The 64,645-nt window shown below is 37.9% G+C and overlaps 4 protein-coding genes across 5 annotated transcripts; 3 read left to right on the top strand and 1 right to left on the bottom strand.

The window, feature by feature from the left end:
• The first annotated feature begins 6,121 nt into the window (after positions 1 to 6,121).
• On the top strand, positions 6,122 to 13,811 carry LOC109035430 (colorectal mutant cancer protein). The gene is made up of 5 exons (XM_019049061.2): positions 6,122 to 6,416; positions 8,198 to 8,388; positions 8,940 to 9,070; positions 9,645 to 10,067; positions 11,399 to 13,811. Exons 1-5 carry the CDS (start codon positions 6,307 to 6,309, stop codon positions 12,374 to 12,376), a joined length of 1,833 nt encoding a protein of 610 aa, XP_018904606.2. The 5' UTR covers positions 6,122 to 6,306; the 3' UTR covers positions 12,377 to 13,811.
• A 2,507-nt stretch (positions 13,812 to 16,318) lies between these two features.
• CycJ (Cyclin J) lies at positions 16,319 to 26,126 on the top strand. Its single transcript, XM_019049072.2, has 6 exons — positions 16,319 to 16,698; positions 17,879 to 17,995; positions 18,165 to 18,339; positions 19,754 to 20,032; positions 21,626 to 21,785; positions 23,043 to 26,126. The coding sequence occupies exons 1-6, from the start codon at positions 16,600 to 16,602 to the stop codon at positions 23,161 to 23,163; spliced, it is 951 nt and encodes a 316-aa protein (XP_018904617.1). The 5' UTR covers positions 16,319 to 16,599; the 3' UTR covers positions 23,164 to 26,126.
• Positions 26,127 to 27,978: 1,852 nt separating this feature from the next.
• On the top strand, positions 27,979 to 38,090 carry spn-A (RAD51 recombinase homolog spn-A). Its single transcript, XM_019049057.2, has 8 exons — positions 27,979 to 28,234; positions 28,419 to 28,536; positions 31,375 to 31,512; positions 32,207 to 32,416; positions 33,733 to 33,941; positions 34,130 to 34,259; positions 34,948 to 35,069; positions 35,916 to 38,090. The coding sequence occupies exons 2-8, from the start codon at positions 28,447 to 28,449 to the stop codon at positions 36,037 to 36,039; spliced, it is 1,023 nt and encodes a 340-aa protein (XP_018904602.1). The 5' UTR covers positions 27,979 to 28,234; positions 28,419 to 28,446; the 3' UTR covers positions 36,040 to 38,090.
• A 391-nt stretch (positions 38,091 to 38,481) lies between these two features.
• Positions 38,482 to 56,868, bottom strand: LOC109035425 (UDP-glycosyltransferase UGT5). Of its 2 annotated transcripts, none has more exons than XM_019049054.2 (7): positions 56,680 to 56,868; positions 50,750 to 51,076; positions 49,011 to 49,261; positions 47,737 to 48,118; positions 46,158 to 46,383; positions 42,228 to 42,447; positions 38,482 to 39,046 (listed from the first exon to the last, which is right to left on the bottom strand). In XM_019049054.2, exons 2-7 carry the CDS (start codon positions 50,942 to 50,944, stop codon positions 38,767 to 38,769), a joined length of 1,554 nt encoding a protein of 517 aa, XP_018904599.2. In that variant the 5' UTR covers positions 50,945 to 51,076; positions 56,680 to 56,868; the 3' UTR covers positions 38,482 to 38,766. The 2 variants fall into 2 exon arrangements, with proteins under 2 accessions (XP_018904599.2, XP_018904600.2); XM_019049055.2 differs by lacking the exon at positions 56,680 to 56,868 and adding an exon at positions 56,269 to 56,400.
• Between the last annotated feature and the right edge of the window lie 7,777 nt (positions 56,869 to 64,645).

The following is a 64,645-nucleotide window of genomic DNA, read 5'->3' as shown; positions in this document are numbered from 1 at the left end:
ATTACTGATTTTTCCCCTATAATTGGAATAGATGATATTCCTCCATGAATGCATTGTACCAAGCGGCACACTCGTTTGTGCGTGTAGTGAAATCCATGCTATATGGGTTTGGGTCAGGCAGGCAACTAAACTAACTTAGCGACAATGCGTGCAGTATCACGAAAAAAGAAGGCGCTTCAAAACGAGATCGTGTTTTTAAAGGCCATCATCGCGGTTGTGCTTGTGCTATCCGTGATTGCTAATCTAAATTCCTGAATTTTTCAGTCGCTTTTTTCGAGGTGTTTGGCTCGACAGCATTTTAACGGCCTAAATAGATACTCCTCAAAATCTCAGTTGGATATACTGGAAGGCTAGAGCGAAAAGTTAGTGTGGTATGGACATGTGCAAAGCATGTCGGAGGAGAGGTTGCCCAAACGATTTCTGGATTGAGTACCACGTGGGAAAAGGCGACGGGGACGTCCTACGAAGGGATAGTGGCAGGGCGTTGACGAGGAATTGTTGCGTTGTCAGTTGCTCGATAACCTCTGAGAGGATAGTCACATGTGGCGCTTGAGCGTCGCAGAACGCCCGGCCCGACTGACCGAGTGCATTGTGGGAGCGACTTTTATGGATGTCCATATGCAGAGCAAAAAATGGGTAACTTACCTCTCTTGAAAAATCAAGTTATTTGCATTCTCAGCCTTTATGCTTACAGTAGGAGCTCTTAAATGTGTAAAGAAATTCGATGGTGGTATGGAACGCCGGACGCAAGGTGTAAAATTTCAAATATTACGAATTAAATGGGCTGCAGTGGAGCCATTTGCCAGCTTCCTTTTGAAATATTGAAACAAAAGAAATATACTTACGACCTTTCTACTCTATAAGCTACTAATATACATCATCCCATAATTTGCATTTCCAACGTAGGTATTTGTTTTTGCGGAAGTGTTAAAAAAAGTCCAGTCAGATGCAAGCTCGAAAAAATTTTCCTGAAGTGTCCATGAAACGATTCTGCCGCATTTTTCGACATTTTAGGCTAGTAAATGTAGGGATCGCAGGATGCAGTCCAAATTTCAGGGGAAAGAGCAGAACATTATATAGTTTTCACGAAAATATTACTTTACTTTACTATACTGCAGTTTCGCCAGTGAAATTCATGGGCCTGGACTGCTTGCGGGACACCCTGTACACTTTAGGCTTGTGATCTTACAGGTGTCACATCAAATTCTATTTTGTCAAAAGGAGAATGATCATAGTTTTGGTTCAAATTTTCATTCAAAGTACCTATAGGATTCTTTTTTGAAAATTTCGGTTTTAAATGTCAAGACCCTTTTTCGTGATGAAAAAAACAACCAAAAATAAAATCCAAACAAACGACAGTTTTTTAAACCACGTTAAAGGCAAAATTATACAAATAATACTCATACCTAATATATTTTGTCATTTCCAGAACCGATCACGTTGTGATAAATTTAAATTAAATGCACCTCTGATTAAATTGATCGAGTCGCGATAAAAGTCAGTAATAATTAACTTCATTGGTACAAAAGGCAACGCTTTAATTATAAGGTAAGAATTAAGAGAAATAAGGAAATTGTGCTCGATGAGTGGCATATCGACGGTGAAACTACCAGATCTCGTATCTCGTTTGCGGTGTTTGAAAATCTCCGATCCCATTTAATTTTTTTGAAAGAACATGAATCAATATAATTTTTTGAAGTTTTTACAGAGTTTCCTTCGCATATAGAGGAAAAATCACGGAAGTTTTCAAGAATTGAAGTCGAGTAGTCTTGCTAATTTAAAAATTAAAATATGACAGGAAGTCTACAACTTCGCAAACCAAGATACGTGGTCTGGTAGTTTCACCCTCGATATGCAATGAACACCAAAGGAATTTCATTTTAACGCCTGGATGCAACTATTCGAGCTTCACGGATGTCTGTGTTGCATACGCACGGTAATGAAGGCGTTTTGACTTCCCGAGCATTAAGCGCTTCACTCGTGGGACTCGTGGGTCGTGGAGCGGTGCCGGCGGACAATACTGCGAAGACTACAAAAAATTTAGAGCGCCTTGAATTCTTCGTTTAGACTACAAAGACATCTCCTAGGTAAGAATATACAGTTGCTCCACAAACCATGCTCAACATCAGCACAACGCGATATCTAAACTGAAAAACGAAAAATAATCAAACTCTACACGTTCGAGTGGAACTATTCGTGCGAAAGAGAGCGTGTTGTGGAAAAACGAAAATTTGAAGGTGCTCAGTCTTTGATCTTAGCAGTACAGCCTTATAGAGTTGGCCGCCGCGCCACCATATCTAGGAAAGGATAGGGGGTCAGTGCACCCCCTCAATTTTATAACCCTCTCCAATTATAAAAAAACACGAAGTCCAAAATGTATAATTTTATATTTCTTCGACGTTATCTGTCTCATCCATTAGGAATATACTTCAAATTTTATCCAGCTGTATGTATATTTATCAGTTCCCCAAAATTTTTGGGATCTTAAAAGGGGAGGGGTCCGGCAAGCGTTACGTAATATTTCATTCATAAAATGCTTACATTTTTCGTTATAAAGAGTTGCAAGGGGGGGGGGGGGGGGGGGGTCCAAAATGCCGAGAAGTACGTCAGGTACGTAATTTTTGACCGCTCCTTTAAGATAGGACCTCAAAACTATGAGCGTTACTGTATGAAAGGTCTGGCCTTCCCGTTTAAATCAGGTTCGATCTTTGACACATTATTTTCTCCACTGTCTTTCAATTTCTTTATGCAGACACTCAATGTTGAGCAAGTAATTCATAGATAAATGAATGCAAATTGAATAAATTTTGAACATTCTCTTTTTTTTAACAGTTTCAACAGATTTACAAATTTTCATACTGGCAGGGCAACTATTTCAACCGTGGAAGGATTTTGTCCTTACAGCTTGTTGTAAGTATTAACTAATTCTTTTAATTCTAACAAATAATGCTCGATGGATCACCAGACAGAGAGCGAAATCTAGGACTACTACTACTACTACAGTACACGTTTCCTTATTGAATTTACGTGTGGTAGAATACAGGAAACACATTCAAAATCTCCAAATGCAACTCAAAAATTCAACTCAGAATGGAGCAGGGGCGGATTCAGGGGGTGGCCACATGGGCCGCGGCCCATGGCGGCAAATCAAGGGGGCGGCAAATTTTGCAATTTTTTTTTTAAAAAAAAAATCGAATTTTGAAAACAAATTACAAACGAGAAAAGGCGACAAAATCTCTCATTTCCTGAGAGTATAGTAATTTCTAATTGTGTTGTCTTTCAGTGATAAAAGAGACAGCAGAGAGAGAGAAACCAAACACGCAATTTGGCCTGGAACGGCGCGACTTAGAGAGAAATGATGACGAGGACTTGAGATGAAAAGGAGAAGCCCTCAGCGCGGCGGTCGGCATGTAACACATATTAGCGCCTACAAGACTGCACGAATACTTCACGCCTTGCATCAAACACAGTGCGGTCACTGCGGTCAGCGTGAAACGGATAGCGCCTACAAGAATGCATGAATACTTCACGCATTGCGTCAAACAAAGTGCGGTCAGCGTGAAACGCTTAGCGCCTACAAGACTGCGTGAATACTTCACGCATTGCGTCAAACACAGTGCAGTCTGCGCGGCGCGGCGCAGCGCGGCGGTGGAAGTTAAAATCATTAAACTACATCTATGTTTGTTCTTTCATAATTTGTCCGTTCATTTCTTATGAATGGAAGGCCTTGTCCACACAGAGATAGGTTTACGGAACTTAACTTTCGCTCAAAGTTCCGTGAACTTTTGTAAGTAGTGTTAACAGGGCTTTCCCAAAAAATATGTCCAACAAGAGTAAACGATTCTTATGCACCCCTCCCCCGCTGGCACGCTTACTTGATAGTTTTTATTGGTATTCCAAAACGAATGAGAAGGGGGCGGCAAAATACAGGCGGCCCATGAGCGGCAAGTAGGTAAATCCGGCCCTGGAATGGAGCATTAGTTGCCTTTGAGCTTGAGCTTCCGTTTGGATTTACTTTCAAGTGCCTGTAAATTTCCTTTGATTTCAACGAGTTAAGCCCTGGTGATTACCGCACAGGCTGGCCAAGCTGAAGCTTGGGGCGCGAGCTTCTTGGAGGCGCCAAATTTTGAATTTTATCGAGATTATGAAGGAAGAAAAAAAGAAAATCCACGTCATCAGAAGCGAAAAAAATGTGTGGAATAGGTAAGTGTATGCGCTCCGCGCCCCTTATCTGGGCCCGGAGGCAAGAAGAAAAGGAGCAGGAGGGGGGGGAGGGGCAAAGAAATCATTAGCCTAGGGCGCCAGATTCCTTAATCGGGCCCTGGATGCATCTGCATTGATTATTTATTTATTTATCAGAGCACATGTAGGTGCATGTGTCCTTAAGTGTCGTAAATCGGTACGTTTCACTATTTAGTTACAATATAGGGTGTAAACTAGTGCAAGTCTTAAGAAGCCAAATGATCGCTCCCCCTTCCTCCATCGCCGGTTTTAATGGGATCGAGCAATACTTTCGCAAAAAATTGATTGAAATTCGGAAAGGATAGACGCTCCATACGACGGCGCAATATCTCCGGAGGGGGGGGGGGGGTCACGGTTAGCGTTGCGTGGCTTAATTTAGGGGGGGGGGGGGGCTCGTCTGAGGGATTCTGCTCAGCGTTGCGGAGGCAATGGGGGGGGGGGGGGGTTAAAATCCCGTGCGTTCGAATTTCCGTAATTTAAGGATGAACCCAATATTCATCCGCAATTTCAAGGGAACTTCAGTGATTTTATTTCATTTCATCATATTAATATTTTCGATGAGCAAGAAGTTTAAATTAATGGAAACAGGAAACGAGATTGTTCAGCTCAGTAGAAGCTTTGCTGAAGTTGGTGGTAACCGCAAAGAAAATGTGAAAAAAAAGAAAAAGAAAAAAAAACCACCAACACGTGATTCAGTTTTGAGAACACCCCCGCAAGTCTACAAACCTAAGTAGGTCAGCAAAAGTGGGTCAGCAGGGGAGTTGGAAGAATATTTATCTTTGGGAGGAAACCTAATTCTATGAGGTGCGGCAGATCAAAGGGTTGAAGATTAAGTCACTAGACTGAGTGGCGCCAGCCCGTCGCGCCTCGTGTGAGGGGAGGGGAGGGGAAGAGAGAAATCGGTGACTGATTATATCAAGTTTTGACCACGAGGGCTAAAAGTGTTCAATCTAGGCTTATTACGCAATTCGATCAATTTTTAGAAGGATTAAAAATAAACAAGCGCAGGAAGAAATATAACTAAATAATATGAACTCAATTCAACAATCAACTTAAAGGGCATCGAAAAAGTACTGCATTCTTTCTGCTTTTGAGGAACTGAATGTTTAGTTCATGTACTGAGGAAGGGCTGCAAAAGTGCTTAATACTTGCTGGCCAGTTTTGGTTGACGCCAATCAATGCGACGCAAGGTTGCTGATTTGGAAAGTTGGCAGTTTCGAAAACGCCTTCAAATGTGGCGTGATACCTGACGCGTTCCGGAGAGTACGTATAGTTGTATCATTGCGCCTTAGCAATGCGATGGAAGATTGATATTAAATCAGCCTCAACGCTGCGGCCCTGTCAGTGTTCCTTTATCGCTGTTGCAGTTTTGACCGCGAGGACTAAAAGTGTTCAAGCTAGGCTTATATTACGCAATTCGATCAATTTTTAGAAGGATTAAAAATAATCAAGCGCAGGAAGAAATATAACTAAATAATATGAACTCAATTCAACAATCAACTTAAAGGGCATCGAAAAAGTACTGCATTCTTTCTGCTTTTGAGGAACTGAATCTATAGTTTATGTACTGAAGAAGGGCTGCAAAAGTGCTTAATTCTTGCTGGCCAGTTTTGGTTGACGCCTATCAATGCGACGCAAGGTTGCTGATTTGGAAAGTTGGCAGTTTCGAAAACGCCTTCAAATGTGGCGTGATACCTCACGCGTTCCGGAGAGTACGTATAGTTGTATCATTGCGCCTTAGCAATGCGATGGAAGATTGATATTAAATCAGCCTCAACACTGCGGCTCTGTCAGTGTTCCTTTATCGCTGTTGCAGTTTTGACTGATTATTCGCTTCAATCTGACAACAGACAACAATGCAACACTGCATTGGAACACTACTGCCATCTACTGATAAGACTACACTCTACATCATTCTACATGTAAACAATAATAATTATCAGTTGATTAGTTAGTTGTCTGAACACTTTTAAGTCATAATTAGTCTCGTATCAAATGAAAATTAATTCTTTTGGTTCTTACAAAGTAAGTAATCGATTACTTGAGTGAAAATCTGTGTCTTCAATGGCTGATGGGCTGCAGGCAAGGAGTACTTCCACAGTAACAAGTGACGCTAGACAAGAGCACCCAGATGATGCTTCATATCGAAACACAACACATGACATTGGTCTTAGGTATGTCCAGCTTTAAAGAAATTCCAATGGTTATTATTGTGGTCCTATCTTGCACTGTTTGTTAGTCTAATTTTGGTACAACCTAGAATATTTTTAAGGTTATGTTGGAGAGCTCTTTCAAATCGGCAGGCTGATCACAAGAGTTTTGTCTTTATCGATGGAAAATGAATACCCGGAATTGCAGGCTCACACTTGAATAATTGTTTCTCTCAATGGCATTTTTCCAATGGTCCAGATAGTCATTGATCTCTCCGGATCTCCCCTCTGTTGTTCAGAAACTGATGGAGCGTCAGATATGATCAACATATGTAGGTGCGTTTGTGATAAACAACAGGCCTCAACGTAAATTACCAGGTGAAAGCGTTGCGAGTTTGATGATTGTTCTTGAACCTCCGTTGAAGCAATGCTTTTTACCCAGTGAATGTCATGGCAGTATATTGCTGCAGTAGCTCAGTACACGACAGTAGTTAGGCCTCAGTTGTACACCAGGTAACTCCGCCGTTAGTTCATTGAAATAATCTTTGTTTTCTATCACGGACACACCTTATGACCGAGGAATTACTTGACTGGATCATCCCAGAATGTACCTTTATATCTGCCTAGTTCCCTTTTCCTCAGATGGAGGCATGATCTGATTTAACAGCCAGCTTAGCCTCTTGAAATTTTGGCAAGCTGTCAAATTGGATTTTTAGGACTGATTTAAAATGAATTTATCATTGACCAAATAACCTGTAGTGGAACGAAATCTCCACACCACAAAGTCTCACAAATCTTGTCAATTCATTGTAATTTTTAGTTGCATTTCAAGGTTTCATCAGAATTTCAAGGAAAAATATGGATCTGGATCGGCAATTGTCCTGAATTTTTGTCAAATTTTATTATCTGAGAAACATGATGACTTTTCTTCATCCTATATCGAACTGAAGGAAAATTTCAAGTGACAATGTTCATCTGTCTCTCTTTAAATGAAAGTATCAACACGGAAATCTTTAACCATAATCAGCCTTATGACATTTCAAATTCCCTAATTTCCTCTCAAGTTTTTTTTTTTTAACAGAGAACTCAAGAACTAGACGACACCACCCAGTTAGAAATAAGGCAACATTTAATGTAGTCAGGCTAATCTCAGTTAAATATGCTTAATCGAGTTCTGTTTTTTTTTTTTTTTAATAATCTGCCAAAAGTTTCAATCCTCCATGAAAATTAATAGAGAACTAGGGGGCTGTGCCCCCTGGCCGCTCCGCGGTCCAACCCCCCAGAGGCGCTTCGCGCCTCTAATAAGCAGATATCGTGAGATCGTTAAAAGATCATTAAGAGTTAGGGAAAACCCGGTTTGGAGACGGCGGGAAGCATGTGAGCGTGCGCGGCGGGAGGGGAGCAGGGAGTGGAGGAGAAACCGGTTTGTGACATGATTAGCGTTACACCCTCAGCGTGACACGGCACCCTTATGATTTTATACTATAGAGTAAGATTCTGTCCTCTTACATTGCTGAATTTTCAACCGGTCAGTAGCAAATAAGGTCACAGAAGATCTGCCATCCTGGTTCTTGTACTTACTTTACACAAAGAAGTGACGTCAGAAAATCTTCTGTGGCAGTCTTATTTAGCGTGGACTCTATTTACTCCTTACAGGTCCTTTGCCTCATCTCAGCATTGACTCGGCTTTGCACAAAATAGCTCCAGAATATTTTTGGAAAATACTTCCTGGTTAATTTTTGCCGACCTTAATCAAATTTTTTAAAGTTCGTTGTCTCACTCATCATTTATGCATCAATTTCCAGGCAAAATTCAACCCAAACTTCATCTATATTGCAAGAAACATTGAGTGAAACTCTCCTACAACTCATTAACGACGATGATGATCATGAAATGACTTATGCTGATTTTATTCAAAATCATCTGAATGCATCAGGAAGTGGAGACGGGGGCCCAGGAGTTTTGAAGCAGCCACAGAACATTCCAAACACCAATGGTATGAACTTTTGTTATTTTACAGTATATTGTGGTAGATTTTTCATTTTTGCAATCCTTTTTTTGCTCATATCTTTGCATTAGATGATGTCAGGAGGCATGCGTAGCATTCAGAAATTCGGAGGTTTGAAATGAGTCACAGAGAGCATATTCATACTTTAATCACATCTCAAAGGACCCGATGTGTCTAAAGATAGTTAAAGTAACAGTGAGACTACAACTATTCTGAATGCTTGGTCTCAATTTATCCAAAAAGGCCACTATAACGTCACTTTCAAGCAAGTGTTGCAACTAACCTGCTATTGCTTCACAGTAATCTTCGTGTGCTCTGAAATTATCTATAAGGTTGTGTTCAATCAGTGGTTTTGTTTCCAACCAGTAGCTTTGTTCCTTTACAAGTTGCCATGCTCTGCTTGGCTCATAGATATTAATCAGTCTCAATTTATTTTAACAGGCAAGTGTCTACTTTGTGTCTTATTTTCTCCTTCAGTCTAATGAATTTCAAGATTAAGAAGCATTTCCTTCACTCTTTCTATTTTTCTTTAATTTCAGGGAGGCCAGAAAATTTGGAATTCCACAAAGAGGCGCAAGATTTACAGTCAGAAGCAAAATGTTTACAATTGTCATTAGAGAAAGTAGCTCAGTCCTTAGCTGCTCTCCAATTGAAAACCTCTGAGAACAAAGTAAGTACTGCCATAGAGAGATTGTATTGATTATATGAAAAGTAAGCAATATTACGTTAGCATGACACTGATTTAGTGTTCTCAGTTATATCAATGACTTTGAACTAAGCTCGGTTTGCCGATTGGTGTGAATTCATCTTCAAACTTCATGTTTATGTGTATAAAGTTCAAGCATGCAATAAAATTTAGAATATCCAGATGGTCAGATTTTCAAGAGACTTGAAAATCACCTGCTTAGCTTCTTTTGATTTTGGTATCTTTTAGTGAGAAATAGTTTATCTGTGAGATATCTTGTCTTTAACATTCATAACATATCTTTAATGAGAGTAAGAATCTATTAAAAACAGAGTTTTTGCCATAATGGTTATAGCTCCTTGAAATGGTTTAAATTCAACGAGTAAAAATTTCTGAGTGACTGGTTTCAATAATATTGAAGAGAGCTCATTAAAGCGCCTATAAAAGTCTTAATATGAAAATGTTAAATGTACATTCTTTCAAATACCTTTTCATCAGAGTTTCCTCAATAATTGCTATTATATTTGCAACCTAAACGGTGATTCTTTTTCTTTACTAGGAATTGCAGGAGTCCAACTTGAATTTTGAAAAAGAAGGGAAAATTGCAGAACTGCATGACGTCATTGCTGAATTATCTGGAAGGCTAAGATGTCAGAGTAATCTAAGTAACCAGGGAGGAAATCGGATCCCAGAAGTACTCTCTGATTGTAGAAGCAATGTAGATACTGACAGTGTACAAAATGGACTGCTGGAGTCTCAGATCATTGAGCTGAAACAATTAATGAGGCGAAAAGACACAGAAATTGAAGAGCTGCATGCAGCATTATCGATGCTGAGCAGCGAACTTGAGTATAATAAACATCAGAGATGTGATACAAAAGTAGCTCCTGGTAACCAGGTGCCAATTTTGAAAGTAGCTGAAAGAATCAAACTGAAAACTATGGACAGGCCAGTCACTGGATATCTGATTTCTAATCTAGGGGTAAGTGCTTTTTAATTCGAAATTTGTCTGCTTGAATATTGTATGAAGACACGGCAAGCAAGATGGGCAATTCTGCCGCTCAAATCAGCCACCACAAAACAATCTGTGGTGCGACAATCCAGGAAATCTGATTGAGTTCCTTTGTGTCACTTTTGGTTGCCAACTTGCGCTGCGGAATTGCTTGTCTTAGGTGTCCTACCCTTACTCTGCAAGTTATAATTTTAAAGACAGAAATAGGACAGCCTGCTATAAGCGTCTAAAAAAGCATCTTTTTATTTATTTTCATCGCCTAACTTGGCGGCTAAAATTCGAAATTAGGATCTCAATTGCTGTGTTTCAAAATATCCGTGCATATTTAATTTTCTCAAAGAAAACCAAGTTACGAAATAAGATAGCTTGTAATTTTGCAGGATGATCATGTTTGATGAAGGAGAAAAATAGTGAAGTTTAAGCTGTAACTTTTAATTGCTTTCTGTCAGAAAAATAAAATGAGTGCAGACTTTTTTATGAAAAGTTTGCAGTATTAAAAATAGGCTAAAAGTCATGCTTGACTAGTATTTTTTCTTTATCATAATTTATTCACTCACTATCACATGTTTTTGTATTTAATATTAATTCTCAAAATCTTTCGATACTGCATGAACTGTGGAGCTTCCTATTTATTTCATGTTAGGACACTTCTCACAATAAATTTTTGATTGTGGACACCCCTCTCCCCTCCCCTATAGAACTTATGGTTACATCCCTGACCCAGAGTGGTTTGTGACTGTTGTCCATTTGATTTTGTGTGTTGTTTTTGTAAACTATCCTCTAATTATACTAAACTGTAGGAAGAGTATGCAGGTATTGAATCAAATAGACGTATTTATGAAAATTGGAACTATGCGCAAATAGAAAGATGGGGTGTGCTCATTCGTTAAGGGCCGTAAGAATGAATGGGAGTTTTATAGCATCAGAGAGGTCAGGGGTGAAGAAGCCGCTGCTGCGGAGCATTAACTCATGAGCCCTGTCCACAACGCTTTTGTCACATGTCCACGGCTCACAAGTTAGCACTCAGTTCCTTTTGATTTAATGTAAAATCCCGTTTTTCCATTTTCTCAAAAGAAACTATATCCACTTTTACATTGTTTCTTATCCAGCTCACCAGGAGCACATACCATCTTTTCACTTGCACATGGTTCCTTTTAGCATAAATCTGTCCAAATGAGAATAAGTAATGCACCATCAGTAAATATTAAAAAAATACACATTTCTATGACCAAGCACTTGTTAGTTTACTCTGTGGTTCGAATATATGTATTAATTCATCCATGGAAAATTGAATGTTGCAGGTCTCTCGAACTGAGGTTGCTGAGCACCTTGTTTCAGACCTGAAGGAAAACTGCGACATTCAAGAACTCAAAGAAAAGCACGAGCTTGAAGTGGAAATGGAGCGCTTGAATGCCAAGCTTGAGCACATCAGATCTCAAAATGCTCTTCTCCAACTAAACTTTGACGAATCAAAATCTCATTGCACTCGACTCAGCATCCTCATTGGTAAGTACGAATCAAACATCATTGCCCTGAAACAGGCTCTCGACAAAAGCAATCAAATTATAGATATCTACCGCACCCTCCGTGATGCTAAGAAAAGTCCTAGGCATAATGAAGAAAAACTAATGAGCAAATTGTCAAAACTTCAAAACGAACAGAACTCAATAACCTCTACTGTTGTCAAGCTAGAATCACACGTAGGAGAGCCTCCTGCAAACTTAGTGAGCGTCACTGAGGCCAGGAAGCTGGATATTGAGACAGCAGTGTTGATGCAAGAGCTTATGGCCATGCGTGAGGAAAAAGCCGAGCTGAAAGCACAGTTATTTCGAGCAGAGAAAGAACGTGAGCAATTAGAATTGAAGCTTTTTTCACAGCAGCTGCAGTATCAAGCCCTAGCTCAGAGTGGTGCTGAAACCTGTGATCGAGGAGATGCAGCTGAAATTCGGCTGAAAGAGAGATTAAAAGAGGTGGCACTCACATTAGACCGGGTAACACGTAATGCTGAGATGAAGCAGCGACAGCTGAGTGAGCGAGTGAATCAGCTAAAAACGGTGAATGCGGTTTTGGCGCATAGTTTAGACAAGTGTAACCAGAAGCTTCAGACACGTGTTCGCAAAGTTGAGACACAGATGTTATCAATGGCTGAGCGTCATGCAGCGCAGGTAGGAGGTCTAAAGCAAAATATTATGGTGCTAGAGGATAAGGTGGCAGGTTATGAGGGAACAGTCAGAGCACTAGAGACTGAGCTAGAAGCATGGCGGAAGCCACGCAGTTAGGATTTGTTCATTGGTCAGCAAAATTTCATCCAGAGGATCAGATATTATAATAATTTTCAGTCTCAACAGCTAGACCAAACCATTGAAATTTCAGGGGCTCATTATCATCCGAAAATTTTCTTGTTTTGTTTTTTCTCTATTTACTTTTTACAGTTTTTGTTGTTTAGTTTGTCATTGGTTTGCCACTTAAGCAAAACTGATCATAGAGAAATTGGGATCCTGAAGATTTTAAAATATTTAGTTTCCTCTTTTGATAAACTGATTTTTTTTCTTCTTTAATGTTGATCTCTGCCATTCCTGTTGTCTAATTTTTAAGGGATTATTGATTGTTAAAATGACTGTTGCAAAAATTATAGTTGCACTGCAAGATAAAAAAATTGTGCACATCGGTATTTTAAATTTTTGCAAGGTTTTTCCCACTTCTGAAAGAGTGCTATTGATCTCAGTTATGTAGTTATTGGATTGTCTTTCACTGACCAAGTTTTAATTTAACATTTGTTCCCTGATTAATCTTACCAAAGCGTCTCATAGAGTATTTATAAGAAAAGATCAGTCAAATGATATCTTTGATAGAATTTTTATTTTCTTCCTTTTCTTGTCTAGAAGCATTGAAAACTTTAACTCAGACTATTATGTGTAGTTGATGGCAATGAAAAAATAGAAAAAAGTAAAAGAAAATAATTTGCAACAAACATACCTTCAATATGTCTGTTTTTTACATGTATTCATTCATACCAAAATTTGTTATTTTTTTTTTTCAAATTTTTACTAATACTAATTTTTTTTCCATTGTTATCATTGTCTTACCTGTGTTCTGTTACTTCTCTGTTTTAACTAATTTTTTTTTGTTATTCATATTTTTTTATATGTATTTATTATGAATGGTGAAACTGCAGAAATGCGTATCTCTGTTTTCAGCGTTGCAAACTTCCTATCGTACTTCATTTTCTACTCGGAAAACTATTAAACATCATTTCTTGGAAACTTTGGTAATTTTTTTTCTCCCTGTGGAGAAAATGTGGTGAAAATTTTGAGCCATAATGTTGCTTCGGTCTCCCTTCAAAAACAAAAGTAGGAGAGGAGATTTTGAAACACCGCAGACGAGATGCACCATTTCTCCAGTTTCGCCGTGGTTGTTTGTTATCAGTTTCACTTCTATTTTATCAAGTATTTTGTTGTACCAATTTATTAAAAAATGCACATGTCTCTTAAGGCCATTTGAAATTTTTTTTTTTTTATTAGCTTTACCATAATTTGTTGGCTTTATCATATTTAAACGATTTTTCAAGTGTTATTCGCTGAAAGTAATTGATCTCATTATATTCTCTCTTTTTCAATATTTTCAGTACAAATTTCTCCTCAAATTTATTGTTTAGTCAGTAATTGTCTGATTGTCTGAAAGACTCCAGTAAACCCAGTTGTTTTCTCCCGTTAATTTGTGGCTTTTTCTTATTGCAATTTTTTTAGTATTTGGAAAGGTTTTACCAAATGTTTAATGTTTAAACATACTTTTTTTTTAGATTGTAGGTAGGTATGGATTTATGGAACAGATCCAGCGTAGAAAATTTACGTTCTTATTCACAATCAGTATTTAACTTTGTCAAGAAATTAGAAAGGAATTTTTAGGTACTCTAAACGAGAGATTTACAATATCTGACTATTAAACCTATACCTGGGAAACTCTTTCAATAAAGAATGAAAAAAAAAATCCAAATTAATTTTGATTTTACAATGTTTACTTGATTATGATGCCCAAGATTATTTTCTCAAGTTTACCTAACAATTAGAAAGTAGAACTTCTAATGATCTGTGATTGACAACGTATTCCATGTAGCGTTTGAAACTATTAATCAGCATCATGTACTGCAGTGCTGAGGAATAATGCTGTCTAAATAATGAGATGTTCTGGCTTCTCTATTGTTGAAAAGTGCCGTATTGTTAGGCAATATTGAAGAATCACTGATGAAATATTTTGAAGACCTTGAGTCTGTTAAAACAATGTAAATAGGTGGAACAAAAAAATTTTCTAGGCATTCATCTTTGCCAGTATTGACTGATGTATGAGCTTAACTTATGTAGTTTGTTATGATCGGTCTTGTTCAATTAGAAGATCCTTTCAAACGTTGCTCAGACATTACTAAGCAAAAATAGTAGTGATTCCTGCTAATAAATTTTACTCTGTGTAAGGTCAATTTCCAATAGCTTTCTAAAATACCATTGAATCTTTACCATTATAATGATATCACTTGCACATTTCTATAATTTTTTCTTCATGTTTGGAATAAGAAGACTTGAATAAATACATGGGACCTTCTCTAGGTTAAAAGTTGCTCCAAAGAGTTAGACGATTGTCTTAGTAAGCATTAAGCAACATCGAAGGGAAGGGGGTGGACTATGTGGTACCTATTCAGAAAAGTTTTCCATCTTTTGTTTTTAGCAATCACATTAAAAGTAGTACTTAAAAGACGGAGCAGGGGAAAAACCTGTCAAATGTAGCAGAGTTTTCAAGAATACAAATTTGATAGCGATAAATTTTAATTTAATAGCTTTTCCCCGCAAAATTGTGTGGACCCAGCACCATTTCTTCACCTTTTTCAATACCTAATTAATATACAAACTGATTGCGGTGGATGCACGGGTCGTAAGACAGTAAATTGGAGTTTTTTTCGCCAATGTATGTTAAAAATCGCGCCCTAGATTGCGCAAGTTTACTTGTGCCAGCGACAGCTTGCCCAAGTCTCGGGCAGGTTTTCACGACCTCCCCGAGCTTGGTAGTAGGAAATCCAGGAGGCTGCGCTGCTTGGAGGATCGGCCCAACAAGGCCGAAATTCATCTGCAGTTGCCTTCCTGGATGGTTGTAACTAGTGTTGCAAAAAACAGCATATCTCTTTGAGGGAAAATTGTGCTATATGAGCTTTTCCCTTCTGTATTGAGATTTTCAGCTTTATGCTGAATTTGTAACGCACGTTGGCTAAAAAAACTCCAACATACCAATTAATATCCAAAATTTTAGTCAGCCCGTTTTTTAACATTAAACAGCTACTTACTTAATCTCAATTTATTACTATTGAATTTATATTATTGAAAACTAGGGTAGGTGTATGAAGCTCAGACAGCCATGCAACCACAGTGGTTCCATTTCGTTAGGTGTTACAGTGAATTACCCTGTATAAATAAGTGCGCTAAGAAAATTTTCCTAGGTCGTGTGGAGGGGGAGGGGGGAGGGGAGGACGGTCTCTGAGACTATTTACTCATTGTGAGAACCCAGTGGCACAGAGCTTCAAATAGTTAATATTTCCTTGGGGAGACCATGAGGCATGAGGATTTGGTGGAGGTAGAGTCCCTTTATACCCAGAGTTACGACATATAGTATAGTTACATCGCATTCTGGGAAAAATGGGTTAGGCAGGAGTCGTCGTTTAAACTCAACTGAATGTAAATTTTCTCCTAACAAAAATTATAAGACGAGAGAAGATATTTTTATCATGAAACTTTTCTTCAATCATCGTCCTTAGCATTGAGTTTTACGGAAAAGTAAAATCTCAGACTTTTTTTCTCGCTTCAAACGTAGTGAGTTTCTGTTCAACTCTACCCCTCCCCTCTCCTCGTGCCGCGGAATCCTCTTGCAGGAGCCAAAATTTGAATACTCCCGCCAATTCATCAAGAAATACCACCTTCATCATCAACAATGCACTGTCAGGGTTTCTAACCGCAAAGTAAGATTTTACCTTCTCTGTCTCTAGACGTATTTCTTGGATTCCTTTCCTTTAAAATTTTAGAATACGTTACTTGGGTAAATATAATTCATTTTTCTATTGAATTTGTGGTTGCTTTTCAAAGATAGAGTTAATAGAAATTGTGGTACAAGATTCATTATGGTGGCAATGAGCTGCGCACAAGCCAGCCGCGCATAACGATAATTCAAAAAGTCAGCCCAACAGGTTACGGAAAAAGTGCTACCTCTGCAGCGTTCTTCTGCGCTTATCAGTTTTTTCAATCGCAATTCGCTAACTCGTGAGCGCGCGACCGCGTGCATTTACTTTCTGTTATCTGTTATCATAACACATTCTTTCATCATCTACACGACACAGTATAGTTAGAGTTGATTATTCAAAAGCTAGCATCTTGAGTGGAAGCAAATTTCTTTCGTTCAGAAATGTGATGTCTCTTCGTTTTTTCGTGTGTGACTTCTCCTGTTGGTTTCTTTCAATTCAATCCGAAGGATGCTGGTAAATTCGACTCCTCTGCTAGTTGCACCCGTTGCACCTGACCTGACAAATAGGAAGACCCAATGTACGGAGATCTACTCCGTATCAATGGATGTAAGTGTTGGTATTTCACTTCTCTAAATGATACTTTTTAAGGCTCGCCTGATGTATCGCCCTGTCATGAAACTATATTTCGCCCTCCTTTAGTAATTATTAAGTACTGCTCTCTATTATCACACCTCACTGCCAGTAAATGAAGAGTGCTTGTGCCTCTCGGAGAATATGATTCTCATTCCAGTATGTAATGAGGAACTTGAAACTTGATTGTGATATCAGAATGACTTTCAATTGTGGTAAAGTAATCAAAGCAATGATGAAGAGTGCACGTCTCTGGAAGCATTGCAATCATGAGATCGCGTGGTACCGAAGATTTTTGATCATTGTTTACCCTAACAATTGATCTCCTCTGGTACATTCTTCAAGCGTTAGATCATCCAACTTATCAACTCATAAGGTGAAAGTGAAAGGATTGATTTCCTTAGGTAATTCATGAGATGACAATAACAGAGAGGTCAAATGTATGACTTGTGGCAAATTTTAGGCATTAATCACTTCCTTCTTAGTCTCAGTGAGGTGAAATGGGAGGAGATTGAGAGAGGAATTAAGTCTGCCTCTGACGCAAATTTGAAAAAGAACCCAGGCCATATTTATGTTTAAGGACCAAAGAAAAAAGTTTAATATGTTTGAAGACTTACAAGCCTTAAGCATACATGAAACAAAGGATTATTAAATGAACGGTAAGCTGTAACCATTAGTGAGCTCTCTACTTACTATCTTCAATTCAGCAATGACAACAACATGTATATCAGGTGGAGTGCAAGCCGAAGATGAGGCAAAAATGGCTTCAAAAGTATTTTTACTGACATACCTAGGTAGTTCTTAAGTATATTGATCGATATAGAGTCTAATCATTAGCAAGAATTTTTCAAGTTAAATTGAGCCTTCTCTAAGTTTATTAAGTAAGTCAGTTTGTCACATCAGAATGATCATATTAACTTTGTAAACTTAAAGCACTTAATGATGGTTCAATGCTCATGAAGCCAGCTAACTTTGCACTGGTCATAGTCAAGTTGTATTGAATCCATTTTCATTTCAATATTACTATTCATCAGACGGGAATGTCGCTAAAAAATAGTATGAACTGATGTTGGATTGAGAGGTGAATTTGAAAATATCAAACAGTATAACATGAAAATTTAATTTTGTACAATTCTGATGGCATCTTTGATTCTAGATTTCTGAAGAGCACGAGAAGTTTGACTCTTGGGTCAGGGACTACATTTTTGAATACTATGCTGTTTTGAAACAGAAGGAGGAGAGAAGACCAATCATTCGCTGCCGTTCTTCTCAGGTAAGCTTTTTTCTAAAGAAGAAAAAAATTGTAATGCCTCTTTTCAATTGCAAAAGTTTTTATCTCGTAAAAGATATCGGAAATAAGACATCTAAGACATCAAGACAAATAAGATGGAAATATCAAGAAAAGATTTAAATCCTCAATTGTTTAATTTTATTTGTTTCAGTTGAACATTCGTGGTGGCCTTGTTGACTTCATAAAAGCTGTTTCTGATGAGTTGCATTTCACACACATCACACGCCATCGAGCAGTTTATATGATTGATCAGTTCATGGACGCAGGGAATTTCATTCGTAAGCCATACCTAAGATTGGTTGCTGTTGTTTGTCTCATACTTGCAGGTATTCATTTAATCATAGATTTTTACTCTTTTATTGTTTTTTTTTTTTTTTTTTTCAATTTAAATTTGTTTATTTCACTTCACTGGGCATAATACAGAATAAGTATTATTGATATAAAAAATCAAAAAATTCCAAAAACTGAAACAGCTTACCACCCTTAAAAACTTGTGTTGGGCGGTGCAGACCAAGGTAAACAGATAGAAAAAGTACAAAAATCCCAGTCAAGTTTTTAAAATGGGCGTTAAACAGAAATAAATGACAACACTGTATGGATACCATCTTATTAAAAATAAAATAAGAAAGTAAAAAAGAGATATTAGAAAAAAGAAAAAGTAATAATTTAATGCAAAAAAGTTCAGACCAGATTATAGGAGTGGCTTCACGATAACTGGAATAGTTTTGTTGTGTAACAGACAACACATTTTTTGGTCATATTTTTAGTAGAAATTATAATCACCCAAATTTTTCACATTAATCTTCAAAGGGTTACGTATTATACCGCTTTCTAATGATTTATTGCTCTTCTTCTCAATTAATATCATGTAAATTTGGAAAATGTGCTGTCTGTTACGCGGTAAGAAGTAAGAAGTCAGCGTAATAGACGGCACATTTTCGGCCATTTATATATTAAAAATTGAAAAGAAGAGCAATAAATCTTTGAAAAGCGTTATTATACGTAACCCTGTGTAGATTAATGCAAAAAAATTTGAGTGATAATCATTATTACTAAAAATATGACCGAAAAATGTGTTGTCTGTTACTGCGACAAAACTATTCCAGTTATCGTGAAACCACCCATAGGATAAGAGAAACATAATCTAACAATCTCAAAACTCTGACTCAAACTCTACAAGATTTCAATTCCTGAGTTTTTTTCAAATAGGCACTGCATCCCACTGTGGTGAACAATAATACAAATCTAAAAAAACTTAATTAAAAAACAACAATTTTTACCTTTCCTCGGATCACACTCTAGGAAAGAAGATTTCTAGATCTAGGAAAATTTACTTTTTGCCAAGTTGGAACCTTCAAAATGCAATTCCTTGTGAAGAAATTGAGAAGCTGTGGTGTGCTCTTAATTTTGTCCAACAAATGCTCGGTTTCTGGGTGTTTCTTAGTTTTAATTGTGGCTTATTGCGATTTTTCTGATGATTTAATTTTTAAAATTTTTTAAACTTGCAGAAAATGATGTATTTTTGCCTTAGACTAAAAAATGTATGAATAATTCCTTGTTGAAGTCTGTATCTGTCTATTCATCATTGTTTACTTGTACAATCTTGTATGTCTAAGATTGTGTAAGGATCTGTTGCAACCTTGATGCTATCAAGCTTCAAATTCAGCATGTGAGAAATTTCAATTCACCAAGTGTTCATGCAGCAATTACTTCAATCTTCTTTTTCTGTTATTTTCTCAGCGAAATACGAAGAAAGCGAAATGTCCATCCCAAAACTCTCCACTCTTCAAAAATATATTGATGTAGAATTTACTCGAAAAGACTTCATCACTTTGGAGAAGACACTGTTCAGTCATTTTAAGTGGCAACTGTCAATACCAACAGGCGTGGATTTTGCTGAACATCAATGTTTGTTCGCCATTTCTCTGCATGAATCTCAAACTCTAGGGTACAGTTTGAAAAATCTGAGGGCTATTGTCCGAGGGTTAACTTACGACTATTTGGATGTCACGCTGTCAGGTTGGTTGCTCTGTAATACGTAGAAAGCTTGCCATTGTCTTACACAATTCCTGTACCAGTGCTACTTTCCATACTTACTGCTTACTTTTTCGGGTAATTTTCCATTTTTCTGTGAATTTTAATGTCACTTTCTAATAATGCATCATTAGATTTTTTGGAATGTTTAGTGCCTTGGTTTTAAGCGTCAGTTTGAAATATTTTTTGTATCAGTAAAAAATTTGCAATAATTTCCCAACAAGGAAGGAATGAGGTAAATAAAAATTTTGTTTGGTCTGCAAATAAATTGATCAATAATGTCATTTCTAATAGGGACTATCTGTCTAATCAGTCTGATGCTGCAGGAAAGAACTTCTGTTGTGAATTTGTGATTAAATTTTTTGAAAATACTCCAGAAACCTGAAAACTTGGTTGCAAAATATTTTTGATTACCTCTTACTACCCAATTTAACTGCATTTATGGTAAAAGAAACCCGTTCTCATAGAAAGGGATTTGTGCCAAAGCGGTCCAAATATGTTCACATGGGACTTAGTGCATTCAGTCATAAGATAATACCCAGTCTTTTCCTCAAGTTTCAAGCCCTCAAATAATTTTAGGAGGACATGGCAGGGAGCCACAGCTTTTATGGTTCTACTGCATTTTTGCAAATTTTTTACTCGAGAACTAAGAAGTAAGATTTCGGGAATTGGTCAAGGTGTAAAAAATGATGGTTCTTTTTTAGCATATTCCAGGGCTTAAGGGCTATAACTTGAGTTTAACGCGACAATAAGTAGAACATTGGAAGGAGTTATTGAAAATTATTCTGTTTGAATTCAGAAAAACTTGGAAGTAGTCTATTTTTTCTCTCATCACTTTTAATTGTTTCTTCCTGTTAAAGTTAAGAGTGGTTAATACACCATGTTAAAGTTAAAAAAACTAGTTGAGGCACCATGTTATAGTTCAAAATGGTGAGATAAAAATAAAGTTCAAAATAATATCGGATTTCTGCACCAGCTGGTTTTTATTAATGTAGAACCAACAAAGTACGAATGACGGATTGAAAACGAAAGAGATAAAGTTTTTCACCGTATAAATCCGAGATAACAGGTAGATGTTGCACAAAATATAGAAAAGAAAAGCAGTTGAAAAGTCAGTCGAAATTCCACATAATGTCGAGGTTTTGCACAATTATGCACCTAAAGTTAAAACACATATTGATGAGAGGGATTTGAATGTGGCACTTGAATCTTAGAGATGTAAGAAAACTTTTGGTCAAGAGATATTGAGAGAGGACCAACGTGTCTCTGGTCCAGGAGATGGAAAAAAGACCTCGATTTGGGCACAGCGCACGCTTATATAGACTTGCTGACATCACGGGAGATGAGACAACAAGTCTACGTGTGATTGGCTGGCCATAATCTATGTAGCTATCAGTTGCAAACCTAGTAATTAAAATTAATGTAGATGGACTAAATGATTGGAAGTAAAGAAGATTTGAAATTGAAAAATAGACTTTTATGAAATGAAAAATGTATATTGGATAAATAAATTGAAAAGTGTTGACACTTCCCAATCAATAATCTAATTTTTGCTCAATTTTTCTGTCTTGTCTTCAGAAATAGGTTTCCTTCATTATTCACCATCAAAAGTGGGTGCAATTTGCTTACGTGCCGCCCGAGTAACACTCAAATTATTGCCTTCTTGGCCAGACTTGTTGCGAATAAGTACAGGATACTGTGAAGAAGAACTATTTGTCGGCTACAGGTTACTCATGAAGTAAGTAGCTTGAATTCAGAATACCTTAAGACATTCCAGCAATTCTTACATTTTCCCGCAGCGAGTGGACTGAGCTTAACAGAGACGCACCAAATCTCATTTGAAAACAAAAAGTCTGAAATAGTTTCAGGGGCGGACCGGTCTGAAAATTTTGCCAAAAGAACCTTACAGGGGCGCTTTTTGACAAACTTTGAGAACCATATCGGCAACTTTTCAAATATTTCGCAGAATCTCTCTGAGCCCTTTTGAAACTTTCCTTCTGTTCATCATCAAAGGCCTTTAATCCTCTTTTTAATGAGGCAGGCTAGCTGACAAATTTAGAGTCAGTCAGTGCTGGAGTAGTCTGGTATCTAATCAGTCGTAAATTTTCTCCTCCCAAAAATTAAAAGGCCAGAAAGAATATTTTGAGTGTGATTGAAAATGGTCGTTAAAATTTTTCCGGAACACTGAGTCCTATGAAGGTTTTTAACCGTAAACCTCTTTTTCTCAATGCAAATTTAATGTGAAATAGTGTGTCTCTATTTAACTTGATCCAAATCATCCTAAGTTTGTGTCAATTTCTCAATTATGGTAAAATACTATTGACTCTACTTTATTGATTTTCAATATCATTGCTCAACAGCATATGAACTGATTGACCATAGCTGGACCTATGAATGTACCTTTTCACTTAATTATACAATACACTACAGATCAGTTCAAACTAAAATGTTTATTACAAAGTTTAAAAAAATAATTTTCAAAATCAAAATCCAACTAATCAAAAGCTGACCGTCAAGTTGATGTAGGAATGTATGAACACATTAAGATGCCGAACTTTGCTGGCTATGCTATTTGATGCAAAGATTGAGCTAAAAGCCAATAAATGTATTAATATGCCTGAAGATAAGTTCAGCTAATCATCAAACACTGCTTCTCCCGTCTAGCTACATCATCAGTGCCCGCCTAAAATAGCGTTTTAAACAGATCTCATTACTGGCATTTTCAAAACGAGTTTCTTTACCCTTCAAGTTTTGGGGTTTAAAAAGATATCTAAAAAATTCCTAGAAGCTTAGTTCACTCTACACTTTTAGCAGATAAACTAAAAATAATTCATGCCACTGTCTCATTGAGTGACTCACCATCAAAGCTTTTGAGCTTTGCCACTAAAAAATAACTTCTGGTAGGTATTCCATAAATAGCACAAAATACCTATGCTTGAATGGTGCATCATCTCGTTTCTAGTACTTTCTAATCGAGCTTATTGTTTCCTTCCAGAAGTATACCTCTACCGGACCGTAAGCGGAAAAGTGATTTCGGCTCTCCAGAATCAGGCTACGGGTCAGGCGGAGATGGTGATAACGATATGGTAACCAGTCCAAATAAGCGCTTTCGATAAGTGTAAGTGTCACAAAGAATTGCTTCGATGTATGTAATATATATTCATCACTAATTCTTAGATGCACAAAACCTGTTTTCTGTTCAGGATTTTGTCCAGTTATTTTTTGTTTGTAATTAATATTTGTTGATTTTTCCTCACTTCATTTTGTTATCTTTGTTAAATTCAACAAACCTAACGTTGAAATAGGGCGGTCTCAGTTTTTTTTTTTTTTTTTTTTTTTTCAGTATGATGTATTTTGAATTCTCATGTGAACAAGTAACATCATTCGCAAACTATTATTAGTCAGTCGAAACACTGCATCAAAGAATATTTTGAAGATAAGGTTTTTTGGACTCAGAGATTCACCTAGATTTGCCGATACTCTCTGGGCATAAGTCAATTTTTATTTTTCAACAACATTTCAGTTCTTAAAGACAAATACACCTAAAAAGCTGAATGATTCAGTTTTACGATGTTGATTTTTATTATTTTGCTGACAATTTTTTTGATCAATTAACTATTTGTTTTGGTAATAGTACACTCAGATATTTCTTTAAAAGCCCTACTTGATGTTTTCTTTGACTTTAATGATTTGATATCCAAGGCAAACCTATTTTCGAAGTTCTGATGGTTTCTAATTTTCAATGAGTGATATGCCTAGATCTTGTGTAGGTGTACATTCTTCCACTTAAAAATTTGTCTCTGTTTTTTATGAGTGAAGAGCTCATTCTTAAAAAAATTGTTGATAAAATTGTCCTTTTCATATGTAGAAAATTTAGTTTGCTGTGAAAATGAAAATAGCATCAAGAGCACATTAAAACGTATTATTCTAGTAACTTTATACTACCTCAGCGAATTTGTCCAGCTTCGGGACTATAAAAAGTTCGCTTTGTTGTGTGATATACTCAGATAAGCAGTCTTTGCTAGCTAAGATACTTCCCAATAATACTCTGTGTATACATCTATCATACTGTTCACTGAAATGTATGAGAAATAACACTTTTTTCTTTTTTTTTTTACTATGGTGGAGAAAACTACATGACTTAGCGTTTTATGTAAAAGAAACCTTGCCAACATAATAGTTTCTCCGCATGGAACATCGTTATCAAGAGTCTCTTTTTACTTTCAGTCAAACTACCTTTGCAGTATTAAATGAAAACAGTATTACATGTAGTTTTTATAAACAGGTTCAGAACAAAAGAACCAGTCAAACATTTTTCTTTCCGGTATGTCCTGGTCTTTTTTTCTCATACTTTAATTTTTCTGTAATATTTCTTGTTTTTCATTTTAGTCATGTTTACTTATTTGTTTATTTTAGTTGCTTGTTATTTTTCTCGTCTTTTTTTTCCTCTTCTTTTTTTCCTTTTTTTTCTAATAAGATTTGTTCTGTCAGAGCTTTCTTGTTTTGTTTTAATTCTTTTTCTTTATCTGTCTGTTGTTTGTAGTAAAGCCTACTACATAGTACCATACTAAAGTATGTAGGTAGTCAATTCCATTAGGAAGTAAATTTTAATTTAAATTTCTACACTGAGGTGTTCAACTTTGTTTTTCTTCTCTTTCTTTTTCTTTTTTATTCTTTTTTCTGAACAAATACAGATTAACCAATTTTTTTATTTTTTTCTGAAAAGAAGCATTTAATTTGCCTTCCAAGTTTCTTCTGTTAGACCTAATTCATTTTTTTCTTTTTTTCTTTTTCTTTATTGTTATAGGAGAAAATATAAATGGAGAAAATACAAATAAATAAATTTAAAAAGCAAGTGAAAAAGTATGATAACAATCCTGATTTTTAGTAGCCTTCCAAAAAAATGTATTCTGGTTGTGTTCTTTCTAAATGTACGCAGATATGGATAGTAATCATGCAAGTCTGTTTCCAAGCCTGAGTATTTTTTCTTGTTCTTTTTCTTAGGAAATCAAATTTTGATTACATATCACATCAGTTGAAAAATCAGGCCCTTTACCAATACAATTTCTTTCTCTGTTTACAAGTATTTTTTTCTTTTCCCCTTGTCATTAATGAATCAAATAAGGGTTCAAGAGTCATCAGTCACTTTTATATCCAACAGAATTTCATCTTAGACTGAACAAACACAAATACCTGTATCCACGAATTTCTGCTCCAAAGAATGTATCTTGATTCTGCTGTTATTTCTCACTTACATTTAACTTGTGTATGGGAAAAGTGTCACATGAATTCCTTCAAAATTCCTAGTGATTTTTCTTCACTCGTGAGAATAGACTGAAATTTTCAGATTTTTTCTCGCAATGATCCTCCTAAGAAAAAATAAAATTTTGTAGAAATACTAAATCAGCAAGATGCATTATTCCTTTTAGTGAGAGAAAACCCCTTCTGGGCAGCAAACTGTGCCCTTATTCACAATCCATTTAAAATCAAATTGATAAAGGGCATTTTTTTCTCTTCCTAAGTTAATGTTACTTGTAGCTCTCTAACTACTTTCAATGCTTTCTTGTTAAAAAATGCATAAAATACTAGAAAACAGCTCCAATTTGTCGATTAATCTATATGAATATATCTTTCCTTTCCTATTAAGTTTACTTCTTACTTCAGGCTGATACACCTCAGGGCACATACCGAAAAAGTGATGTATAAGTGAGCAGTAAAGAAATTATTTAACGGTAGAAAGTTGTCTCAGTGCTACTTCATTTAATATCGTTAAGCGTTCACAATACAATGTGAAAATTGTCATCAGCAAAACTTTCGTTTTTTTGTTCTTGCTCATGATCTACTCTTTGTCAAATCTAATTCAATAGCCTTTTGTCGATAAACATATTCATTCATTCATCAATGTACTTATCTGTTTCATTATTTGGCAATTCAAATATGCTTCGTCATTTAATGTTTGCATGCATAATACGTACTCTGCAATGGTGCCTTAGATTTGTTTTCTATAGTTTCAGCCATTTTAGATATTATTGATCAGGTATTGTTTCAATTGCTCAATAAAATTAAGCTGGATCTGTTATTCAATCAAATTTTTCATTTTTGTTCCTCATGATTTCGTCATTCAATACATCCAATAAGTATAAAACGAGGAGTTATTTTTCATCGACCAAGGGACCTCAGCCCACAGTGGCAAAGTTATCAGTGAGGAATTGGATTCTGAGATTTTGATGGAAATCTCTCTCCAGTGTTGCACACATTGAGTTGCAAGAGGATTAGTTAATTTTTCTGCAAATAGGGGCTGTGAGATTTCATTTTATTCCAAGAATTCTGTTTCCTAAACACAGCACAACAAGTATACTTAGAATTTTATTAAAACTACGTTTTTTGAACCGGGAATCCTCAGATCACCATAATTCTGGTTTGGTTCGACATTTTAGGGGAGGGGGAGTTGTACTACAATGTTCTGAAGACACTCCTGCATGCTCTGATATTCATAAAATCCCAATTCATGTTTTTTGTGGGCTCAGGTTCCTTTTTTCAAGTATGGTCACATGTTAAAAAATTTGAAGTTGGGATAGTTGCTGGTTCAAAAAATTTGAGAGCATCCTATTCAATCAGTAGTATTTTAAAAATTAGTTTTCGTTCCCTTTTTTCAAGACACATCATCATTGCATATTGTAGACAATGTTGATTGGACGTTCAAAGCAGGAGCTTTGTTGAGAAAAAGTGAAACATATTGCTCAATAAGTAGTACTAGTAGGAACTTCATTGGGAAAGTAACGCCTCTGTGATCACAAAAATTGTTATAAAAGCAGAAAATTCAGTGAATTTAAAACGAAAATGTAGATTGAAGTGTATCACATCGGAATTTATTTTGTCCTCTATTTGTTATAAGCTTACTAAATTTGCACTAATGTCACAATCATTTTTAAAATCTTTTCTCCAAAAATTTGGGAGAATGAATTTTAGAAGCTTCACAACTGCTTTTTTCATTTTGTCATTCGACTCTGAATGAATTCTTATAAGGCAACAAATGACGTGACATTATTGTCCATGGCTCGCTAGAAAGTTGACTATTTGTTACCTACAGTCATTTGAAATGGGACGAATGGAAGAGTTACTTTATTTAAACAACCCTCTGAGTAGTTTGATTGATCAAATGATAAAGGTTGCCATTAATCGTGCCTTAATATCTGAATTTTCCCCTATATTTATGAGAAGTGACTAGACAAGACGAATGCTAGTGACTAATTTTTAGGCTCAATTCATATAATTTCTCAGCTCCGATTCAAAATAATTTATCATTATCAGTAGCTATTCCCATGGTAAGAAGAGAACACTAATAATTGCTGCTTTGCGCAACATATGTAGGTATGTTTAGTCATCAGTCAGTATTAAAATAAATCACACTGAAGAATCAAACTTGACAGGATAAAAAATATACTTTTATTTATGAAGCAGAGCCGTGAATTTTGTCAAGAAAATTAATATTTTGTCAGTTTAAAAAAAATATTCTCTCATAAGTTTTTTACTGTACTGTGGGGATTCATTTTTCAGTTTTTACAGCTCTAAATTTTTACCGCAAGTCATCAAACCCACTAACATTACTTAACAAACTTCTGTGAGATATTAAGTGAAAAAATAAATGTATTATTTCTAATCTAAATACTTAAACCACGAAGCTTGATATCGGAACTGACTCCCAATTTCAGGGGGTGGAAAAAATAGATAAGTAAATGTTTATATTATCTCTCATCGGCCGGCAATGCGGCAAATATACTCTATGGATTGAGCTCTTGAGCTCGGATGCCCGGAGCCGAAGCGTGAATTCAAATTTCGCGGTAGTGCGATGGACGGTGAGTCTATGCCAACGGTGACAGTTTTTTCGCGGGAAATGATCGGTTTTGTTTACAAATTTTCATTCACGTTCGAACTTGTTGGCCGTTTGTTCCGCAAACCTTTTGACGGAGAGAAATATCTGATAAGCCTCCAAATCTTCGGATCTAATTTGCTGTTGCTTCGATTCTCTATCCTATCTTTTCCGTAATCTTAATAATTTTATCGCATTTGCGGGTCTTATCAAAGTTCTAAGATAGACCAAGTGCATACCTCACTGAGTGCTCGAGGTGTCAGGGTCGAGCCGCCCATACTATCGTGCTGAACCGCTGATAATTATCTACAAATTAGGTAAGTTTTCATCACTTTTACTGTCCCTTCCAATGAAAAAACATTCCAAAAGCTTAAATATTTGCATCTGTCACCCAATTTTCTCTCTACCATTGGTAGGGCTTGCCTTCTCAAAGTTCTTTGACCTCTCCTCATCATATTTCCGGATCATTTCTCAACAGTTTCTTTGCTTTTTATGCTTCAGATTCTATTCCTTTTTGCGTCTCACCACCATGGCCGCGACTTCTGCTGAATATGTGCCTACTCAGCTCGTAGAAGAAGATGCTGATGATTATGGACCACAGTCGATTACCAAACTTGAGGTAAGCGAGCTTTAATTTTTTACTGCCGAGCGCCATAACGCCCGTAGCGGACATTGCCATGTTAGTTTTATCTTTAAAACATGTGAAATCATAGTCTAATTTCAAGGATCAGGATATGGGACTTCTCACATGTAGGAAGGTGGGGTCCTTATGATGTTCTAGCTGTAGGGTATGTAGCCCATACCAAGCTATCATACTTAGTTATAGGTACAAATTTCTCATTCCTTGCCAGTGTCCTTGTTATTAGGGCCTCCTGCCATACTCAAAGGAATTGATATGTTTATTCGACGATTCCCTAACTTTATCCTCGAGGATTGATCACTTGGAGGTGGTTCCCATGAAAGCACACACCTCTGTTTTCTTTCGTTTCAGCTGTCACCTAAGTATTAAGAAGTTCAATGGACGAAATGTATACTCATGTCAAATACATTATGTCAGCTCCATAATGTATTCAATCAATGGTGAAAGTAGCAAGTAACAGTGAAGATTTCAAAACACCGGATTTGAGATGTAGATGTTTTCTAAAATCTATGCTATTGACTTAGGTACCTATGAAAGCTTGTAGAAAATCAACGCTCTTCTGATGGACAATGTTTTTTGGCATTCTATTCCATCTCATGCTTCTTACTCTCAAAAATAATAAAAATGCTTTGTATAATTATTATCGTATTTAACAACAAGAATCTCTAGGCAATGGAACAACGGCTAAGTTTTTCTACCATGGATTAGATCACGTCACTGTTACATGAAGCAAGGGAGCAAGTAATTTTATAACTCCAAATTCAGCAATTTTTATCATCTTAGTAAGAAGAGAGTTTTTAAAGAATTTAATCAGTAGTAGTGCACTTGGTACTTAATGCTGCTTTATTTTTGCTAAAATTTTGCTATAAACTTGGAAAACCTGGAATATCGCGAAAATTCAAGGTTTTTCCAGAGGTATCAATTTTTGGGAGATGCTGTTACCGCTGTTTTAAGCATGAGTTTTAGCTTTAGCATGTTTTCATCCGTTCAGCAAGTTTTTCCTCTGATTGAATCCACCTCTTTCACTCTGATAGGCTTATCCAATAGTTGATAGGCTGATGTCTGATAGGCTGGATCCAATAGTTCAAGGAGTAAACGAAACAATTTCCACAGAGAATTTCCCGGAATCATTAAAATTAACCAAAATTCTCCCGCTACATAAAAAAGGCTCCAAAAAAGATCTGGAAAATTATCGTCCCATTGCGATACTTCCTTTTTTGTCAAAGATTCTCGAAAAAGTTCTATACAATCAAATCTATGATTATTTTGAAAAAAACAATCTGTTTACTTCATCGCAGTTTGGATTCCGAAAAGGAAAAAATACAGGCTTAGCGGTCATGACCTTCCTAAACCAAATAAGGCAACTAAAAAATGCTTGTTCTAAAGAGTCAATCGTAAGCATACAGTTTGATCTGTCGAAAGCCTTTGACTTAGTTGATCACGATATCTTAATTGAAAAGTTAAGAAAATATGGCTTTTCCACTAAAGCCTGTAAGTTGGTTCGGAGTTTCCTCTCCGGTAGATTTCAAACAACCGAAGTATCGAAAAATGGCCGAAAATATCATTCCAATTTCACACCTAGTACCGCTGGCGTAGCCCAAGGCTCATTGCTAGGTCCACTTTTATTTCTTATATACATAAATGACCTGCCAGATTTTCTAGAGGACAATGGAATTGACCTTCAAACAGTAATCTACGCTGATGACATCAATGTGGTAGTTAAAGGGGTGGATATAGAAAATAAAATTAAATGGGTCATCGATAGAGTCAACAAATGGGTAGAGGATAATAATCTAAAATTAAATTTTGCTAAAACCTTTATATTAAACTTCACTAAAAATATATTAGATTTTCAATCGGTCAAAATCGGTGATAAGGAAATTCAGACAAATCAAACAGTGAAATATTTGGGCTTCTTCATTGACCAACAACTAAATTGGCATTCTCACGCAAAACATATTGAGGAAAAAATTGCAAGTAGGGCATTTGCTATTAGGAAACTTAATAGGAAAATAGATAGGGAGTCCCTCATGTTTTACTACCATTCTAACGTGGATTCCATAATTAGCTATGGCATACAATTATGGGGCTATACAACAGGTGCCAGAGATATTCTTTTAACTCAAAAAAAAATCTTAAGAATTATTGCAAACAAAAAAAAATTTGACTCTTGTAGAAAACTATTCCCAGAGTTCAATGTGATGACTGTCTTCTCTAGGTATATATATTCAACAATAAAGGAATCAATTAAATTAGGCTACATCATCAAAGAAAAATTAATTACTAATAATCAAATACAAACCAGAAATATCCTAGCAAAAATTGAAAAAAAACGGGGGGAAAAAGTAGACTGGGATAGCTTAGAAAGCAGAGGTATCAGATATTTTAACAAGCTTCCCAAGCCATTAAAAGAACTTTTCATTAAATCAGAAAATTCAAATCTATTCCTAAATAACATAAAAAATTACTTCATAGAAAACCCTTTTTACGAGTTAAAAGAATATCTCGACGCAAATCTCCCCAATCCCTAAATTGCCTGAATGTAGTCCCCTAAGTCTTAAGTCTTAGTTCTTCATTTACTGTTCTTTTTTTTACTTGTTTGTTAAAATTTTGTTACATTTATTTGATGTTAAATTTTGTTCCATTAAATTATTTGACGAGTGTTAAGCTCATAAATTTGTATGAATTTCATGAGGCTGTTGCATTAATAAATATATTATTATTATTATTATCATAAATCTTGCTGGAAACAGATTGCTTTCAGAAAATCTGTCAAGGTAATGAAGAAATCTCTAATATCACTTCTCTTTTGTGTAGGGTCAAGGAATTAGTGCCTCAGACATCAAGAAATTGCAGGAAGCTGGTTATCACACTGTAGAGTTGGTGGCTTTTGCCCCAAAGAAGAGTCTAATAAGTATCAAAGGCATAAGTGAAGCGAAAGCTGATAAAATTCTGGTAAGTTTCATAATTAATTTAATCCTTTCTGGCCAGGCTTCTGATCAATGGTATTTGTCTGCCAATTTAGGTCTTAATTAATTGTTTAATATTGCTGTGTTCTGACATTTTTGCCTCCTAAGCAAATGTCTAATTTATTGATGAAAGATACAATTTGCCTAACTTTTTTCACAAGGAAAAAAATTCTTCAATTTTTGATGAAATAATCTTACTACTAAAGATTTGCCTATTGTTTGCTGTAATCCTAGAATCAAGAGACTAGGCATTTTCCCAGCCTTGTCAATGACTGGAGCCCAATTCCTGTATTGCTGAGCTAAGGAAAAACGCTGCATGAACATTTATGAGTTGCCAATTTTTTTCCAATGAATTGTGTATTCTTAAGGAATCAGATTATTTCCTCTTGAAATTTTCAGATAAATTAGATTTGATCATGAATAGAATTCTTTGAAAAATTTGAGGAATAAATTCCTAGATTTCCCTGAAAATTCGTAATTTATCTAAGGGAATTTGGCAACATATGAAGGCTCATACAGCATTCTTCCTTAGCATAGCAGTGTAACTCTCCTGTGAACATCATAAGAATAATCCAGAGTTGTAAAGTCAAGCATGTTGAATAAGTTCTGTCCCCCAAATTATTTATCTTTCAATGTCTTTCTGTGAAGTTTTTTTCAACAAATTTGTTCTGTTGAAATAGGCTGAAGCATCAAAACTTGTTCCTATGGGATTCACAACTGCTACGGAATTTCATCAAAAACGTTCGGAGATCATTCAGCTGACAACTGGCTCCAAGGAACTAGACAGGCTTCTCGGAGGTGGAATTGAAACTGGATCCATCACAGAAATTTTTGGGGAGTTCCGAACTGGGAAAACTCAGATTTGTCACACTTTAGCTGTCACATGCCAGGTACATTTCATCTTAGTTCTGTGTTTCCACTTTCATTATTTCACCTTGGCCAGTGTTTCAATGATTATTTAAATCCACTGGCAATGGGAGGAGTATGCTTGTAGATGAGAGTTGCAGGGTCATAGAAAATTATTTCCCTTTGAATTCAAAACCTCCTCTGGAACTTCGGAAAGAATTCAAATCAGTGGTGAAAGGTACAAAACAAAGGTGTACACAAGGTACAATTTACAGATTTATGCTCTTGTAATGTTCCAAAATCGTTGATGTTATTTCATTTCCTCTAAGGAATAAACCAATGAACGGTATCGTTTGAAATTTTTGCTGAATAGTTTTCACTGGATGAAAAAATTTGGCCAAAGTTCCAGAAAATGGCAATTTTCTATTTTCTTGTGAAAGAATTAAATGTGACTGTCTGCAACATTGCAAATCAAGATATATGTCTCAACTTTCACAATTTTTCCTGAATTATGATCAAAATAAATAGGAGGCAGAAGACTGAAAAATTTCCATTTTTCCGTTGCTCACCTAACACGACCTGCATTATATTTACTTTATCCTCTTGTAACATTCCTTGTTGTGAGATATTTAGTTTGCACTTCAAAGACTTAAGCTCTGCTGAGGAGTGCCAATTTTTTCATTCACTCCATTTAGCATGAAAAGGCTTGCAATCAGGAGGTGATAACAGTATGATCCGCAACACCAGAAAATTGAGCATTGATTGTAGTTTACTGTTACGATTGCTCAAATCTGACCTTTTTATTTGTTCTGGATGTAAGTTTTAACTGGAAGAGCAACAAAAATGTCTCTGTTGCTAAAGTGTGCCTCAATTTTGGCATGGGATTTCTAGCCGTACAATGGAAGTGCTAAACCAGGGTCCAGAGGTGCTGAAAAATTAGAATTCTGGTCCCACCTAGGATTTAGGATTTGTTTTCCCAACTCTTCTGCCTTTATAAGAATGTAGCAAAGTGTTAAGAAGTATGTATTGACTAAAAATCAATGAATAATTCAGCATGCTCGAATTTTGCAAAAAGACAGAAAGTACCTGCTAACTGAACTTCAACCAATATTTTCGTGCACAAAGGTAACAAGCCCACGACATATAAAATCCAAAACATTTTTAATATGCACTGCAGGCGCAAAGAGGTAGAAAGTTGTTTCCACCGGGAAAAAGACTTTCAAGAGAATTTTGGAAAGTTTCAAAATTTTTTGGGAGGTCGTCGGTATTTTTATCGATAGCCTTGAAATCAGCACCAGGTGATGAGCGTCAGAAGTGAGAGCTTTCCAAGTAATCCCATTCTTTTGTTTTTATTTTTCAGTTGCCTATCGACCAGAATGGAGGTGAAGGAAAATGCTTGTATATTGACACTGAAGGCACTTTCAGACCTGAGCGTCTAGTAGCTGTTGCAGAGAGGTACAATCTGGTCCCAGCAGATGTCCTTGATAATGTTGCCTATGCTCGAGCGTACAACTCAGATCATCAGACTGATTTATTGAACTATGCGTCTGCTATGATGAATGAATCAAGGTAAGATTTTTTTTTATTTATTTAAAGATTTCTTCGCTGCAGTTTGAAAGTTGGTAAGTATTTGCTTTTAGAGATTTAATTTACAGGAAGTGTGAAAAATCACCACCAGGGAAGGAGATTTGTGAGTTATGTACAAGGATGCAGTTGGGATCCAATCATAGTTTAATATGACTTTTTTTCATCGCTAGGTATGCTTTACTGATCGTTGATAGTGCTATGGCCTTATATCGAACCGACTACTCAGGAAGAGGAGAACTCTCTGCCAGACAAATGCACCTTGCCAGATTCCTCCGAGCTTTGATGCGCCTAGCTGATGGGGTGAGTATTTTTACATTCAGATTAAATCTGTCAGTGGATATTTGTTGGTTCATTTTTAAACAGCAATCTATATCAATTGAATTATGTTTCAGTCAGTTTTTTAAAAGTTTGTTGATATAAATTCAGTCAAAGTACTTGATACAAAAAGGGCAAAATATTAGGTAACTGATACAAAATTTCTTATCAAGTCTTATCTTTTCATTCACAAAAAGGATACAAATACTTTATCGTCATGAACAGTTAATCACAGAATTGCTATTTTGAAGACTTTCCTTTCAGATACTGTATTAAATTTTTAGCTCTGAAGTTATGAAATTTCGCAGTTCGCCAGAATTTTTCCTCCTCTCCAATTTCTCATAGCCAATCTTCCTTTTGTTCAGTTGTGTTTTGATCGAACAGTTTCCTCCTACCATTCAAAGTTTCATTGATTGACATAAGTCCAGCTTTATATTGTCAAAAGCAAATCATCTCTTCAAATAAATAGCTGGACACATCAAAGATCTTCTCATTCTTTTTAGTTTTTCTCAATAATACTCGTACAATACGCATTTCTCTAAAATGAAAAGTAACTAAAACATTTTTTCTCATTCATTCTTCTAAATGATACAAAAGCCAGCTAGCAAGGTTTTTTTTTTCAAATGTAATGATCAAGTATATAATATTCCTTAACCCTGTTTCTAATTCACAGTTTGGTGTGGCTGTTGTTATAACAAATCAAGTTGTAGCTCAAGTCGATGGTGCTTCTCTTTTTGCTGCCGATCCAAAGAAACCAGTAGGAGGCAACATAATGGCTCATGCTTCCACCACTAGGTAAGCATTTATCTTCTTTCTTGAGTGTATGGTCGCTAGTCTTCTAAAATATTGTCAGCAGTATATCTAACAGACCAATTCTTGGCAACAATAACTAGTAATTGTCTGTCCAATTGTTTTAGTTATTTTGCTGGAATGCATGTTACCTAACTTGATCATTTCCGAAGCAATTATGAGATTTTTTGTTGGTTGCTCCAAGCCAAAACTTCAAATTCACCGAAGTTTTGAGAGTTTCTTTTAAAAAAAATTCAATAAAAGTTGAAATCTTAAATACATACCAATGGAGAATTTGCAGGTGTCTGAAAATTGATTAATTTCGTATTCAAGTAGAAACTACTGAGTGAACTGAACACGACGATACCATTGGTTCATGAATTGAACCATTATTGGAGAAGATATGAAAAAATGATCTAATCTGCTAAAATACGTGTGTTTAAATGGGAAATGCTGCCAGATGATCACTAGGCGGTGCATTTTCTCACTTTTAAATCTATTTTTATACTATTTCCCATATCAGAAAAAAAGTATGAAAAATACTGTGACACAGCTCTTTAAGCACTTCCAGATGAAGCAATAAAAAATTTGCATGCAAATTCTCCATTGCAACATTATAAAAGTATTTATTTTCTAATTAAGTTCTTACAATTGCAAAAAAAAAAAGATAAGAAAAAAAGAGAGAGAGAGAGAAGCATAACTCTCTTTTTAATGGGTGAATTTAAAGGGTGTCGCGTTGTTCATTCAGGGGTTTTAAAAAAGTGTTCAGGACCCACTCTGTAAGCATGCTTAAAATAAATTTAAATTTTTCTTCTTAATTTACAGCTAACACAAGAATATTTCATGTTTCAGGTTATACTTGAGAAAAGGGCGAGGTGAAACAAGAATTTGCAAGATTTATGACTCTCCCTGTCTACCAGAATCTGAATGCATGTTTGCAATTAATAATGACGGTATCGGAGACGCAAAAGAGTGAGAATACAAATTTCTGTGGATATTATTTGAGGGATTTAGAATAGCTTGCTCAAAAACGGTAATTAGGTAGTAGGTCCTGTCAATTTAAGAGTGTCAGCTGTTGCCCAGTTACTGCTTTTCACGGACTCTCTGATGCAAAGAGGATTCAAAATCCATTCTTTCCAAGAAAAGTATCCGGTTTCGGAGATAAAAAAACTTATGATTTTAACATGCATCAGACACTACGGAACTTCCAAACTATTCCTAGTCGGTCATTACTTTTGGAATGTCTTTTGGTTTCATTAAGGTTCCTAGAATTTTCTGAAGAATTAATCCATAAGTGCTGAGACCAAGAAATTGACCAAAAAAAGAAACTCAATTTCATTTGAATTCTTATACATGATGTTCTGTCTTGAACCCTCTTTCCTAAATAATGTAACCATTTATTGGTTCTATTGATCAATATAAATTAGAAGAATTTTATAATATCACAAGCCAATGCGGTATGACATCGTAATTTTAATGTATATAGAGTTCAGACACATGATTTGAAATATCGGTGCTTTAAAAAATCTATTGTTTTATGTCATCAGTACTTACTACAATTCTTCAATAATCCATGGAAACCCTGCTCTTAAATGTAACTGTTCTGTAATCCTGCTCAAGTATGATCCAAAGTAACCACATCTTTTACCCTCTTCTTCTGTATCTGTCAGAAAATATCATCATTCTATGTACTTTTGTTCATCTTCAAGTTGGCTTCGTCAAGAAAACGAATGAAGTCTAATTTAAACTCTCCTTCTGCTTCTCTAGAGTTACCATTTTTGCTTCTGGAGGTCCAAGTGGAGCTTCTAAGACTTTTCAGAGCAATTATCTCAAAGATAAAAAATTACAATTATGTTACTAAAACGAAATGGATTTGTTAGAGATCTTGTCAATTGACTGAAGAGGTTTCTCAGGTGTCCTTATTCTCGCATATCTCTGAGATACGCAGCTTAGATACTTTTTGGAATTGTAAATTTAGCATTATACAGCTTTGGTACTATTATTTGTGCCGTCTTGTATCTCATTCTGCAATTATAGGTGACTGAATTTTTTACAATTCTCAAGTTTAAAGTGTGGCAACTTTTGCTCAAACTATTTTGCTTATGTTAGGTAATTTTTTCTTTGATTCTCAAATTCATCGATTTATTGATGACATGTAATTCTGTCTTGAAACAAATTCCACCCTTAAAGAACTGCAGAGCAATGGAGAAGGGAGCAAGAAAGGTTGACAGAAGTCAGTCACAACATGAACTCAATTTGTGAAGAAGCAATGAATACAAGATTGTGAAATATGTAGATGCATAAATTTGTGTTCGTACTATTCAGTCTTTTCTGAGGAATATTTGCCTGTTGTAGTAAAGCGCTTACTTACTTTAATAAGGGATCTATTGATTTGACTGTAATTTAATATTCTCTGATTATGATTGTATCATTTTTTGGTGGAATTAATATTGGTGATCTGTGGCCTAAGTCAATAATACGCCCGATTAGCGTTGAAATTTTTCTCTTTACAAAAAGCAGATTGCATTGTTTTCTCTGTGACACAGCGTCAGAAATAAAAGTATCCAAATGTCTACATACATTCGAATTTTAGTTGTGGACTTGATTTAATTCCATACCCAGATTTATTTATTTATTTATTTGTTTTTTGGAAATTAACTCATTAAGTACTTGCTAGATCTCAATTTAATTTGAAACCTACTTGTTACTGAATTTTTTCATTTTGACGCAAGGAAATCTGCTCTCAATAAACAAGAACTACACATCGAGAAGAATCATATTTGTTATTTTTTAAAAGAAATATTCTTCCTATGGTGTATCCTCAATAGAGTTATTGTTCAATGTATCACTGTGATGACTGCAATTCACATCAGAGAATGTTGGCTCCCTGTAAAATTATTTTCTAAGATATTATTTTGACTGTCTTAAAGTCATTGTCAACACTTCAAATGTATTTTTTTAAACAGTTTTCTTATTTATGTTGTACATATTGTCTTTCAGAGTAAACATACCTCTCATGTAATTGAATCATTCTTACATTATTTATTCTCATAGGCCTGTTTGAATCAGTGAGAATGAAAACGCACCAACCAGGAAAAATAAAATTTTCAAGAGGCACAAAAAACTGCGGAGTGGGTGTAAGAGTTGATCAAAGAAAAAGCTTTTCGGTGCCTAAGGTTGAGTACTTTGGAGCCCCTTCCTTCCTTCTCTTCAAAGACCCAAATTGACCTAAATGCGCTTTCTTCATTGGCTTCAATAAAAGTAAGGCATTTTTAAGTTTCCGCGAGGTTCATTTTCATTCTCACAGATTCGTTTGTTTAAATTGAAAAGACAATGATAACCTACTCTTCTGATTTCGAAACGCATCAAGGCTGCTAACAATTTAAGATAGGCAAAATTTAAATAAGAATGCTACAGCTTGCGAATAAAACTGGTGTAATTGTTAGGTACATATTCCATGTCTGAAACTTTCAATGCTGTCAGCTGAAATACTCATTATTCCAAGTTTGATAGGTAGGAACCATATTTTGGATAAAAGCGATTCACGAGTTGTTGCTTGACATGGTATGGTCCCTTCTTGCTGAATGCAGTCTAATGATGTTCAAGCTGTCACTGATTGAATAAATTAATAACAATGAGTAATTTTTAAAATCGGCTGGGAATAATATTTAGGACACTGAAATATTGAATTTTGATGCCTAATTTACATCAATTTATGTTTCTTTGGAGGTAATGATGCCGCGCAAAGAGTGGACTTAATTATTAGCTTGACTGTCTTATACGTAGCCAATATTATACAGACTATGAACAAAATCACATCCAAAAGGTAAAGCTTGTACCAAGGTAAATTGACTGCTTGTGATTTCAAGTAAGGGGCACCTTTATGTCTGACAACATATTCTACCCAGTAGATTGCTGTGTCCATTGGGGACATCGGTCGGTCCTTGAATCGGTCAGAAACAACCTTTGCTGTCTCAGCGTACCTATGAAAATAGCAATCAGAAGAAGAAATTAGTAACAGGCAAACTGCTAAGTCATGAGATTCGAGCATTTAGAGGCTGCCGAAAATAAGAGAGAATTTTTATGCTGCATTCAGTAAACTTAGAAGTTTTTCTCTAAGAAATTAGTGTATGTAAATGTAGAGGTGTCTAGGTGAATCTCAGTGTGTCATGGAGTAGCTATGAATTTTATCTGGAAGAGGTCATGAGACCATCAACTCTTTGTGAAATTAAAGTTGTATTGAGGGACAAAATGCGAAATTTTCCTAGGGATGGAGCACACAATTTTGGGAAAGCCAGGGGAGTCCCTCCCTCCCTATATTCATGCCTGAAATAAAACAGCTACGCCTGAAATAGCTATGAATGAGGTTCATCGAGCTAAACAATCTCTACAATAATGTAGTGGCTGTTAGAATAGCTTTACTAAAATCTGAATCACTGGTCTTTCATTCATCCGCATTGCCCTGTAGGTCTTAGTGGCTTGACGACCATTTCAACAAATATGACCGAACTCTGCTTAGCTTTGCCAGCTCTGGAAACTCCATGAGGTGCCAATAAGATCTTAGCACTATTTTCAAACACCTCATATCAGAGCATTTAATATACCTATTGGCAGGGCTGGATTAAGGGGGTGGCCACATGGGCCGCGGCCCATGGCGGCAAAATTTAAAGGGCGGCAAATTTTGCAATCTTTTTGAATGTAGGTATCAAAAAATGAGAGAAAACAATCGGATTCAGAAAATAAATTACAAACGAGAAAAGGCGACAAAATCTCTCATTTCCTGAGAGTAAAAGTATAGTAATTTCTAATTTTGTCGTCTTTCGGCGATACAAGAGACAACACCATAGTAAGTCGAGTTAAGAGAGAAACCAAACACGCAATTTGACCCGAAACCATCTCTATACTACATATAAGCTCCGAGACCTCCTAATTTTGCGAAACTGGTAACGCTTAGTTCCAGCGTTCTACCGGGCCGATTTTCATGATTTTTGCGGCTATCGACGGGCAATTGCCTCTAGATAAGCCAACTCTTTTCAGATTTTCAAAATATGGCCCAGGTGTTTTTATATTACGTGGTAAAGTTGCGAATTCTCCCATTTAAACAATGTAAATTTATACTTTTTGTCATAGTTCGTTTGAGCGTTCTACCGGGCCGATTTCCATGATTTTTGCGTAAATCGACAGGTAATAGGCCCTAGATGAGCCCGCTGTAATCAGATTTTGGAAAAAGGACCCAGGTTTTTTTAAAATCACGTTATAAAAGTGAGTGAGTTTATAGAATGCTCCGGTACTGCTACCGCTATGCGCGGGAGGATGCGCAGTGGTCGAGGAGGTTGCGCAGTAGTTGTGTAGCCTGCGCATCAGCTCTACACTTATCTACACAAGATTCGCACCTGAGACTTTATGCCGAGCGGTGGCCGAGTCGTCTAAAGACGTCAATGGCGTCCGCTTTGATCACAGTGTGGGCTCGATTCCCGACTAATGAAATCTTAATTATTACCTGGCTATCATTGTTCATTGTTTTACTGCAATATTTCATCAAGCAGTCATTCCAAAACGCGTCCTTTTAATTTTAAAGTAATTTTAAGTAAAGTTTAAAATTAAAGTATACCTCATATCGTATTTTTTTGGGGAATAATAAAACTAACACTGATAGGAGGGAAAAATAGGGCCGCGAAGCGGCCCATTGATGGCGCGGAGCGCCTTCAGGGGGTTGGGCCGCGTAGCGGCCAGGGGCGTAGCCCCCTAGTAGAGTACATAGAGTCGTAATGTAATTGGGAGAGCTGGCGCCACTTTTAAGCATTTTCCATGTCCCGAATTCCGAGACTCCTGTGTGACGCCGGGTCACTTTTTCGATACATAATCGATTGTTTGCGATACACGGGTACCCGGCCATCCGGTGACAACAACAACAACGGAGATAGGAATTACCACGTATTCCACACCGCCATTTTGGATCGAAAATGTATCGAAAAAGCGACCCGAACTCGGCGCACACCGGGCTCGGAATTCGTCGAGCAGAACATGGCGCCAGCTCTCCCATTTACATTACGACTCTATGTACTCTATATGCCCGAAACGGAGCGGCGCGGCAATCGGCATGAAACACATAGCGCATACAAGACTGCATGAATACTTCATCACGCATTGCGTCAAACACACTGCGGTCAGCAGCAGTCGGCTTGAAACGCATAGCGCCTACAAGACTTCATGAATACTCCACGAATTGCGCCAAACGGTGAGGTCAGCAGCGGTCGGCGCGGCGTGAAACGCATAGCGCCTACAAGACTGCATGAATACTTCACGCATTGCGCCAACACAGTGCGGTCGGCGCTGCGGTGGAAGTTACAATTTTTAACCACGTTTATATTTGTTCTTTCATGTTTTCGTTCTTTTTTATAAATGGAAGGCCTTGTCCAAACAGGGATGGGTTTACGGAACTGAAATTTTGTTAGTGTTGACAAGGCTTTTACAAAAAATGTGCCCAACACGAGTGAACGCGTCTTATACACCCCTCCCCCACCGGCACGTTCACTTGATGGTTTTTATAGATCGTATTCGACAGATCACACAGGTGAGATGATACCTATCGATTGGTTCAATATGTAACCAAAGCCTCAAAAGTCAATTTAGAAATTTGAGGTAACGGGTCTAGTATGATCGAATTTTTATTCTCTCGAGTACCAAATGGCAATGATAAGTGAAATTGTTAGTAATTTTCTCATTTTCAGCTTTTCCAAATTTTTGAGGTCATGTTCTATTGTTTTGAACCAAACGATACATCGAACCACTGTCGAATACGATTTAATTGATGTTTCAAAACAAATGAGAAGGGGGCGGAAAAATACAGGCGGCCCATGGGCGGCATGTAGGTAAATCCGGCCCTGCCTATTGGAGATATTGGAGACTACTTGATAGGTGACAAGCACCCCTTTGTACAAAATATGACCAGGATCACAGGATGCCTAAAACTTGAACTTAAATTTCTTTTATTGAACCAAAAAACTTTTGGCATCAGACTAGGTATGAAAGTTGAAATCTCCTGAAAATTATTTAACTGTGAGAAATCAGTTTAAAGAGCTACGAAAAAAATTGCAACGATCAGATTGTATCTCGCTGTACACAAATAAATCATAGTACATGCACACTTTATATTTCATTCACCTAGAATCGCTGAGCAATTTCGTAATGAGCCGGAGGATGTTCTCCTTGGTGAGATCAGAATAGTGTAAAAATAGTCCAAAACCAACTTCCTGGGCATTCTTCATATTGTCGAACTGATCAGCGAAAAGTGGCATTCCCAATACCGGTGTTGCTGCACTGATCGATTCGATCAAGCTAAACAAACCCCCATGGGTTATGAACAACTTGGTGTTAGGATGACCTGCAAAAAAAAAAAAAAAAAAAAAAAAAAAAAAAAAAAAACACATAATGTTTAAAATGATAGCACAAATATCTACGTTGGTACTGAATTCAATTGTGCCTAAAAGATTGGTTTTCTTTTTTAAGAAGGGAGTATAAAGAACTGAAAGTACATACGACCCTCTAAAGCCGACGCATGAGACGCATGTCCCTTTTAGTATGAAAGAAGGTCCTTTAGTTAGTCCTTTAGTTAGTCCTTTAGTTAGTCCTTAGTTAGTCCTTTAGTAGAAGAAGGTAACGCTGTTAAGTATACCCAACTGCCACATGAATACTGTATCATTTTATTTACCTATATATTTATTATTAATTTCTTTTTTAGAATTTGATTTTATACTCGAATCGCCCTAGCTTCGTGAAAATGACGCCGTACATGAATGCAATGAGACACATTTGGCCGGAGTTAAACAGAAAGGAACCAAGCCACATCGGGATCGAACCGAGAAAAAGAGGTTTAAAGTTTAGCTCCTGCATAAGACTCAATGTAAAAGATAAACTTCAAGTTCAATTTCTGCAAAATTTGCTCCAACAAAAACTTTGAATTTTTGGCGATAGAGAGTAGAGCAGTGGTTGAGTTCAAAACCACTCATAACTCAATTTTTTCCATAATGTGGGTTGGTTCCTTTCTGCTTAACTCAGTCCATTTGGCATCACAAGAGGAAAAATTGAGGGAGCTCCGGCTTTTTCAAATGGCTAGGTCTAGATACAACTATTCGTGTTCTCAGGATAGCCGTGATGCATACACAAAAAATTGCAGGCGCTCTGATTTTAGTGAACAATTTGGTGTTAGGATGACCTGCAAAAAAAAAGAACTATACGTTCAAAATGATAGCACAAATATCTACGTTGGTACTGATAATTCAATGTGTGACTGTGCGTGTTAGTTCTCAAGGGTTTTCTACGTTGCATTTACAGTCGTGTTTATCATGAAATCCCCGAAATTTGGATGAGACGTGTACCATCACGGCAGTGTTGCCGAATGATGCACATTTTCCACCAAAAACATTTCCATAAGCATAAAGGCATCGCGGTTGTCGATCCCGCAAATTATTACCAATATGCATTTTCGCAATTTGCAAAATTTTGCAACGCGGCCATGGTGCTGCACGATTCGTCCGAATTTCTAGGATTTCATGGTATATACGATTGTAAATGCAACATAGAGAACCCTGAAAATCTAACAACCGTTGCCATACGTTGTGCCAGGAAAAACTAGAGCGCCTGCAATGTTTTGTGTATGCAGCCCGGACATCCCGAGAACACGAATAGTTGTATCCAAACTTAACCATTGAAAAAGCTGGAACACCTTCAATTTCCTCCGCTTGTGGCAGCAAAATTTGTCACTTAGTGCATTCACATATCGTTTTTGCACAAAGTCAGGGTAGTTCGAATATTAAATCAAATTGAAAAAAGGAATGAGTAATTACATGTGAATGGCGCCCAAACTTCGTAGCAACGAACTTTAATGAACTTAAAAAAAAATCAATTACATTTTAAAAAGACGAATTAAAAAAAAAAAAAAAAAAAAAAAAAAAAAAAAAAAAAAAAAAAAAAAAAAACTGTTTTGCTTTAGAGAACCCTTACTGGGCATTTTTGACGTAAAATTTTCAAAACGTAAAATGCAAGTAAAAAAATTATACTTGGGTACTAATAAAAAACCGTAAAAATTTTGGTCGGCACTTTTAGGTTCCTAAATTTTCTCGGAAAAAATATTTAATGGGGAGAAATGAGGCAACGTTGGAATGCTCATACGGCGTCGAAAAACAACATGGGCTAAAGGCCCATTATTCGATGCCGCAATTTTGCTAATGCCGCAATCACACGCTGAATGTGGGAGCTGAATGTAGCTTGAATGTGGAAGTCATCGGCCCGATGCCTGAATTTTGCGCGTGACGCGCAAAATTCAGCAACGATTCTCAGCAACCATCGGACCAATTTTGAATGTGTTTGAACTATTCAAGTAGATTTGATACACATCTGGATGAAAATAACTCGAATTTGCTAAATTTCAGCCGTTGGGCGATGACTGTTGACTCCCACATTCAGCTGCTAAATTCAGCGTGTGATTGCGGCATAAGGCGAGTTCGAATAATGCGGCAAACACAGTGCGGCCAGCGTCACACGCATAGTAGCGCCTGCAAGGCTGGGAGAATACTTCTCGCATTGCGCCAAACGTGCAGTCGGTCACAGGAATACTTCACGCATTGCACACACAGCACGGTGCGCGGTTTAATCGTTGAACTTGAAACGCTTCCTGCAGAAAGGACATTTCTTGATTGCGGTGTCTCGGGATCTTTGCTAACGTTTCATACATTAAATTTTAAACAAATGCATCGAATTTCTTGAAACTCGTACTGGATTTTCTTTATGATTTTCCAACGCTAAAAACTAAAAATTTCAGAAACTTCACCGAATTCTACCGTGCTAAGGAAGAACGCCGTATGAAAATTCGAGAGTTGCCTAATTGCCCCGGATAAAACATGTGTTTTTCAGAAAGATTATGCGTATGTTTCCTTGAAATTTTCAGACATTTTAGACAAAATTGCGAACAAAATTGTCTAGAAAAATTGAAGAAAAACATTCACAATTTTCCTAGTAAATTAGGTCTTTATTGAAGGAAATGTGGCAACGTCTGAAGGTTCATACGGCGTTCTTACTTAGCACGGCAAAGTAGTTCTCCGAAGTATAAATCAGCAGAGGAGATTCTGAAACGCCGCAACCAAGAAATGCCCTTTTCGCACCCAACGCCTTAATTTCTAGGTGTCAGACGCACCGTTCAAAATTCGTTAAGACTCTGTAATTTCGCTTTTTAGACATTTTGCTGAACAAATCCTGTCTGTCAAAATCCCGAGCAAGAAGGTTTCCAATTTCTGAAAAATGTCAAAAGAATTTTTTCTTAGAATACTAATATTTTCCAATCCAAGGATTATTCTTAACACATTATTTGAGAGTCGTTGCTCCCCAGAGAGTGCACGCTGTACCTACAATAATCTCACTTTTAAAATGCAGTAACCAATGCCGAGGTCACGCGCAAGTAAGGGTTTGCAGTCGTAATTTTGCAATTTTTATTTTTACTCCTCCAAATCTGTGCCAAACTTATTCGAATAGTTTAGACAAACTTGAAATTCTTTTCTGGTTCCTGACTCTCGTCGATTGCTCACAATGAAGATGTTGCATGTGTGAGGAATTTGCGATTTGACTGTTGTTTCATATGTAAAAGTTCGCGAGGAACACGATGGTGCCACTGATTTTCTCTGAAATCAACTCCCAAGCTCAAAAAAAGCTCTCAAGTTGAGGCCAAAATGGGGATGGAGGGATATCCCACCCTACTCTGAGAGTCCACGTCTACGTCAAGACAAACTCTCCATGCAAAGATAGGGAGCAAATACGTTGACAGGGCTGCCACTTTATTTGGGGACTCCAAAACTGAAAACACGGCGACCCTGCTAATGTATTTGCTCCCTATCTTTGCATGGAGATTTGTCTTGATGTAGAGTGGACTCTCAGGGTAGGGTGGGATACCCTCATCCTCCTCAAAAGTTGAGATTGATTGTTTAGGAATTCATATGCACGTCAAATCGCAAATCCCTCACACATGCAACATCTCCATTGCTAGTGCCCGGCATTCGCACCAAAACTGAAGTGATACGTCGGTTTCAAAAAATAATGACTCACGGAGAATGTCAAGTTGTGGGAGCCAGCGCATCATTTTGACGTTCGGGGGCAGATTCTGGGCTTGAGGGTCGTCTTCGCCCCTCCAAAGGACCCTTTGCGGTAGGGCTGCGAAGGCGTCGATCAAGGCTCGCTTCTTTTGCGGCTCGAACGAGGCAGCGTCCAGCATGGAGCCGAGGCTGAAGTAGATGACACCGTGCTCGGCGCCCGAGATGAACTCCTCCAGATCCTACCGCATTCAAACGCACTAGGACATACACATGTAATGTTCCAGAAATAAGCTTGCATTAATGTTAGCTGACCACAATCTCGCTTTTCCCTCATCAGGGAGGCTCAGTATCGGCAATTCCGATCTCCTCACACATAGGCGGATCTAAGGTAGGGCGCACTGTGCTGGATCAAGTCAATAGGAGAGGTCGGACAAAATTTGGAAACTTTAAAAGCTTAAATTCGTTACATCAAAACTTTGAGATTGCTCGCACTTATGCTAATTTTAGTAAAACTTACGAGCGTGTCCTCACGCAAAAATTTAAGTTTGCAAAATTTAGCCTTTCAAGTTATTTTTTCAGCTTTAATGAGAATCACCTCGACTGCATTTCAGTTTCTCATTTCCTAGTTTTCTCTCACGTTTTATAACTTTTCGCAAAAAACTTAACTTGAAACTTTGATTTTTTCCCCATAAATTTCCAATACTTGCTTTCAAAGTTTTGACGCAAAATATTTTCCAGCTTCCTGCTGAATAACAAAACATTAAAGACAATAAGTAGGCAAAACCTATTCAATAAGGCATCTTCATAGAGGCTGATTCTGGCTGAAGTCGTCCGTCAGACGCACGTGATGAGCCGATCAGTTTACCTCCTAGAAATTTTTTATGATTCTTCCTTGTTGAATACAAATTATTGAGGTATAGACGAAATTTCCTGTGGAAGATTCAGAACGAATCTTAAATGGTGAAAGGGTCAATTATTCTTCTGCAGAGGCCCAACATCGGCACTTACTTTTGAATATGCCCTTAACTTGCAAAAACGCCCATTTCCAATTTGCCGATTCAATAAAACACGACGGCGATTAAACAGTTTGTCAATTTTATAAAGAATTGAAATCAATAAGTTTTAAAAAGAATTGGAGTCAAAGCAGACCAAAGGCTTCAACATATGAACAAGAAAATTGGACAATTTTTCAAAATTTCCCGCGAAAGAATCCCTGAGTTCCTCACCTCTCACAGCCTCCCCCCCCCATACCCTTTACTTTAATAGCGCCTCGCGTTTTCCCCATCTAGGAATTGTTTTATCAAACTTACTATACTGCCGCGCTAAGGAAAAACGCCTTAAAAGCCCTCAGGCGTTGCCATATTTCCTTCAATTAATCACGGATTTCCGGGAAAATTTGCAAACGTTCTTCCTCCAATTTTTCAAATAATTTTGTTCGCAACTTCACCTAAATTTCCTGAAAATCCCAAGGAAAAATATCCAAAGCTTCCTTCAAAAATGAACAGTTTATCAAAGGAAATTTGGAACTTTCGAATGTTCATACGGTGTTTTTCCTCAGCACGGCAGTATAGTTATACATATGCCTGTCTCACCTGGGGTAGTTTTTTCGGCGCCTTCAAATTAAGACCTGCAACTTGCACGGCACCTGGCGGTAAGGCACGGGCTGCCGTGATGCTCGGATGCGAGTTAAGGAGGAGGAGGCTCGTGTTTCTAACCAGCTCCGTGAGCGGTGGCATGGACGGCCCGAAAAATTCGCTCGCAATCTTCTGAGCAGCTGGTTGGTAGTACACTCTGTAGATAAGCTGGGTAGCTAGGAGGTAGAATGAGTTACAGAGTCGTCCCCAGAGGGAATCGTCCGAGCCGAGAGGGTAGAATAGCGTGGAGACGTATGCAGGGTTGTTGGACATGCCGAGCCGGTCTGAGTACCACGGGTACGGCACCGAGGATGAGGCCCCGATCAGTGGCGCATTAAACCTTGAGAGAAAGTAAGCAGATTCAATCAGAATTTCATCCTTAATACGCCCTTTACAGCGCTCTTTGACGCTCTGTGACGCCTAACCGACACTAAACTCGGTCCTCCCATAACCCATCAAGGAGTTGGCACCCCCTCATTTCATTTAAAACCTCCTGTCACCGCTCTCTCACTACTCTCACGCTCTTATGCACCCCTTTATGCCGCCCCTTTTGTGCTCCTAGCATATTCTATCAGAATTAATAGACGTAGAAATCCGCTCAGTTCTTTTAAATAATTTGTATTTTTATTCAAAGAGTCCAAGCAACCCGCCACCACGACTGAGCAGGCCGCTTATTGAAATTTTGCATGTGTTGTCGTGCAGAAATAGATGACAAAGATTAAATGGCGCAGTGTGATTGGATTGCTATGTCTTATCGCTGCTTTGTCGGATTGAATGGACGACATGCTATCGGGACCTTAAAAGGTACCTTTAGATTGTCGTCAATTCCACCCAACATAGGCACGACAAATCAGCTATAACACATAGCAGACCAGTCACACTACGCCATTTAGCCTATCGACGGTGAAAGTCGGCAATCACATAACTCGTTTGCGGTGTCTGAAAATCTCCGCCTCTGCGTCATTTTTTTAAAGGAGAAGAAATTGGCATTATTTCTTGAAGTTTTTGCAGAATTTTCTTCGCATTGAGAAGAAAAATCATGACAGTTTTAAAGAATTGCCGCTGAGTAGTTTTCCGTTTAAAAAATAAAGTACGAAAGGAAGTCTGCGACGTCGCAAACCGAGTTATGTGATTGCCGACCTTACACCGTCGCTATGTCATCTACTACTATGTCCGTCAGCCTTTAGGGAAAAAAAAAAAATTTCAACAATTGGCCTGCGCCGAGCACATACCTGTGTGCGAACGGGACGAAGCAGTCCGTGTTGAAAATCTCAGCGATGACAGCGTCGAAAGCGGCGTCTGATTGGTTGAAACGGCGCATGATGTCACTTTCCAGAATAGTTTGACAGCTCTCAACACCTATGTCCAGGATGTCATGTATAATGGCCTCGAAAACGCTTATGTCCGCCACGCGATTTATCGTTACGTTGCCGAGTATTGGTACCAACCCGTGTAGGCTGAGCTCCGTGTAGTTCGCGACAGGCTGAAAAAAAGTAGAACTGTACTGAAATACATACAGGGTTACTTTGCAATAAGTCACCACTATTGCAGGTGGCCATTGATTTTGAGTGCCCCACCCAAGATACATGAAACTGGTTTCCCTTGCAGAAAGTGATCCCCTCTTATGAGGAAGACGCTAAACGATAGTCGTATCATTTTTGAACAAAGATGTCAGGGTGCGTGATTGAGTAACCGTATAATACCATAATATGATAAATATGAACCTAAAATCAAGGAAATACAGCTGTATATCCTTCTTTATTCATTAACTTGGAACAACACACACTCTTTCAACTTTAATTTTTTCCCCCTAAAAATAGGGACTTCTTTCGGGTTTAGGGCTGGGTTGAGCCTTGTGGCTGGTATAGTGCGCCGTATTATAACAAGAAGGGTGGCAAAAGCAAACGTCTCAGTACTATTACTCTGATTTTATGTCCTTTCATTCAAATCGTTTGAAGCGAATCTTTGCAAGCGACGGCAGAGAGCTAACCGCAGCTGCATTGTGACGATAGTTTAAAATTCAAGGCGCCTTCAATTGTTCCCTTATGCAACACAGACAATCCCCAAGCACGAATAGTTGCATCCAGGCGTTAAATACTATCACGCGTGCTCTGGGCTCGCGTTTCTAACTCCTTGCGCAGTCGAACCAAGCGTATTGATTTCATTTTTTTTTTTTTTAGATGGATGCACAAAACTTTTCAAAAATTAGACTGTATCATAGTGATGGAAGAGTATAATCTCCTAATTTCTTCAGAAAGAAGTATCATGAACAATTTAGTGAGCTCAAACTGCACAAAGGCCCGGAGGCAATAGAGGTTCATTTACGTAATCGTGACCTCCTCAAATGAACTCGCCCTTTGTTAATTGTTAGAATTCGAGTCAGTAAAGAAATCATAGAAGGTTTCATTGGATACATAATAAGCTTTCATTTTTATGATCTCTTGAGGAAATGAGAAATAAGGAGGGAGGGAGGAAAAAACAAATCAGAGACATTTTCCAACTGATAGAGATATCCAATGGTTCTTTCGTGGGAAAAATCAAATCTAGGCAATACCAAGGGTTTTTTCGAAACATTTCTCTTGCTTCTCTTCGCTTTTAAATGTGAAAAAGGAACATTTATTTTTTTCAAAAAAAAAACGTACTTTTGGCGCCGTCGCACAGTTGACCGAGTCACTCGGAGAAGTGGGAGATGAAATTTTTGACTAAAACTGCAAATTTTGATGTTTATTTTGTCACATTTTAAATTTTAAGGAGTGCTTCTGAAGGAAACTTTCACGAGAAAACCAATGGAACCAATTTTGGAACATCAAAATTTGTACAGCCGGAGTTAGAAGCGTTTAAAGTTTCCAAATTTTGTCCGACCTCTCTTGTTGACTCGATCCACTGTGCGTCGTTTTAAAAATCAGTCAGACCCCTTTTTCCTCGAGGAGGATCCATGTAACCTAGTAAATTACACGTTTATTTGACTCACCTTCTGTGCCTTCAGGTGACTGATGACGGTCACTTGATGGCCGCGGGCAGCGAGTTCCTTCATGAGCGGAATGAAAAATTGCGTGTGAGACCAGTTCTCGAAAGGGAACACGCCAAGAATTCTGGCCGGATCACTGGGGAGAGGTAGCACCAGGAGAGCGACCGCGATCAAACATCCCCGTAGATATAACTCCATTTTGAATGACCTCGTTTTGAAATTCACAGTGGACGAGCTCGCAAAATGATGCTTCCTCACAAGAGTCTATAATATACAAAACGAATTCTCACTTCTTCTAGCCGTTGAATAGATGGACCATTATCCAGGACTCTACAATAAAAACATAGGGTTTAGGTTAGAGGGTGTGATCATTGATCACCTAGTCAAGAACGCAGAAAATAAAGTTCGCAAAAGTTAAAGCATGTTCAACAGCTTTGTGGAAATGTAAGGGGTCATTTCATCCAGCAGGCTGATTACTGGAATTGATATACAAAGCGATAGACAAAGATGACTAATTGAGAATATAGCGATCTTATTGGTGGAAGCGGGTGGTTTCAACAGACAAACGAGGTAAGGGATAGACTAACTGGACCGCATTTAACAGAAAGGAACCAAGCCACATCAGCTATTTCCAAATTTACGTGGGCTATTTATTTTTTTACGAGAGAACGTTTGTGTGGATTCCTTTGAAAATTGCAAGGAATTTGCCCTGCACTATGGAAAAAATCCACTGAAATTTGCACGAAAATCCGCACAACCGTTTTCACGTAAAAAATTAAATTGCCCAATGGACCACTAGACAAGGTACGAATTTAAGCAATCTGATACATGTTTCTAAACCAGAATTTCACGTAGAACACGATTCACACTACGAAAATTACCGAAATCAACTTCTAACGAAGATATTAACGTTTTTATTTCGCACTGATTACGAGGAATTTGAACTGCCCGCTGACAAGAAACTCAAAGCTCTGCGCGAGTCAAATCGCGCACTACAACGGTTTCAGCAGGCTTCTCAATCGAGCAATGTTCATTTTCCACCATGTGTTGTTCAAACTATTGGTAATTTGCTATAGCTGAGCCAAAGTTTCAAGATTGAAGCTGAAGATTTTTACATCGTAGAGACTGTCATGATAAACATTTAGCGCGCGATGTGAATCACGTAGAGCATTGAGTTTTCATGAGCGGGTGGTTTGAATTCACGCATCAAGAATCATTGAATATCTTCGTCAGGAGTTGATTTTGGTAATTTTCGTTGTGCGTATCGTGTTCTACGTGAAATTTTGGTTGAGAAACATGTATCAGAATGCTGAAATTCGTACCTTGTCTAGTGGTCCATTAAAATTGGCAGTAGCTGATGTGGCTTGGTTCCTTTCTGTTTAACGCGGTCCAACTAACGGCAACTCACGAGAGACCCTACAGTTATTCCATGATATTCTCCCATAGTCTGTAACAAGTACCCGTTTCAACCAATCGGGTCGCTCCATACTCATTTTGTCTTCTTTGTCTATAGCTTTGTCTATCAATTTCAATAATCGGCTCGCAGGAAAGTGAGCAAGTCGTCGCACACCGGATCGAGTTAATATAGGAGAAGTCGGACAAAATCTGGAAACTTTAGAAGCTTATATTTTCGAATTTATGAAACGAAAAAGTTTAAGAGCAGCTCCATTGGTTTTTTCGTGAAATTTCCTCTCGGAGACACCCCTTGAAATTGAATTTGTGACGAAATAAACATCAAAATTTGAAATTTTAGCCGAAAATTTCATGTCCGACCTCTCATATTGGCTCGTTCCACTGTGCGTCGTTAGGGATTTGTTCAAGCGGGGGCATGGTACTCTTGTGTACTGCTCGTTGCCAGTGTTCGCGTACCGTGGTGGTACCGAATATGGATATGACAAATAAACGAAAAACAACAGATATCGTACGAACAAACGAATATATATAAGTCAAACATACAGTGAGGTGACACTGTATACAGGGTTATTCAAAAGTCACGCGCCACTGGCCATGAGGGGACGGCCATTGAAATTTTTGAGTCGCCCCCCTCCCCCTCCGAGGGATCAAAACCTGGAAATTACCCAAAAAAGTTTCCCCCTCGATATGAGGAAAAATGTCTAAAACTACAAATCGATATCATAATTAGAACTAAAGTTATGGCCAGTGGTGCGTTAACTAATTCTAACTAACTAACCCTGTATAACGCTAAAGTCAAGGCGTCGCGAACCTGGCGCACAGTGGATCGAGTCAATAGGAGAGGTCGGACAAAATTTGGAAACTTCAAACGTTTTTAACTCCGTTTATACAAAACTTTGAGCTTCCAAAAGTGGTTCAACTGGTTTCGTCATGACATTTCCGACAGCTAGCACCCATCGAAATTAAAAATGGGACGAAATAAACACAAAAATTTGCGGTTTTAGACAAAACTTGCATGTCCGACCTCTCTAATTGACTCGATCCACTGTGCGGCGTGGTTGCCCGAGCGATGGCCGAAATCAGAGTGTCCGCTGGTTGCTCTGGCCCAGGGGATGATTATCATCCTGAAAAGAAAAGCGGCGAAAGAAAAAGGTAGGGAAAGAATGCGAAGAAAAAGGTAAGGAACAATCCGTGCCGGGCTAACGGTTGTTTGCAAGGTCGCGGCGTCGCGGACAAGGGTGCCGCCTGGCGCGGGGCGGGTTGAAAAGGTAAAAAGGTGCTAAAAGGAAAAGATAAAAGGTGAAAACGTAAGACAGGCGCTAGGCTAATGGACAGAGATAGATATGAAAAGGAAACAGGGTATGGCATCGTGCGAAGGCATCGGTAAGAACACTACAGTACCATTCACCATTATTCGAGTTGGAGGTAGGATTAAAAAAATGTTTTCCAGGGAATGGTTGCTAAATTCATGTCTACAATATATCTTTCACTGATTTTGAAGAAAAAAAAAATATATACACCTTCAAATTGACAATCTGTTTAGACTGTTTAGACAATATGTTAGATGTATCCTCACTCTACATTATATTTTATTCTTAAAAATTTCGATCCACGATCTTAGGTATATTTGTAGTTGTTTTGAAAAAAAGGTAGACTTTTAAAGAATCTTTATCTTTTTAAGGACCCTATCAAATATGTTTAAACTTTGAAGGAATTCTTTCAGACGGGGAAAAGGTCTACTCTTGCTTGCCTCCGTCAAACCTCAAATGAGCATGCATAGTTGCTAAACGCAAAAATGGGCTGGCAGTTTACCGACTTGAAAATGGTTTCAGTTCAAAAACTCTCCAAATCGCCCTGGTAAAAATTGGCAGTAGAATCTGTGTTCCAAAATACCATAGACCTACAGCCGGCTGTAAGATTCCCAATAGCTTCTACAGCCGGCAAAACAATTTCTTACAGCCTTTTATAGCCGATGGCGATTAAGCAACAGCCTGGCGATAAAGTGTATGCTAAACGTTACTAATTACGGATGCTAGGACTTAGTGAGTTTTTGGACTACCGTTCTCTTTTTGGGCCGTAGTGTCTTGATTTATTTTGCGAGGAAAGCTCCGTGCTTTTGAAGGGCGCCTGCCATTCCGAATATGTTGGAGCACCTTCAATTTCGTATGATACTGTGCAATACCTCTGGTGTGAAATAGTTGCTTCAAGCGCCGTGATACGCTGCGGCGCGGCGGGCGGACACTCGACAGCCAGCGCGAAACGCGCATTGACGCCTACAAACCTAACAGGGATACTTCAAGCACTGCGCAATGCGTGAAGTATCCTTGTTAGGTTTGTAGGCGCCAGTGCGCCGCCGCTCCGCTTTGTGTTAGGCTCTAATATTTAATCTCGTGGAGTCAGCGTTTTTCAACTCATGACTTTGAAATGTTTGCACACTCTGTATGGATTATTCTCATTGTAATTGATGAAAAAAATATGTAGTAAAGGAAAATATAATGCGCGTTTTGTAAATATTAAGGTGATTCCGTACAAACTTAAGGATTTACAAAGCACACGAATTGCTACACAATTTCTTATAGCCTTTTATAGCCGATGCCGAAAAAACAACAGCCAGGCGATAAAGTGTAAAGCCCGGTGATAGGAACTATAGCCCGGCTGTATAATTTTTTATCGCTTCGTGTAGCCCGGCCGTATGATTTTTTCCACTTTCTACAGCCAGCTATATGATTTTCAATCGCCTTCTTCAGTCGGCTATAAGAACTCCTATGGTATTTTGAAACGCAGCTCCTATCGCCAATTTTTACCAGGGGCGCAAAGGTTCAAATGGACTGCGTTAAGCAGAAAGGAACCAAGCCACATCAGATATTGCCAAATTTAATAGAGCAATTTAATTTTTTACAAGAGAACGTTTTGGCGGATTCCTTTGACATTTGCGAGTAATTTGCTTCGTACTACGCAGGAAATTCACCGAAATTTGCAGAAAAATCCGCAAAGCCATCATTGGGTAAAAAATTAAATTGCCCAATTAAATTTGGCAATAGCTGATGTGGCTTGGTTCCTCTCTGTTTAACGCGGTCCATATGTCTGTTTATAGGAGCAAAATGTTCCAAAAAATTGAATAACTTCATTTGTTCTCGCTGATAATCCGGATCAAGTGGCCTCCACCGACATAATAAAGTACCTTTTTTGAACGATATACCATGCGCAGTGTTGCTCTCGCGTCTTAGGCAACTTCATTCATCCCAATGTTAGGAGGTCAGGGTCACCTAGATTATGAAAAACACAGCAGTGGAGCGTGGCCATCAGAGACTTGAATTTTAAAATAATGATCATAAATTCATACTTTTAATGACCGCACAATAAATTTAAACGCTTGGCTTCGACAATCCTCACAGAATTTTTCAAAAGTATTTTTATGTATATTATCTCTTTATTGTATTATACTCACCAAATATCGTGCAGACCTTAAGGTCTTGTGATTGTTACATGTAACATAGAAACTTTGCACTCCAGGTACACCTGGAGCTACAGAAAATGGTTAGTTTATCTATTACAAGTTAAGCATCAACGGAAGTTATTAAACGAGAAACCGCAGATGTTCTGTCGTTTTTCAGACGAGAGAGCATAACTCCACTTTGACGTTGCAAAATTGCCACTCGAAAATAGCAAATTTCTACCAGAAAACAGTTGGGAATGTTTAAATACAAATGTAAATTATTTTTTAGCTGACTGCACGCAGCAATCAGCAAATATCATTGACAGAAATTTGCAGTGCCATATTCCTGTGAGAAATTACATTGCTTGAGTCACTTTTAAAAACTTGGAATGGAATTGCGCTCTCTGTCTAAAAAACGACAAATTGTACATGTTGTTGATTGAACCTAAAAAGTTTGGTTAATATTGAGACTTCTCATTTGAACTACTGCTTCATTCATACATGACAAACCTTAATAGGTATATGCTAGTGCGTTTTTTCTCTTTCGTGGAAGAATCCCCCCCCCCCCTCTCCAGTAATTCATGATCTATTTGAGTTAGCCTCTCAGATTATTGCAGGTAAAAAATAAAACAGGAAAAAAAGGGTTTCCACTGGATTGCGTAAAAAAAATTACCTGGAACTCTATTGTCTACCATTCGACAGCGCAATACAAAGTTGACTGAAACTTTTGACAAGTACTCGGAGATACTCACAATCAGTTAGAGTCTTTTTATAGGCGAGAGATAGTGCAGCTCCCACATTCCTAATTCTTTCGTAGCTATGCAATTAAGTTAATCTTGAGAGAGTACTTAAGTCATAGTTCTTATGATGCAACAAAAAATTTCAGCTATCTCACCAGGCTCCTCAACACTCAATTCTGTATCAATGGATTTAAAGGTAATTAGCTCTAATGCCCTCATAATGAAATTGGCCACTAACTGTGATATTTTTTAGCTATTCTGAACTTTACAGCTCTATTCCTGGTCGAGATATCCACTTAAGTGTAAATTTTAGACACATTGTTTGAACATGGCTAGGTACTTACCGGGGGCTCTTCCCATCCGCGTCAATTTTGAATTGAAAAATTTGATGGATCCTAACGTAGGGTAGAACGTATGAACCCGGGAACGTGGTAGATAACGTTGTTAAGACGACACCACACACACTTAAAACGTCATTCTGTATGCATTTCTTCGCGACACGACGATCGACGGCGTGAATGAAGGCCTCTTACTTGACTGGGCCATTATTGAGCCAATATAAACCACATGAATGAATCTCAGGAAGGTCAATCTATCCCCTCCATGACCAATTTCAGTCGTAGCATTCCATGTTGTCAAGCAGCATGCTGCCTTTGAAACTTTTGTTTCAAAAAGGCTGTATTCTAGATACCTCGCACTTACAATTGAAGCAAAGGAGCATAGCTTACATTTTAAGTTCCATAGGAGGCCTTGTGTAGTGTTTGTAGCGCTAACTCGATGATCGGAGGGTCCCGGCTTCGATTCCCGGTCAGGCGACCCGAGGTTGATGGTCTCAAACAACGGGCGCCTAGGACTGGTTGTTAGGGACGGAGGGGGATGGGACTAAAGCGCAGGATTAGCCCTTGTGGGCTATTTGTAGTAAATAAAAAAGCGCAATGATTAATCGGGCGAGGCAGAAGTTAAATTCAGAGGTCTATACTACTGTTAGACCCAGGCCCGCCACAAGGGGGGGGGGGGGATACTGGGTCCTTAGTACCGGGGCCCGGGCCCCGGAGGGGCCCGTGACGCAGGTGACAAACCACTACGAATTCATGTGTAAACCTTATTGTCTCGTAAGGAAAAGTGAAAAAATTACCCTGAAATTTCGGTAAAAAAAAGGTGAATAAAGTTTAAAAAACACGCTAGGGCACTATAAAATTTTTCTTACTTTTTTAGAGATTTCTATCTATTTTCAAGATTTTGAGTAGTATATATAGAATGATACTAGCCGTTCTGGGCGCGCTTCGCGCGCCCGTCACGCCTAGCCGGGGGCTACGCCCCTGGACCCCCGGTCACTCGCGCCGGTCACTCGCTGCGCGAGTGACATTCGGCTCGCTTCGCGAGCCGATTTTGTAGTAGTTGCAAATTTTTTATCACTATATTTTGAAGATTTCATAGAAAACATTATGAAATTCTCACTCCACAATTAACTTGTAGAATAATAATGGCAGGGCAAGAAATAGACTATATCTTATGGACGGTTCCCACTTAGTAAAAACGGCCAACACCACGAGAAGGTGAGGAACCATTGTTAGTCACTTTTTTTTTTTTTTTTTTTTTTTTACTTTTCTGAAAAAATTTACTGAAATTTTAGTTGCGTCCCCTAAAAGGAAACACGGAGAAAAAAATTTTGTGCATGGAACCCGAAGCTGAGATCATATGGATCTCTGAAGTTTTCGGATCACGCATCCGAAAAGTTAAGGTCCATCTGCCGAAGTTCGGGTCAGACAATTGAAGTAGTTCGGTATATACCGAAGGTTTCAGGTCACACATCTGAAGTACTCGGTGCATACCGAAGTGTTTCAGATTTCTGACCCGAATTTCGGCAGCTGGACCTCAAGTTTTAAGAGATTCATATGATCTCAACGTCGGGTCCCATGCACGAAGTTTTTTCTCCGTGTGAGTATTAATATAAATTTCAACACAGTCAAACACAGTAGAGAACCAAGGAAATCACAGTAGAACAGAGAAAAAATACCGTCGAATAAATAAAGAAAACTATTATCGAAGAAATTCTAATTATTTGGAAGTAATTCGCTGGCGTAATCAATGCGTAGCTGCGTATAGGAGCATGAGCGAGATTTATCATCAACTGACCGCTGGCCGGAGTGGCCGGTAGGTACCTGGGCGGTCGAGCGACAATACGTAAAAGCGGTGGCATGGTTTCATTGACAGAGGAGTGGGGAACGGTTAGACGTAGGGGAAAGGTTCAGGCTGAACCGTTCAGCACAGCAGCGCAGCGTCAGTCACCGGGTGGGGAAGAGAGTCCGGGAGGGGACACTTCCCCTCGAGTGAAATAGAAAAAGGCAGAATCCTTCGAAGTTTATATTAATGATTAATGATGATGATTTTTAGTAACTGCGTTTCATTTTCTTCCGTTGTCGGATGCTTAGAGGCTCCTGTCTGGGCATCCTCGACTTCAATGGCTCAACTCCCTCGCCATAGACGTACGAAAGGGGAGTCCAGGGGGGCCCGGCTCCCCCTAGAATTGAAAAGTATCACCTGCCCCCCTCAAAAAAAATTTATAGATGTTTTGAATGCAACAATTCGAAAGTATTTGGTGCTGAAAGTAAAAAAAAAAAGGCGTAAGTATTCTGCAGAAATTGATGGAAAATCTCCATCATAAGAGCTTCAAAATGCGTCCAAATAGATTTAAAATTTCAAAAATTTCCCGAGGGAGGCTCCCCGGACCCCCCTCTGCGCTAGGGGCCCGGGCCAGAAAACTGGTACCAGGGCCCGAGATGAGATGTGGCGGGCCTGGTTAGACTCAAAGCGTTCACCTCTTTAGTCATCAGTATTAGTGACGGGGGCAGACTGGCCCAAGGGGCAGGGGGGCGATCGCCTCGCCCTAAACTTGCCAGAAGGGGTCCCTCTGGAGCACCGTAGCCCCCTTTGACAAGTTTTAAGGTACATGAGGGGCCCCTCTGGCTCTTCCTACGGAATTCCTCTGGAATATCTTTGAGCCCATGTAGATTGTTCGGAGCCATTTACACATTAAAATACACATTTTGAAATGTTCAACGCGCGTCGCAAATCAAATCAAATGCAGGTTTCACACACTGTCTCCTGCACCAAATAGGGGCCGGGGGGCCCCTCCCTCGGAAAATTGTGAAAATTGTACCCTTCTCAGACTGAATTTAAGCCATTTTCGTGAGATATTTCTTAAAATCAGTTTTGAAAATATTGTGAAAACAGCGTGTAATTTATTGAGACACAGGCCGTTGAATATCAAATTCAACGTAAATTAAATTTTACGAGGGAGGAAGGGGTAGGGCTGAGCTTTACGTAAGCTTTCCATCCAATATTCAAAGAAAATGCAAAAATCCATTGTTCGTCGGGTTGAAAATAAAATTCAAGATGAAATAGAGGAAATCAGCACATCACCGATTGCTGACCGATCGGACAATGCTCCTGTCATTTCCCTTGATTCCCACCTCTACACTAAGTGGGAAGTTATAGCAGTGACTTCATCCTTATGTCAACTTCATACTTTTAACCATTCCAAAGACAAAAAAAATCTTCAATTTTGCTCCACGTATTTTTGTTCATTAAACTAATTGTAGGTATCATTAATATTTCCTATGAACTTACTTCAAAAATTTAGTTTCACTAATAAAAATTTTGGCCTAAAAATTGCATTGTTTTTTCTAAAAGATGATGTAATGCTTATATCTGCGATAATTGAAAAAAAGGGGGGGGGGGGGGTCAGTCGAGCCTTACGTAATTTTTAGAGGTGGAACTAAGAATAGGAAAAAGTGCCTCACGTAATTTATGGATGACTCCTTCAAAGACCCCAACCCCAGTTTTCTTTTAGTTTTTTTGCGATTTTCTACTTCTTCCAAGAAAAATCCGAGAAAATTTCATTTACCTAGTTACCATTATTCTCCTTGAAACCAATAAAATGTATATGGCAATTTTGATAGAGTTAGGAGAGACTCGCGTTTGTTTGGTCATCGTCACCTTGTTTTGAAGTATATGCATGCACACTAAATGATTTGGAAAATGTGGCGCCAGTCGGCCTGCGGTCATAGGGCACGATAAATACGAAACATGGCAACGCAGCGCTCGTCATCGCCAGAGACAAAAGCAAACACACCCCCTCCCCCCACATCTTCTCCCACTCCTTGTCCATTAGACTTGTTGAAACCTGTAGTAAACAATCCTCTCAGCGGGCCGGCCGGCCATAGAGAAAAGAAAAGGAGGTGTGTGCATCTTGAGGATTGTGTACCCTGTGACGTAGGTCGGTACAACCTGGTCAGCAAAATCCGGAATTCGAAGTGTGAAAAACGGACCACAACATCCGGTTTTTTTGTTTAAATCAACTCATGAGATAAGTTCAAACACTGTATGTAAAATGAATTTTTTCCATGAAATACACCGGTTCCAAGAAAATCGATGATAAAAGTCGCCGTTCCGACCTACGTCATCAAAAAAAGTCCAAGATGCCGGAAATGCAAGCACCTCCTCTTTTTTCTCACCGGCTGGCGGCCCATGCGGCCATCATGCCGCATACCGCGAAGTGTTCTGTTTCTTTCATCGTCTTTTCTCTCTTCTCCAAGCATTACGCATTCCCTCAGAATGAACTCGCGATCGCGAAGTGACCAGTGACTTTTCGTGTCGTGTTTAAGCATTTGAATTCTCTGCATCCCTTATTTCTTTCTACAATTTCAGTTCTCTGTGTATTAACCGACGATCATGTCTGTCGCACGTACCGCGAAAGTGATGGAACGCCATGACGAATTTGCGTTCGGTCTTGGCTCTCTCCACGCGGGTATTATTTGTTTGTCGCCTCTGAACTTCTGAACTCTTCATGAAATTCGCGTGTATTCCGAAGACATGTATTTTCTCGTTGTGACTTTCATCTTTAGCGCGTGGACTCGACGGTGAGTGAAGGAATCGTGGTTAATTTGTCGCGAATGAGGATAATCGTCTTGATTCTCTCCTTTGTTGGTGCCTCGTGTTGGAAAACCTGACCACCCTGCAACTTTGTTTCATTTTGATTTGGCACCCATCGGAATCAAGGTTTGAGATATCGCACTTATCTACATCTGATTTCAATTCTACCCATGCATGATTTCTTTGGTCTCTTTTCATTACGTTTTGACATATTTTACCCACATGATCCCTGAATTGAGGACTTGTTTGGTCGAAGGGCACACCGACGTGAAGCTTGTGCAGCCCAACCACAGACTTTGACTTCCATCGATATTGATAGAACTCGGTTCCATTCCAATGAAATACCCCATTGGAATGGAACTGAGTTCTATCAATATCGATGGAAGTCAAAGTCGGTGGTCGGGCACCCCGGGGCTGCTGATGCTGCTAAGTTCGTGCAACGTAGTTTTACAATTACCTACACATTACCTACATTACCTACCTACATTACCTACCCAGCTGAGAGTTCTACCCTGAATCTTATCTCACCCTCTGTGGAGGTAAGTCGACCGAGGATGAATCTTATTCAGGTACTGCATATGATTCGACGAATTGCTCATTCTTACTTTCATTCACCGTTCTTGGTTTTGAGTTTTTCTTCGAAGGCCCTCTCTTTCATTTTCCATGCTTAAATTTTTTAACGGAAGGGTAATTCTCGAAAACATGTTATTGAACTACTACACGTGGACAGTAATTTGACAGACAACATGCGTCTTGCTTTGTAAGGTAGGCGTTTCAATATAAAGGTGATTTGGTAAGTTCAATATTAAGGTGAGTGTTATAACAAAGAGAAAAATGAAATATTACGTCCTATGAAGAAACATTCATAAATTGATTGAAAATTCTCAACTCATTACACTTTATTGTAAAGAAGACACGCCGTGGTAAGAAAAAATGGGAAACCATTAAATTCTAAATTACAGAGAAACGTGTAAGGGAGGGTACCTTTTAGGTCTAAATATTTAATGTCTAATCCATCATTTATGTCCAAACCAATAGCGTCCAAAACTGTTTTCATCTAAATTGTTTAGATCTAACACGGTAGCATCTAAATATTTAACATCTTATGTTTCTTTTCTCTAGGAAACAAAATTTTTAGGTCTAAAAAAATAACAAGCAATTTATCCTGCCAATCTGATGGAATTTTTCCGTCTAATGTGTTTAAGTCTAAAAATTTTACGTCTAAGTAGTTAACGTCTAATTAGTTTGGGTCTACATGTTTATGTGTATCAGAGGGCGGGTGGAGAGAGAGCAGCGGCCATTGTAATGACGAAAGAGGGTACCTCGTGTGGCGTGTTATTTGAATGAACCGTCATTTGCTCAAAACAGCCGATGGTAAGCCCTCCGCTGCCAGTTTTCCGTCATTCGGTAATCGCATATATTATTTGAATTTGACATCTCCAGTTCCAGCCGCCTTTCGGTACTTTTAGCGGCCCGTTGTACGAGCTGGCCATGATGATGGCCCATTCTTACCTCCCAGTTTCAGTTAAATTTGAGAACTTTTAATGTTGCTTCCAAAATTCTACATCATCACAACATATGTTGCTTTCTCTCAATTTTTTCCAAGGCGAAAAAAAAAATTTGGAATGATCAACTTGTCCTATATTTAATTACTTAGGGGCTGAAAATCGATTTGCTAGAGTCCAGAGGGATCTCTGAGCTCTCTGAGCCCATAAATGAATGTTTTTAATAATTATCATGTACTTACTGCTCTTGATGTGCTTATTCTTGGATAAGGCACCTTGAGGAACAAATAAATTTGGTAAATGTTCTGGAGAGAAATATTATGGAACTACCTCACCCACCTCTCCTCCAAAACTTCACTTCGCTCAGGGCATCTTTCATGTGCTGTCAGGGTTTAACTCTGTCAGTCAATTTACTTCTTTCAGAAAGAGGAAATACGTGTTTAATAAGTCATTGAAGAGTCTATAGTGGGTTTTTTAAGGCATTGTTATTATTTGACTAATCAACATGACCTGGCAGCCTCTCTCCCAGTTTCTTCTCATTGATATCACAGCCTCAGTGTAAGTAATTTTTTTTAAGTAAATAATGCAAAAGCGATGGCCCTATTATCGGTGAAACTACCAGACCATGTAGGTATCTCATTTGCAGTGGTTATAAATCTCCGCTTCCATTTTATTTTTTTCAAGGAGAGCAAATCAATATAATATTTTCTTGAAATTTTCTTTGAGTTTCCTTCGCAAAGAGAAGAAAAAACATGGAAGTTTTCAAGAATTGATGTTGATTAGTTTTCCATTTAAAGAATAAAGTATGACAGGGAGTCTACAACATCGCAAACCAAGATACGTGGTCTGGTAGTTCCATTGTCGTTATGCCTCTTAAAACTTGATTCAAGACTGAAGACCATGATTTACCATAGGAGGGCTTTTTGCAGAAGTTTTTGAACCATTATGAAAATTGTAATTATAGGCGGTCGGATTTATTTTGTTTTGAAATAAAGGTAAATATATTTTCGTTGAAAAGGAGCTTGCAGAGTTATCGATGAGTATTAATAAAATTCCCAAATTGTTAAGTATTCCAATCGCTCCGTTCACTGGAGTTTAATGCACTGCAACAGAAATATAGCTCTTGTTTGAAGGTATATTTCGTAGTATCAGGGACTGTTTAAACTCTCTGAAAAAACTTGTAAATTTTAATTGAAAAACTTAATAAAACTGTGAAAATGTACAATTTTTGGGATTTTTTTTGCAAAATTTACAAGAGGTCAAATCTAAGTGCATAGATTGTTTGAAGAAACTCTTAAAAATAATAAACCGGTTTTTTTTTAACACCTTCAACGTAAATTTTAGGCATCACTTGGTAATCTATTGTCAAATAAGGCGTAGGCTTTTGCTAGGAGTTTTGAGTGGGACCATTCTTTATTCAGATGAACGTTTTGAAAAGGTAATTCGGCATCTTGATACTCTTCTATCTGTTCATCAGTTAGCGGTTTGCATTGGTCTTTTTTCAGTAGAAGAATTACCTCACGTGTAAAATCATTACTCCTGTTGATAGATGGCGATGAAGAGAATAGATTTCCATTCCCGCAGTCGCTGGGAAAACGGTATCAATGCGCAATGTCCTCGTGGTCGCGCAATCACTCATTTGCATTCGTACCCTCCACTCCGCACATTGTCAATTCGCAAAAGTTTTTCACGTGTTTCAAAGTTCACACAATTCAAAATGGCTTGCTATTTGGGCAGCCGATTCGGCCATCGAACCGGGGTTTAAATGGAAGCTGGTAATTCCACACAAGGATCCAGTGGTAGCGGGTGATGACGACGTGTAACTTTTTTCTTCAATAATTTTGTTACATCCTGTTCTAATCGGCGCGCG

Source organism: Bemisia tabaci, chromosome 4 (genome assembly GCF_918797505.1).
Source record: "Bemisia tabaci chromosome 4, PGI_BMITA_v3".
In the NCBI taxonomy this organism is placed as follows: Eukaryota; Metazoa; Arthropoda; class Insecta; order Hemiptera; family Aleyrodidae; genus Bemisia; species Bemisia tabaci.
This window is presented reverse-complemented; position numbering and strand designations above follow the sequence as displayed.

Bases quoted from the DNA above. Each gene is read 5' to 3' on its own strand.
- spn-A (XM_019049057.2), top strand. From the start codon at position 28,447: ATGGCCGCGACTTCTGCTGAATATGTGCCTACTCAGCTCGTAGAAGAA. The intron at 28,537-31,374 runs GTAAGCGAGCTT...TCTTTTGTGTAG, and splicing joins AGTCGATTACCAAACTTGAG to GGTCAAGGAATTAGTGCCTC. The intron at 31,513-32,206 runs GTAAGTTTCATA...CTGTTGAAATAG, and splicing joins CGAAAGCTGATAAAATTCTG to GCTGAAGCATCAAAACTTGT.
- LOC109035430 (XM_019049061.2), top strand. From the start codon at position 6,307: ATGGCTGATGGGCTGCAGGCAAGGAGTACTTCCACAGTAACAAGTGAC. The intron at 8,389-8,939 runs GTATGAACTTTT...CTTTAATTTCAG, and splicing joins GAACATTCCAAACACCAATG to GGAGGCCAGAAAATTTGGAA. The intron at 10,068-11,398 runs GTAAGTGCTTTT...TGAATGTTGCAG, and splicing joins ATCTGATTTCTAATCTAGGG to GTCTCTCGAACTGAGGTTGC.
- LOC109035425 (XM_019049054.2), bottom strand. From the start codon at position 50,944: ATGGAGTTATATCTACGGGGATGTTTGATCGCGGTCGCTCTCCTGGTG. The intron at 48,119-49,010 runs GTATGTGCTCGG...CTTTCTCTCAAG, and splicing joins TTCGTCCCGTTCGCACACAG to GTTTAATGCGCCACTGATCG. The intron at 46,384-47,736 runs GTGAGACAGGCA...TGAATGCGGTAG, and splicing joins CGCCGAAAAAACTACCCCAG to GATCTGGAGGAGTTCATCTC.
- CycJ (XM_019049072.2), top strand. From the start codon at position 16,600: ATGCTGGTAAATTCGACTCCTCTGCTAGTTGCACCCGTTGCACCTGAC. The intron at 16,699-17,878 runs GTAAGTGTTGGT...CTTTGATTCTAG, and splicing joins TCTACTCCGTATCAATGGAT to ATTTCTGAAGAGCACGAGAA. The intron at 18,340-19,753 runs GTATTCATTTAA...TTATTTTCTCAG, and splicing joins TGTTTGTCTCATACTTGCAG to CGAAATACGAAGAAAGCGAA.